Source organism: Ascaphus truei, chromosome 4, assembly GCF_040206685.1.
Source record: "Ascaphus truei isolate aAscTru1 chromosome 4, aAscTru1.hap1, whole genome shotgun sequence".
Taxonomy (NCBI): domain Eukaryota; kingdom Metazoa; phylum Chordata; class Amphibia; order Anura; family Ascaphidae; genus Ascaphus; species Ascaphus truei.
The window spans coordinates 272,179,641-272,251,729 of record NC_134486.1 but is presented as its reverse complement, the minus strand read 5'-3'; the positions used below and the strand labels follow the sequence as shown (position 1 = coordinate 272,251,729).

The 72,089-nt window shown below is 44.7% G+C and overlaps 1 long non-coding RNA gene across 1 annotated transcript; it reads left to right on the top strand.

Annotated features, from left to right (window-relative positions):
• The first annotated feature begins 61,625 nt into the window (after positions 1-61,625).
• LOC142493431 (uncharacterized) lies at positions 61,626-68,042 on the top strand. The gene is made up of 6 exons (XR_012801106.1): positions 61,626-61,969; positions 62,061-62,127; positions 62,493-62,518; positions 64,835-64,989; positions 66,017-66,072; positions 67,446-68,042. It is a non-coding gene; the product is annotated as an uncharacterized LOC142493431 (long non-coding RNA).
• The last annotated feature ends 4,047 nt before the right edge of the window (positions 68,043-72,089 follow it).

Here is a 72,089-nt window from a genome sequence, read left to right as displayed (position 1 = left end):
GTAGTAGAGGTTGGAGTAGCCATCTGGGCCGGGCGCCTTGGCTGGCTTAAGAGACTTTACGACATCTGTCAACTCTTCTAAAGAGAAGTCTTCCTGTAGTGCCTCTCTTTTCGTTCGATTCAATGTGGGCAACTTTGCCTCTTTCAAAAATTCTCGGAGATTATCTTTCGTTTTGTGATTATGGATAACTTTACCTCCATCGTAGAGCGACTCATAGTATCTCTTAAATATCTCTACGATTCGCTTAGGATTAGAGGTAAGTTCTCCTCCCTGCGTGCGTATAGATTGAATGTGAAAATTTGATTTTTTGTTTCTAAGTTTTGTCGCTAGGAGAGTGTCTGGCTTGTTTGCCTTTTCGAAAAAACGACGTTTAGTCCAGCTCATTTCTTTTTCTGCGTGAGATGTCAGTTTTAGATTTAACTGTTTTTTGGTATCTTGGATTTGTTCCAGGATTGCTTCCTTTTTGGAGGTTTTGTGTAATGCTGTCAGGGTCGCCAATTTCCCTTTTAGATCCTTTATCTGACTCTCTTGTTCTCTTTTGCGTCTAGCCGCTAGGCACATAAGAGATCCCCTGAGGGTAGCCTTATGGGCCTCCCACAGTGTGGCAGGTGATGCTACACTTCCCTCGTTCTCTGCGAAGTATTCTCTGATTTTGTCTGCGATTTCCAGGTCGAATTTAGGAATTTTTAGCAGTAGCTCATTTAGTCTCCAGTTCGCTCCTGGTCTATCTAGTAGATTTAGCTCGCACCGCAGCTCTATAGGTGCATGGTCTGACCACGAAATATCGTGTATTCCCGAGTGGGAGACCATTGGGACCAGTCTGTTGGATACAAGGAAGTAGTCTATCCGGCTATATCGGTTATGAGGGTGGGAATAGAAAGTATAGTCCTTGGTCTGTGGGTGTTGCTCCCGCCATATGTCCACTAGCTGACAGTCTCGGAGTCCGTAAGAGATTGTTAGTATGTCTCGTCTGTTGGGGGGATTAGGGGCTGTACATCTGTCTAGCTTTGGGTTTAGAGTCCTGTTTAGGTCTCCTGCCAAAATTATTGGGCCCTTTGCTTCCCGCTGCAAACGTCGGAAGAAGAGGGCAAAAAAATCTGGTGCCTGTTCACACGGGGCATATATTGAGACCAGTGTGAGGGCCTGACCTTGTATGGATCCTACCAAAATGATAAATCTGCCGTCTGCATCTATCACCTTTTTTTCTAGCTCGAATAATAAATTTTTATGGAATACAATGGCCACCCCTCGTTTCTTCACTGAAGCTGAGGCTAGGTAAATTGTGTTAAAATCCTTGTCAATGTATTTGGGGTAGCTAGTTTTAGAAAAGTGAGTCTCTTGTAGGAAGAGGATGTCTGCTTTGTGTCTTTTATAGTCTTTAAAGGCCAACTTACGCTTAGCTGGGTTATTCAGTCCCTTTACGTTATGGGAGAGGCAACGTATCTCTCTACCCATTAGGGTCGTCTTCTAGTGATTCCTGTGCTGTAGCTGTTTTGGTCGAGCTGGGCCCACGCCGTGGGGACTTTCTCCAATCCCGATCTTGTTGAGCTAGAACTGCTGCGGTGCTGTTTACTTTTGTCGCCGGTGGGGCAGGTGGGAGGAGGAGGGGTAAGACACACGAGGATAGACACATAAATGACAAAGAAAAGACATCATGTAAATACACATGTTTAAACACTATGTTCTCCCCTTCAGGACTCCCGTATCCTGAAGTAGAGACCAACGCCATCAGGGAGTGTGGCCCCACACCCTCTGGACCATTACCCACTCTCCCTCCCCAAAGGACTTTGACGGGATCCTGGGAAACCCCCCTCCCCAGATCTCGTCCACAGCACATGCCGACCTCGGGATATGAAGCTCTCTCCATCCCTCCGGCCCGCTTTCTCTCTTTTTAACTACCATATTTAATATTATATAGATAACCAGTATAATCTTTATTAACCTTTTGAGTTAAACTTTTAACTGTAACCCTGTTTAGGGTCTCCTGAACTATCGAAACTATAACTTGTGCTACTCCGCCCCGAGTCTCCATGATTGCTAATTCAATAACGTTGTTCTTTAGCTTCCCTCTATATTTCTGTTGTCCTGTCTCTCTTAGGCCCCTTAACTCATATGTTTCCCTCCCTTCTGGTCTCGTATAGGGGTGTCCCACCTACTGTGCCCTTATATTGTAATGGGGACTTCTCTATATGTCCCTATCCGCTATGTCTCCCTTTGGTGTGTGTGCTTCTTTTATTTATTTTAGTTTTTCCCCTTAGTCCCGCTGTCCTGTGTGGTTCCGCGATCGTGGCGCCGCTGTGTCTCTGGCGCTTGTCTGGTGACAATGCCGTCCCGGCCGAAAGCTGTCTCCTTCCGCCTGTGGGGCCTTTGCGACTTGCGTCAGCTCCGGATAGGTCTGCCACCTCCAAGATGGCGCTGGTGTTTCTGGCGCTCTCTGATGATGATGGTTTCCGGCGGCGGCCATTTTGGATCACCTGCTGCCATGCGGAAGATGTGCTGATCTTCGCTCCCGCTCGCTCACCTCTTCCTGAGTCTGCGCCTCACGGTGGGGTACAAGAAGCGCCATTATGCCCGCCATCTTCCTCCCGCCTCGTGGCCAACATCCAAAGGTGAGTTTTTTGTTTTCTTCGTCTAGGAGCTAGCGACGTTGACGGGAAACCGCGGGGAGGCTCAATATCCATTCAGAGGGTTTCTATGAGCTCTCCGGTTGGGGTTTAAAGACGGGATACAGGTGTGGGTCAGCTCTGTTTCAGAGCTCAATCATGGCACAATTTGGCCTTTAACCTGTCAACTTTAACAGCAACTATAACGTGTATTAAGAGTCCACAACAGTTCTTTATTACGATTTTCATTTTGTTCTCTTGGGTTTTGGGGTGGTTGGCCCACCACTCCATTCTGGTTCCAGGGCTGTCTCCTCCTCCGTCGCTTCCGCCGAGGGGCCTTTCAGCCCCAGTGTGTTGAGGAAACCTGGGCCTTCCCCGATATCTTTTAGGGTAAGGGATCTCCCGTTTTTCGTGACTTGAAGTCCGAACGGGAAGGTCCAACGGTATCTTACGTTATTATCCCGGAGTACTTTTGTCACGGGGAACAGGGAGCGACGTCTCGCAAGGGTAAGCGGGGACAAGTCCTGGAAGATTTGCATTTTATTGGACTCGAAATCCACCGTCGGTAAGGCTCTTGTCAGCCGTAGCACTGCTTCCCGTGTTGTGTAATAATGCAACCGGAGGATGATGTATCTCGGTTGCTCATTCTGGGTTGGTCGGGAGCGTAAGGCAATATGACAGCGGTCCATTGTGAGGATTTCTTTCGTGCTCTCTGGCATCAGGGACTCCAGCCATCGTGCGGTGAAGGCCTCGCAATCCCCGATCTCCTCTGCGACTCCGCGTATCCTGATGTTGTTTCTTCTATCGCGGTTCTCCGCGTCCTCCTGCCGCTCTTTTAGTTCATCAATCTGCTTTTGCAGGTCTGCTGTTTTTTTCTCTGTCTTCTTCCCTGCTTTAATAGTGAGATCAACTTTAGTTTCCAGGTCGTCTGTTCGTGTTCCCAACTTTGTGATCTCTCTTTTGACCTCTTTGATATCAGCTTGTAAAAGCTTTTTTAAGTCAATATACAGTCGTTCAAAATCGCAACGTCTGACTGGGAGTTGGGACTGATTGTTCGTGTCCTCATCATCTCCTTCCATGTCTGTATCTGTGTCCGCCATTTCTCTCGTTGGGGCAATTTCTGCAGCTCCTCCAAAGTAAGTCTGTACATCGAACAGCTTTTGCTTTTTTTGCCCCACCGGCTTCTTCTGAGCCATCCTGGGGTGTCTATACAGCTCTGTATATAGATGTGAGGATTCGTTTTTTTGCTTTGGGTAGTTTTATTCGTTATATACTAATAGCGCGGGACGGAGCTAGTCTCTTATGCTTCCATACTCCGATCCTTCGCGCATGCGCCTTCGGCACAGAATCTTTTTATTGCATTATATATACCTGGCCAGTAAAATCTTTTTAGGATTCTTTGCTGTGTCTTCTCTACTCCCAGATGACCCCCCAATAAGTGAGAGTGTGCTAGCTCCAGGGCCTTCCTTACTAACGAACTGGGTACTAGCAATTTTTCTATTTCTTGGCCCTCCTCTTGGCTCACATGGTATAACAAATCATTTTTAATACAAAAATAGGGATAGGATTCCTTGGTTGTCCTTTCTACCGGGACTCCATTAACTTCTACTGCCTGGCTAAACCCATTTTTCAACTGGGGATCATTAGACTGCTCCCTACCAAAGTTAGTCAGGGAAAGTTCTAGACTTCCAAAACCTTCCTCATCTGGAGTTTGTCCGGTTACCTCCACGGGTAACTCGGACACCTGAACATCAATAGGCCCTGTCTCAGACAACTCCTCTCCCTCTAGTCTCCCTCCATTAGGAGTAGTGGCCAGTGCTAACTGGGTGGGGGCGTACCTCTTTTTTTTCCCCTTCCTATGTTCTCGTTTCGACTTAGGAGTTTTAGACATCTCAGAGACTAATTCGGGGTCTGTAAATGGAAAAAACTCATCTGGAGTAGGATTGTTTAAAGTGAGCTGTCCTATGACCAGGGTGTCAAAACCAGGGAAATTACAGCCTAACACTAGGGAATGGGGTAACTTTGGTACAATTGCTGCCGTAGTTTGGAAGACTTGCCCCTCGACTTTCACTTTTATCAGAGTCGTGGTGTACGGAAGCGTACACCCATGCACACATAATACCCGCAACATCTCACCCTGGTGTAACCGGAGAGGCTTAACCAACTTCCCAGATACCAAGATAATATTACTCCCTGAGTCTACCAGGGCGGAGACGGGTTTACCATTTAAAATCACTGTGGTGAGAAAGTTGTGGGTACGTTTTCCGTCGCGGGTCATACCTACCACTCCACAAAATTCAGACTTCACAGAGCCATACGCACACTCCATTGGCTCAGACAACTGTGGGCAGTGAGCCTTAATATGCCCCGTCTCCCCACACTCAAAGCAAACAATTGGCCCAGTTCGTTCTTGAAACCCTTTCTGAGATTTAGAGTTTCTGTCCCTATCCGGGTTTTCTACCACCCGCTCAAATCGTGCGAATGGTCGTGGGTCCTGGCGCCAGCGCTGGCCTCTACTGTTTGTGTTGGGACGTGGGTTGTGGTTTGGGCGAGGGGGGCGTGACAGTTCACGGGTAGCCAGAAACTGCTCCACTGCGCCTACCATGGCATCACAAGAGAGGGGATCTCCCTGCCCCACGCACCGTTGAAGGTCCTGGGGTAACGCTCGAATGAAGCGGTCCAACACCACCATCTCAAGGATCCGTGTTGGGCTATATACCTCTGGTTTTAGCCACTTGGACGCTAGGTGAATCAAATCCCATAACTGGGATCTGGGTGGCTTCTGTTCCTGGTATCTCCACGTATGGAACCTCTGCGCACAAACTGCGGGAGTCACTCCAATCCTTGCAAGGATTTCACTTTTCAGACAGTCATTGTCTGCTGTGGCTTCTTCGGCGAGGTCACAATATGCTTTTTGGGCTTCCCCCAGTAAAAAGGGTGCGATAATCCCAGCCCATTTGGAGCGGGCCCAACTTTCCCGGGAAGCGATTCGCTCAAAGGACATGAGATATCCCTCGACGTCATCGTGCGGCGTCATTTTCTGCAGGTACACATTCGCCTGGACGGGCCGCGCCTGGGCCATACTGGTTGAGTCCATTTTAATCTGGGCCAGCTGCTCAATCAGCTGCCTCTGGGATTCTGCGATAACGTCAAGCTGGGCTGCAAGTATCCGGTTTGTCTCGCGTTGTGCAGCCGCGCTTTCCTGTCCCTGTTTGTTAGCTTCCTGCTGAACAGTGGTGCTGTGCACTAAGGCCTTTACAACGTCCTCCATACTGATAGTTACCGCGTGGACAGGTCCCACCAGTCGCAATCGGTAGCTCCGCCCCTTTTACAGGGTGTTCGACATCCCACTTCTTACACTATGTGTGGCAGGATGGCCGTGGTAAGTGAGGAGACAACACGACTTTTCTGGTGAAATAGCGCTGGTGAATTTATTTGTCCAAAAATGGTAACTAAACAATGGGTACACTGTCCCTTTAAATAAACAAAAACCTAACCCCGGTCGAGGCACTGACTAAACAAAAGTGCAGGCTATCTACCTGGCTGGCTAGCTAACCTAGTCCAGCCCAACAATGTTCAACAATACCAGTTGGCTCCTTACCTGGGAGCTTTATTCCCTCTTGGGACAGGATCAATCTGAGCAGCCTGTGTCTGTCTGTCAACACTCCTCTGTCTTCTCTCTGTGCCTGAGAGAGACTGCCACCCCAGAGGCATTTCCTCTTCCTGTTTTAAAGCAGGTGAATTAGCTTAATTTGAATCACCTGTTAACTGCTTAACAAGCTGGGTTAACCCCTCGTCTACTGGAAACCATGCATACTGCCATCTCCTACTAACATATACAGAGTCAATGGTGGCGAGTAGATTTTTTGTTCGGCGAGTAGATTTTTGGGTGATTTGTCGACCACTGTGTATATATATATACACAGAGAGAGAGAGACACACACACAGTGAGAGAAAGAGACACAGAGAAAGAGACACAGAGAAAGAGACACAGAGAAAGAGAGACACAGAGAAAGAGAGACACAGAGAAAGAGAGAGAATGAGAGAGACACAGAGAGAGAGAGAGAACACACACATAAAGAGAATGAGAGACAAAGACAGAGAGAGAGTGACAGAGAGAGTGCGACACAGAGAGAGCAACAGAGAGAGAGGGTGACAGAGAGAGGGAGAGGGTGACAGAGATAGGGAGAGGGCGACAGGGAAAGGGTGGGGGTGACATGGGAAGGGTGAGGGCGACAGGGAAAGGGTAAGGGCGACAGGGAAAGGGTGAGGGTGACAGGGAATTGGTGAGGGCGACAGGGATGGTGAGGGCGACAGGGATGGTTGAGGGCGACAGGGAAAAAGTGAGGGCGACAGGGAAAGGGTGAGGGCGAAAAGGAAATGGTGAGAGCGACAGGGAAAGGGTGACACAGGGAGAGGGCGATAGGGAAAGGGTGAGAGCGACAGGGATGGGTGAGGGCGACAGGGATGGTTGAGGGTGACAGGGAAAGGGTGAGGGCGACAGGGAAAGGGTGAGGGCAACAGGGAAAGGGTGAGGGCGACAGGGAGAGGGTGAGGGCAACAGGGAAAGTGTGAGGGCGACAGGGAAAGGGTGAGTGCGACAGGGATGGGTGAGGGCGACAGGGATGGGTGAGGGCGACAGGGAGAGGGTGAGGGCAACAGGGAAAGGGTGAGGGCGACAGGGAAAGGGTGAGGGCGACAGGGATGGGTGAGGGTGACAGGGATGGGTGAGGGCGACAAGGAAAGGGTGAGGGCGACAGGGAGAGGGTGAGGGCGACAGGGAAAGGGTGAGGGCGACAGGGATAGGGTGAGGGCGACAGGGATGGGTGAGGGTGACAAGAATGGGTAAGGGTGATAGGGAAAGGGTGAGGGTGACAGGGAAAGGGTGAGGATGACAGGGAGAGGGTGAGGGCAACAGGGAAAGGGTGAGGGAGGGTGACACAGGGAGAGGGTGACACAGGGAGAAGGTGACACAGGGAGAGGGTGAGGTTGACACAGGGAGAGGGTGACAGGGAGAGGGAGAGAGGGTGACACACTCAGACACACAGACTCACTCACAGACACACTCACTCACTCACAGACACACACACTCACAGACACACACACACTCACAGAAACAGACACATTTACTCTCAGACACACTCTCACAGACACACACACTCACAGACACACACATTCACACACACTCACAGACACACACACACTCACAGACACACACACTGACAGACACTCACAGACACACACACTCACAGACACACACTCACAGACACACACACACACAGACACACACTTACTCAGAGACACACACTTACTCAGAGACACACACACACACACACACAGTCACACACACACACACACACACACACACACACACACACACACACACACACACACACACACACACACACACACACACACACACACACACACACACACACACACACACACACACACACACACAGTCACTCAGTCACTCAGTCACACACACACACACACACACACAGTCACTCAGTCACATACACACACACCCACACACAGTCACTGTCTCACACCGTAACACACTCACACACTCACCCACTGTCACTCTCACACGGTCACTCACACACACACACACACACACACACTCACCCGCAAGGTAGGGGGGGTCGCACATGGCAGCAGTGGGGCCTCCGCACGGCAATGGACCCTCCACACGGCAGGAGGGCCTCTGCAAGGCAGTGGAGGGTCGCACATGGCAGCGGGGGCCTCCGCACGGCAGGAGGGAGGCAGACACCGCTGCAGCACCCCCCCCAGAGGCAGATGCCACTGCAGCACCCCCCCCGAAGCGGACGCCGCTGCAGCGCCGCAGCACCACAGCAACCCCCGCGTAGCGGATGCCGCCGCAGCGCTGCAGCACCCCCCCGCGAAGCGGAAGCCACTGCAGCACTGCAGCACCCCTCGAAGCAGACGCCGCACCCCCTCCAAAGGCGGACACCGCCGCTGCCGCAGCAGCCTACCTCCCTCCCCGGGCAACAAGCGGGGCCCCCCCCAGCCTACCTCCCACCCCGGGCAGCAAGCCGGGACTCCCCTCAGCCTACCTCCCGCCCCCGGCAGCAAGCGGGGACCGGGGGAGGGGGGGAGTAGATCGGGGGGCACGGGGGGAGGAGATCAGGGGCAGGAGGGGGAGGAGATCAGGGGTAGAGGGGGAGGAGACCGGGGGAAGGGGCTAACCCAGAGCTGCCAGCGGCACTCTTCCCTGCGTCAACCCAATCAGGGAGGGGGATTATTTATTTATTTAAAAAAATAAATTAAAAAATTGGCGCGAGCAGGAGAATTCATAGAGCCGCAGCACGGCTCGCCAGCGACCTAAATCCACTCACCACGGGCGTGTGGTTATGTGTATTTGTCGAACACTGTCTATATATATATAGATAGATATATAGTATGTTTGCTGTATATGATGCATGTATGGTGTGTATATATGTATGTGTATATATATTAATATTCATAGCATAATAATAATATTATTATTAATAATAATAATGATGTCATTACACCGATTTAATAGAATGACTAGTTTTTTTAAAATCTTGAATGCCTTGCTCCTTTGAAATGAATTATTTTTAATGAAAAAAGGTGATTTCCCACAATGCCAGATTTGTCAACTCTCGGCTAAATGGTAACTGACTTTAAGCAGAGTGGTGTACTGACAGCATATTGTCATTTGGAAACATCAAGCTAACAAACTATGAAGAAATCACTGTATTTACTATATAATTTAATCAGAATCAACTTAAAAATAGATAGTGCCTTTCATGCATATTTCAGCTATTCCACAGAAACATTTCTTAAATGTATTTATTTGGGAAATTTACAAAAGTGTTTTGCTGATTTTGTTTTATGTAGCTTAATTATTTCACAATTGCGACAACATAACAGTATATATAAAACTATGACTATAAAATCATAGTTATACTTTAATAACAAAGATGTCTACTGCATTATTCTACTTCCAGCAGACTCACAAATCATATTAGGAAAAAATTCAAGTCAATTTTGTGTCAATCTATAGAGACATCACATTTATTTTTAAAACATTCATCATCCTAGGTACCAAGGCAACCCAATATCCAGTCATGCTAACACTGTCAAGTGAAGCATCTCTAAGTCTCCACAGTCTGTAATAAAATAAAAAATAAGTTATTTAATCTATAAAATATTTAAAAAATCACATTAATAAATATGAGTGACCTAGAGAAAAATTCAAATAATAAAGGATTTAAAGCAATTATGGACCACAGACTGGATCAGAAATCCAAGAATGAAAAAGGAATTATTCTATGTAATGGGCCATGAGAGGACAATACAGTACATTTAATGTTACACCTTTTTAACATTGGTGGTTTGAAATGAAACTACAAAGTTAGGAACATCAGCATGATTTTTTTATTTTCACTTGTACACATTCATTCCTGCATCTTCACATCTCTCTTGCTTCACCTATCGCTCAGTCTTATACTATTAGTCTAGTCTGTTTGCATATATATAATAGTTTATATTCAGTTTCAATACACTAATGAAATTGTAGGTGACTGGATATGGTCTCCATTTTTGCATTGTATGTAGTATGTTGGTTGGTCATAGGTCCCCGCGCGGAGTTTTATCCACGTCAAGTCTTGTCCATCTTTTTACTTACACGTGGGGTTTCATAATGATATTTGTCATTTGTATTTTCTTTGTTTTTATGGATATGATATGTTTATAATTTTTTTATACTAGGTTATATATCATAATTTATATTATGATTTCAAAATGTGTCCCATGAATAGTTTTATGATATTATCAGTAGTTTTATCAAGATTTTTTTTGGTTATTACCATATTTATCTTTTTAATAGTTTATCCCCCATAGTGTTGCATACAGTATTCGAATGGTCTGTTGATTGGATAAGTTGAACAGGCAACACTGTGTGCCTTTTAACTTTGAATTGAATGAATTGTAATGTAGCTTTGTTTGTGTATGCAGATTGCTCAGCCAATAAGCAAACTAGTAACAGGTTGCTAGGCTACGTTCTAGGGCACAAATACACAGCCAGAGAGCTGTAAATCATCCCTTTTGAGAAAATCGCCCGTGTGCGACGAAGCTCGTCAAGGATACGTCATCACGACCCGACACGACGTCATGACACAGGTCCACAATCAGGCCGAATCATGCATGGAGCAGTATTGAATCCACAGACTATTAGAGGCTTCACTGAGGCCTTCCATTTAGGTGTGGCTGACCTTTTCATCTGAGTGTTACCGTCTTCCTGCGGATCGCTGCCCCTCTCATGGAGGGAGACTGCAATCGTGGACTACGAACGCGGATGTGGCAGTGATATTATTCACAATTTGCCTGTTTTTTAGCTACCTTTGTGAGTTTACCTGTTTCCCCTCCTTCCCCTTCCCATTCTAATAAATATAAAATTTTATGCTATGGGGCGTGTGCTCTCTCTCTGTTTTTTATATTTTATAGACAGTAATAGGAAAGAATCCAAAAATTCGATGCTCAACTATGTTTGACCATTGGTACAATAATATCATGAGAGGTACATTTAACCAGCTTAGGGAACAACTTTTATCCAGCCTCGTGAGTGTTGAATAATCCAATATGCCTTGATTGATCTCCTTAGTGTGGGGACATGTGGTGTGTAGCTTCCAACATAAGAGTAACATGTATGTATACAAAACTCTGTGTGGACACCATTATTAACAGTCACCCAGGAGAATGGCACATAAAAAGCAAGATAAAACTCCAATCCTTTGCATGACGGAGAGGAGTACTCACGATTCAGAGGCAGAAGTTCCGTCGGTGTACATCACGCTTGTAGGTCAGTACAGCAGAGGGGTTTCACGGAGGAAGAAGCGGAGCACAGCAAAAAACTTGGGGGCTAAACACTGGTAGGTAAGAGGTTAAAACATGCTTTATTCCGTGGTAGACATCATGGTGTTATGGCAGGTAGAATCTGTAACGTGTTTCGGGCAGTGGCCCTTTGTCAAAGAGTTTTTTTTATCATATTAATCACTTTTCACTTACAGATTCTCTTTTTATTATCGAAACAGTTTTTAAGATTTTTCACATTAGTGTATTTAATTACAATTTCACTGATATTAATAGTTACATGTATTTAATCATTAGTAAACAAATTTGGTGCTACTATATTTTCTTTTTGAGAGATATATATATAAAGTGCAGAATAAATGAGTTCTTCAGTATTAGGTGATATATTTTTTTATTGGGACTAACAATTTATGTTACAGGACAAGCTTTCGAGAGTTCTCCTCTCTTCCTCAGGTCTGCAACACTGATTTGTAATGGAATCTATGGCTAAAACAGTGCTCGACAAATAATGATAACCAGTCGCCCGTTGCGAGTGGATTTAGGCAGCTGGCGACCCGTGCTCCAGCTCAATGAATTCCCCTGCTCGTGCCAATTTTTTTTTTTTAAATAAATAAATAATCCCCCTCCCTGATTGGGTTAAAAAAAGTTAAAAAAAATGGCGGCAAATCCTGTGGTCCCGGCGCGCGTGCACAGGGCAAGCAGAGTGTCCTGACATTTGCGCTGCCTGTTCCCCCCAGCAACCCAGAATCCCCCGCATCCCTCCCCCCCCCCACTCCCCACGTGGGACGGAGGGGGAAGCCCAAAACAAGCACCGCGCGCGATCCAGCCCCCCCCCCCACCCTCCCCCCTCCGCTCCCCACGTGCAGAGGGGGAAGCCCAAAACAAGCGCGCGATCCAGCCCCCCCGCACCCTCCGCTCCCCACGTGGGACGGAGGGGGAAGTGCCAACCCAGCTTCCCCTGTGTGCGCCTCCTGCACCAGTCCGCCTCCTGCCCATGATCTCCCCCTAATCACCTGCCCCCGATCCTCGCTTGCTGCCCGGGAGTGTCCGGGGAGCGTGCTGCGGCGTCGGCCGCTTCGGGGGGGGACACACCTGATGCTGCTGCTGCTGAGGCCCACGCTGCGCTGTGTGTCCCATGTCTTGGAGAGGCAACCCAGCCATGTGGAGGGCCCACTGCCGTGCGGAGACCCCACTGCTGCCACGTGTGACCCGGTGAGTGTGTGAGTGACTGAGTGTCTGTGAGTGTGTGAGTGTGCCTGTGTGTCTGTGAGTGTGCCTGTGAGTGTGTCAGTGTGCCTGTGTGTCTGTCAGTGTGCCTGTGTGTCTGTCAGTGTGCCTGTGTGTCTGTCAGTGTGCCTGTGTGTCTGTCAGTGTGCCTGTGTGTCTGTCAGTGTGCCTGTGTGTCTGTCAGTGTGCCTGTGTGTCTGTCTGTGTGCCTGTGTGTCTGTCTGTGTGCCTGTGTGTCTGTGAGTGTGCCTGTGTGTCTGTGAGTGTGCCTGTGTGTCTGTCAGTGTGCCTGTGTGTCTGTCAGTGTGCCTGTGTGTCTGTGAGTGTGCCTGTGTGTCTGTCAGTGTGCCTGTGTGTCTGTCAGTGTGCCTGTGTGTCTGTGTGTGCCTGTGTGTCTGTGTGTGCTTTTGTGTCTGTCAGTGTGCCTGTCTGTGTGTGTGTGTCTGTCAGTGTGCCTGTGTGTCTGTGAGTGTGCCTGTGTGCCTGTGAGTGTGCCTGTGTGTCTGTGAGTGTGCCTGTGTGTCTGTGAGTGTGCCTGTGTGTCTGTGAGTGTGCCTGTGTGTCTGTGAGTGTGCCTGTGTGTCTGTCAGTGTGCCTGTGTGTCTGTCAGTGTGCCTGTGTGTCTGTCAGTGTGCCTGTGTGTCTGTCAGTGTGCCTGTGTGTCTGTGAGTGTGCCTGTGTGTCTGTGAGTGTGCCTGTGTGTCTGTGATTGTGCCTGTGTGTCTGAGTGTGCCTGTGTGTCTGAGTGTGCCTGTGTGTCTGTGAGTGTGCCTGTGTGTCTGTCAGTGTGCCTGTGTGTCTGTCAGTGTGCCTGTGTGTCTGTGTGTGCCTGTGTGTCTGTCAGTGTGCCTGTGTGTCTGTGAGTGTGCCTGTGTGTCTGTCAGTGTGCCTGTGTGTCTGTGAGTGTGCATGTGTGTCTGTGAGTGTGCCTGTGTGTCTGTGAGTGTGCCTGTGTGTCTGTCAGTGTGCCTGTGTGTCTGTCAGTGTGCCTGTGTGTCTGTCAGTGTGCCTGTGTGTCTGTCAGTGTGCCTGTGTGTCTGTCAGTGTGCCTGTGTGTCTGTCAGTGTGCCTGTGTGTCTGTCAGTGTGCCTGTGTGTCTGTCAGTGTGCCTGTCAGTGTGCCTGTGTGTGTGCCTGTCTGTGTGTCTGTGTGTCTGTGTGTCTGTGTGCCTGTCTGTGTGTCTGTGTGCCTGTCTGTGTGTGTGTGTGTCTCTGAGTGTGTGTCTGTGAGTCTTCTGCGTGAGTGTGTCTCTGCGTGAGTGTCTGCATGAGTGTGTCTCTGCGTGTCTGTGAGTGTCTGAGTGAGTGAGAGTGAGTGTGTGTCTGTGAGTGTCACCCTCTCCCTGTGTCACCCTCGCCTTCTCCCTGTCGCCCTCTCCCTGTGTCGCCCTCGCCCTCTCTCTGTCTTTGTCTCTCATTCTCTCTGTGTGTGTTCTGTGTCTCTCTTTTTTTGTCTCTCATTTTTGTGTGTCTCTCATTTTTGTGTGTCTCTCATTTTTGTGTGTCTCTCATTTTTGTGTGTCTCTCATTTTTGTGTGTCTCTCATTTTTGTGTGTCTCTCTATTTTTGTGTGTCTCTCTTTTTCTGTGTGTCTCTCTTTTTCTGTGTGTGTCTCTTTTTCTGTGTGTGTCTCTTTTTCTGTGTGTGTCTCTCTTTTTCTGTGTGTGTCTCTCTTTTTCTGTGTGTGTCTCTCTTTTTCTGTGTGTCTCTCTCTTTTTCTGTGTGTCTCTCTCTTTTTCTGTGTGTCTCTCTCTTTTTCTGTGTGTCTCTCTCTTTTTCTGTGTGTCTCTCTCTTTTTCTGTGTGTCTCTCTCTGTCTTTTTCTGTGTGTCTCTCTCTGTCTCTCTCTGTCTGTCCCTCTCTATCTGTCTCTCTCTATCTGTCTCTCTCTATCTGTCTTTCTCTATCTGTCTCTCTGGCCGAGTCCATAGAAGGACAGGCCGCGCTGAGCCGTGCGGACGCTCCGCGCTGAGCCCCTGCATACTCAATGAGGATGCCTTGAGAGGGGGCTCACGCGAGCGTCCGCAGGCGTGCTGAGGCGCTGGAGTTTTCAGCCGACAGCCAAGCTGTTTTTCAGAGCACCGTCGGCTGAAAACATCCAATCAGCGCGGAGCAGCATCAACGTCACGGCGCCTTGACGTCTCTTTATCTGTCTCTCTCTGTCTCTCTCTCTGTCTTTCTCTCTGTCTTTCTCTCTGTCTCTCTCTCTGTCTCTCTCTCTGTCTCTCTCTCTGTCTCTCTCTCTGTCTCTCTCTCTCCCACTCTCTGTCGTCTCTCTCTCTCCCACTCTCTGTCTCTCTCTCTCCCACTCTCTCTCTCTCCCACTCTCTCTCTCTCCCACTCTCTCTCTCTCCCACTCTCGCTCTCTCCCACTCTCTCTCTCTCTCTCTCTCTCCCACTCTCTCTCTCTCTCCCACTCTCTCTCTCCCACTCTCTCTCTCTCCCACTCTCTCTCTCTCCCACTCTCTCTCTCTCCCACTCTCTCTCTCTCCCACTCTCTCTCTCCCACTCTCCCTCTCTCTCACTCTCTCTCTCTCACTCACTCTCTCCCACACTCTCTCTCTCTCTCCCCCACACACACTCTCTCTCTCTCTCTCTCTCTCCCCCACACACTCTCGCTCTCTCCCCCACACACTCTCACACTCTGGATCTGGATATCTTAACTGCCCTATACTACACTGAAATAACCTATACTGCTTACTTCCAGATCTGACTCAAGCTTCACACGGAAGACATCGAACCCCCCCTAACCCAGAAGACAGGTAACGAACACCTCCCCTCCAATGTATAACATTGCGGGAATGAGGGTACCTTGACTTTGAGGGTCTGCGGATCAGGTAAGATCCCAGACGGGATTGCTGCTTTAAATATTGTGAAGCGGGGGCATCCAGACACTAGTTAAGGGGTGCAGGAAACTAGTCATTCACATCTGGCTTTTTTTTTCTAGATTCGACATTTATACACACACACACACACACACACACACCAAGGACTAATTGTAGTATAATGTAATACAATAAATAAACTAATATCAAAAACGAATGTTCTTACTAGGAATTTATTCAATTTATTTAATTTATGGCTTTTTTAAAAATGCGTGGCTGGGGGCGGGACTAGAGGCGGGGTTGGGGGCGGGACTAGGGGCGGGACTAGGTGGCGAGTAGATTTTTTGGTTCGGCGAGTAGATTTTTGTCCCAGGGTGAATGCTCCAGAATCACACAACAGTCTTTAGTAAAAGGTAATGTCTCTCTTTATTTCTCTGAGCCGCGCTCGGCAGTAGTAGCAACAACAACAGCTGCACCCTTGCCTTACCAGCTCTGTGGTTTGGCCACTAGGATATCGAGCTGCTCAACTATTGACATTTGCATACACATGATGCCTACATGCAGAGCTGCTCGCATTGGACTGTCTGGCTGTCAGTATCTGCATTTGCCTTTCATTGGTCTGCTGGCCTGAGTAGGCGGTGCTCACACAGTTGTAGTTAATTTCATTGATTGTTTTTCATTTGGTGCAGGTGTGTTTTTAGTCACTGGTGGTGGTATATTAAGGGGTCTGGATTAGTCACTGGTTGCACTGCCCTGAGGAAGGTCCCACTCTCAGGACTGAAACGTTGGCTGCCCTGTGTTGTTAATACACTTTATTTACTTCATTATATTGCGGTGTGCTGTCTCTTTGTTACCTGGATTTCCCTGGTTAATATATATATATCACTATATACAGTGTTCGACAAATCACCCAAAAATCTACTCGCCCAACCAAAAAATCTACTCGCCACCTAGTCCCGCCCCCAACTCCGCCCCTAGTCCCGCCCCCAACCCCGCTTTAAAATAAAATATATAAATAAAATACATTTAATAAATTCCGTGTCAGAACAACATTTGTTTTTGACATAAATGTATTTATTGTATTACATTATACTACAATTAGTCGTGTGTGTGTGTGTGTGTGTCAATGTCGGATCTAGAAACAAAAGCCAGATGTGAATGACTAGTTTCCTGAACCCCTTAACCAGTGTCTGGACGTCGGCGCTTCACAGAGAGAGACAGAGAGAGACAGACAGACAGACACACACCCACACACACACAGAGAGCGGCACACCCACACAGAGAGAAAGAGAGACACACAGAGAAAGAGACACACAGAGAAAGAGAGAATGAGAGACACACACACTGAGAGAATGAGAGACAAAGAGAGAGTGCGACAGAGAGAGTGCGACAGAGAGAGTGCGACAGAGAGAGGGAGAGGGTGACAGAGAGAGGGTGACAGAGAGAGGGAGAGGGTGACAGAGAGATCGAGAGGGCAACACAGGGAGAGGGCGACACAGGGAGAGGGTGGGTGACACAGGGAGAGGGTGGGTGACACAGGGAGAGGGTGGGTGACACAGGGAGAGGGTGGGTGACACAGGGAGAGGGAGGGTGACACAGGGAGAGGGAGGGTGACACAGGGAGAGGGAGGGTGACACAGGGAGAGGGAGGGTGACACAGGGAGAGGGGGGGTGACAGGGAGAGGGAGGGTGAGAGGAAGGGTGACACAGGGAGAGGGAGAGGGTGAGACAGGGAGAGGGTGACACAGGGAGAGGGAGAGGGTGACACAGGGAGAGGCAGAGGGTGACACAGGGAGAGGGTGACACAGGGAGAGGGAGAGGGTGACAGGGAGAGGGTGACAGGGAGAGGGTGACAGGGAGAGGGAGGGTGACACAGGGAGAGGGTGACACAGGGAGAGGGAGACACAGGGAGGGAAGGAGAGGTTGACACAGGGAGGGAGGGAGAGGTTGACACAGGGAGAGGGAGGGTGACACGGAGAGGGTGACACGGAGAGGGTGACACGGAGAGGGTGACACAGGGAGAGGGTGACACAGGGAGAGGGTGACACAGGGAGAGGGTGGGTGACACAGGGAGAGGGAGGGTGACACAGGGAGAGGGAGGGTGACACAGGGAGAGGGAGGGTGACAGGGAGAGGGAGGGTGACAGGGAGAGGGAGGGTGACACAGGGAGAGGGAGGGTGACACAGGGAGAGGGAGGGTGACACAGGGAGAGGGAGGGTGACATAGAGAGGGAGGGTGACAGGGAGAGTGACAGGGAGAGGGAGGGTGACAGGGAGAGGGAGGGTGACACGGAGAGGGAGAGGCTGACACAGAGACAGGGAGAGGGAGAGGGTGACACAGGGAGAGGGTGACACAGGGAGAGGGTGACACAGGGAGAGGGAGAGAGAGGGTGACACAGGGAGAGGGAGAGGGTGACACAGGGAGAGGGAGAGGGTGACACAGGGAGAGGGAGAGGGTGACACAGGGAGAGGGAGGATGACACAGGGAGAGGGTGACACAGGGAGAGGGTGACACAGGGAGGGAGGGAGAGGGTGACACAGGGAGAGGGTGACACAGGGAGAGGGTGACACAGGGAGAGGGTGATACAGGGAGAGGGTGACACAGGGAGAGGGTGACACAGGGAGAGGGTGACCCAGGGAGAGGGAGAGAGGGTGACACACTCACAGACACAGACACCCACTCTCACTCAGACACACACACACACACACACACACACACACACACACACACACACACACACACACACACACACACACACACACACACACACACACACACACAGTCTGTCACTCACACACACACAGTCTGTCACTCACACACACAAACACTCACCCGCAAGGCAGGGGGTCGCACATGGCAGCGGGGGCCTCCGCACGGCAGGAGGGCCTCTGCAAGGCAGGGGGGTCGCACATGGCAGCAGGGGCCTCCGCACGGCAGGAGGGCCTCTGCAAGGGGCCGCGCCCCCTCCAGAGGGGGACTCCGACACCGCAGTATCCTGCTTAGACCGAGCAGGGAGAGGCTCCGGTGAGGGGATTTCCCCTGCTTAGAGCAGGGAGAGGCTCCGGTGAGGGGATTTCCCCTGCTTAGAGCAGGGAGAGGCTCCGGTGAGGGGATTTCCCCTGCTTAGAGCAGGGAGAAGCTCCGGTGAGGGGATTTCCCCTGCTTAGAGCAGGCAGAGGCCCCGGTGAGGGGATTTCCCCTGCTTAGAGCAGGGAGAGGCACGCGTGGGGTGAGGGGGGGTCACGGAGGCCGGGAGAGATTGGGGTGAGGGGGGGGGGTGGATGGCCTGATGGGAGGGGGTGGTGGATGGCCGATGCGAGGGGGGGCGGATAGCCCGATGGGAGGGGGGGGTGGGGTGGATGGCCCGATGGGAGGGAGGGGGGGTGGATGGCCCAATGGGAGGGAGGGGGGGTGACAGATGGCCCTGCAGGGGCCTGAGGGCAGACAGGCGTGGAAGGGGCTGGCTGGCGGAAGGGGGAGGAGTGGAAGAGCTGAGGAGGGAAAGTTGCTGAGAGGCGGGGGAGGAGCAAAGGCAGTGATCAGAGAGCCGGCTTTTTTTTTTTTTCTCCAGCGCGAGCGCGGGAAAAACAGCAGCGCGAGCGCGGGAAATTTAAAAAATACACGTGTGCTGCTTGTGCCAATATTTACTCGCCCGGGGGTTAAATCCACCCGCCCCGGGCGAGTAAATGTATATAATTGTCGAACACTGACTATATATATATATATATATATATATATATATATATATAATATATATATATATATATATATATATATATCACTATATATATATATATATCACTATATATATATATATATCACTATATATATATATCACTGTATGGATTGGCTTGTGCCAATATTTACTCGCCCGGGGGTTAAATCCACCCGCCCCGGGCGAGTAAATGTATATAATTGTCGAACACTGACTATATATATATATATATATATATATATATATATATATATATATATATATATAATATATATATATATATATATATATATATATATCACTATATATATATATATATATATATATCACTATATATATATATATATATATCACTATATATATATATCACTGTATATATATATATATATATATATATATATATATATATATATATATATATATATATATATATATATATATATATGTAGAGGTATCAGTACCGTGTTAGCCGAGCTTCAATAATCAAAAAATAAATAGATGATACCGTTCTGTGGCTAACGAAATGCTTTTATTTGTGCGAGATTTCGATCTCTGTTTAGGCCACTGCTAAGTGTCCCGAACAGTTGCATAAATTTGTATTCATGCAACCGTCTCTCTTTCGGTGTTTTAAGATTACCTTTGAGTATGGCAACCCTTAGATCGTTCATCTTATGGCCAGAGTCAGAGAAATGTTCGCCAACAAGACTGTCTCTTGTTCCGCGTGTGATGCTGTGGCGGTTCAGGTTCATTCTCTTGTTTAGCCCCTGCCCTGTCTCACCTATGTAGTAGCAGCCCCCTGGACATTTCATGCACATGATGAGGTACACGACATTGTTGGAGGGACAGGTGAACCTTCCTCTGATTTTGTATTCCTGATTCCTGTGTGGTATTTGTATTGTGTCCGCTGTGTAGAGCATTGCGCAGGTTTTGCATCTTGGGTCCTGGCATGGTTTTGTCCCGCATTCAGTTGTACTGCTGAATACTTTACTCCTCACCATAATATTCTTGAGATTATGGGGTTGTCTGTATGATAATAAGGGTGCTTCAGGGAAGACCTGTTGCAGTCTTGTATCTTCCTGGAGGATGGGTTGTAGTTTCCTGGCGATCTTGCGTAGGGCTCCTTGGTGTGGGTTATATGTGACCACCAAAGGTACCCTGTTCTTGTCTCCTTCTGTTTGTATTCAAGGAGATCAATTCTTGGTATTCTGGTGGCTTTGTGAATTTGCTGGTCTACAATTCTGTGGTTGCACCCACGGTTTATAAAGTCTGATCTCAAGGCTTTAATCCGCTGGTCTCTGTCTGCTGTGTCGGAGCATATCCGGTTGTATCGTATGGCTTGACTGTAGATGGTTGAATGTTTGGTGTGTGTCAGCTTCCACCCAACAAGTGATGCTACTACATAGGTGAGACAGGGCAGGGGCTAAACAAGAGAATGAACCTGCACCCTCGGATCGTTCATTTTATGGCCAGAGTCAGAGAAATGTTCGCCAACAGGACTGTCTCTTGTTCCGCGTGTGATGCTGTGGCGGTTGCCATACTCAAAGGTAATCTTAAAACACCGAAAGAGAGATGGTTGCATGAATACAAATTTATGCAACTGTTCAGGACACTTAGCAGTGGCCTAAACAGAGATCGAAATTTTATGAGTCATTACTGACACAAGTGAACTCTCTTCCCAAGAGTGCTATAGGCCATGTCTGTACATACTGTGCTATATGTATGCACACACAGCTGTCTCTCACACATACTTATACTCCTTGTTTTTCCATCCCTATACACCAATAGGGACCACATAGTATCCACACACACTTTTAGTTATGCTACTAACTCTAACATTTCCACACCCACCCACACCATTTATATCCGCTCCCACTCCACACACACCTTTTGTAAAGCACTGTATATACTGTGGGCTCTCCATTCATGTTAATTCACACTGATACACATACACACTCTTTCATCACTTGCTTTCAGGAACCTTTTGACACCTCCAGCCATAAAACACATCCACACCGGGGGAAGGACCAGCACAGATAACATTCCAATAGACACTGTTTATAGTATAGCTTTTGCTTGCTTCATTCATTGTAACATCGCCGGAAGAAGAGATCACAAAGCTCGCACAAATAAAAGCATTTCGTTAGCCACAGAACGGTATCATCTATCTATTTATTTTTGTGTGTGTGTGTGTGTGTGCGTGTGTGCGTGTGTGCGTGCGTGCGTGCGTGCGTGCGTGCGTGTGTGTGTGTGTGTGTGTGTGTGTGTGTGTGTGTGTGTATACACACACTTAGTTAAGTTATGGTGGGTAAAAAAAAGTGACAAAAACCCTCCACAGCAGAACATATAGCAAATGGAAATATTACTGTATGCTCATTTGCATGTCTTAGACATGTCTGCAACCCTACCTTTCACCATTATCACCCAGCACACAGCACTTCCACTGCAGCAAGGGATTCTGGGAAATGACATGCAAATGAGCACACAGTGCCACTTTTTGCTTCAAAATCATTTTTAACATGGTTTCTTCCTATAACCAACCCCACACTGATGAGACCCATTAAGGTCGAAACGACTGTCTGTGGGTGGGTTTGCTGGCTATGCATCTTAACCCTGGCTGTGCTCAAAGCTGTGACCATGCAGCAAGCTGAAGCCTATAGGGAACCATGTTAAAAATGGTTTATACATGGTTTATACAAATACAGTTATATTTCAATTTGCTATATGCTTTCCTGTGGAGGGTTTTTGTCCCTTTTTTTTTACTCACCATAACTTAACTGAGTATATATATATATATATATATATATATATATATATATATATATATATATATATATATATATGTAGCCGGGACCCTGTTTTCCCCCCTAATTGGTTGAAGGGGTTGGGGGAGGTGCACCTAGGGAACGCTCCGATAATGGAGGTTCCGCGCAAGAGGGAGCCGCCATGTTAGGTTGGCGCCAGAGTAGAATTGGTCCGGCCGGAGGTTGCGCATGCGCAGGGCAGAGACAAAAAGCCAGCGAAGGAGGAGAGCTAGGGGAGGAGGGGAGTTAGGGGACTAAGGGTCCCAGCAGCCCCCGCGTTTCCCCAATGACACGCCAGAATCAATCAGGTACAGGAGGAGGGAGGAAAAGGAAGTGGAGGGGTGCACGAGTGGTCAGAGCTAGCTGTCGGAGGAAGGAGAAGGAGCTCCGGTGTAGGGAGGCTGCCGCCCCTACCTAGGCCGCATGCCCCAGGCCCAGTTAGACCCTGAGCCCCAGTAGCGTGCAGCTGAGCTAGGGACTGGCCATAGTCAGGTTCCGGATCCCCTTACTGTGCTACGAGTCATACCAGGACAGTTCCAAATCCGCGGGAGGCCTGGGACCGGGCCCCGCCACTAAGTCGCAGCGTGTCTGGGTGGGATCGCCCCGGACATCTACGGGTGACGACATCTACGCCCTCGCCGATCCTTTGTGAAAATAGTTGCAGAACCGGGTACAGGAGTACCCGGCAGGTATAACGTCAAGTGCACCAACGGTACCATTCTCACTCCTGGACACGGTGGCTGCGCGTCTCACATTTATACACCCACTGACTCACTTGAAGGGGGGGGGGCGGGGAACGTTCTCCAAGAGGGAGCTGGACACGGGGTGGGATCACCCGGTGGAGGGAGAGGGAGAGTGAGCGTTCCAAGGACGCTGGCAGTAGTGTCTCCTCTAAAGAGGGGCACCTGTGATTACATTGCTGGTTGCATAAGTAAAACATATTGGTTACGGTATTGCTGCGCGCGTGTGTGTGTGTTCATGTACATAAGCTCCTGCGAAGACCCACTTCCCCTAGGGTGGAAGCTATCGCAGGTGGAGGCGCTGCACCAAGGCATAGGTATTGTGAGCACCCCAGGCTCTCCGTGGCAGAGGCTTAGGCCCTGTGAGCTACAGGTTATATAGCACATCGTAGTGGTCTGTGCTCGATAGGAACCAGGGCTACATTTGGAGGCGCTGCTGAGATCTTAGACCTGGGGTGCCTCCCCCCCCCCCGGAAAAAAAATATTATCGCAGGTTCGTGGAGGGGTACTCCCGACGGGCCAAAGCCCTCAACGGCCTCCTCAAGATATATCCGGAAGACACGGGCCGGAAGGCTACGCCTGCCCGACAACCCTTCGGGGACAAATAGACGACAGAGTGCGAACAAGCCTTCCAGGACCTAAAACAGAGTTTAACCGCGGCTCCCGTGTTGGTCTATGCAAATCCCGAACAACCATATATCTTACACGTGCATGCTAGTCTGCATGGGCTAGGGGCGGTGATACATCAAAAATATCCAGAGGGACTACGACCAGTAGCTTATATCAGCCGCAGCCTGACACCCAGTGAAAAGAACTTCCCCGTGCACAAACTGGAGTTCTTGGCCCTCAAGTGGGCCATTGTCGACAAGCTTTGTGATTATTTGTATGGTGTGTCATTCGAGGTGCGGACCGACAACAATCCACTTACCTATATTATGACCTCAGCCAAACTCGACACGGCCGGCCATCGCTGGTTGGCTGCCCTGTTCAATTACAATTTCATCCTGAAATATAAGCCCTGGCCCTTAAACATTGGCACTGACGCCCTGTCTAGGCGACCAGGGCTGGCCACTACACCCGATGAGGACCAATGGGAAGAAATCCCGGGACCCGGACTAAGAGCGCTATGTGGTACCGCTGCCATAGTCAATGATCAAGTGGCATTCTCAGAATTATGGGTGGCTGACTCTCTAGGGTGCACATCCAATGCTATACCGGAGGCTTATCGGGATCCCAGTGGCATGCACGTTACTCCAGACAAGATCATAGCCTGGAAAGATATGGTACGCTACCAAGAGCAAGACCCAGTCGCAGGGGCCATTTGCTATGCTATCTGGCAAAATCGTCCGGCCCTCCTCAGACAAGCTCCAGGGGATGTAGGAGGTATACTAATGCGGGAAGCCGACAAGTTCGAACTAAGAGACAATCTGCTGTACAGAGTGATAGAGTATCATAACCACCCAAATAGGAGACAACTAGTACTACCCAAAAGACTACAGTACTTGGTACTGAGGGCTCTACACGATGAACATGGTCATTTGGGAGTTGACAAGACTTTCGGTCTAGTGAGAGATCAATTTTTCTGGCCCAAAATGAGAGAAGCAGTAGAGCATCACTGTCGACGGTGTGTGCGGTGTATTCAGCGAAAGACATTGCCCACCACGGCTGCCCCAATGGGCCACTTAAAAAGCACAGGGCCTATGGACTTAGTGTGTATGGACTTCCTATGCATTGAACTTGACAGCCGCGGCATAGGCAATGTGCTGGTCATCACGGATCATTATACTCGCTACGCCCAGGCCTCCCCGACCAAAGATCAGAAAGCCATCACGGTGGCCAAGGTGCTCTGGGAAAAGTACTTTATGCATTAAAGGCTCCCTCAACGACTTCATTCCGGTCAGGGAAGAGACTTTGAAAGCAACTTAATAAAAGAACTGCTGAAAATCTTGCACATCGCTAAGTCTCGAACTACTCCCACCACCCCGAAGGGGATGAATTGCCGGAACGGTTCAACCGCACGTAATTGGACATGCTAGGCACCTTAACGGGGGTGGAAAAGACTGAATGGAGTCGACACGTGGAAACGCTAGTGCATGTCTACAATTGCACGCGACGTGAATCCACAGGTTTCTCTCCGTACTTCCTCATGTTTGGACGAGAAGCGCAACTGACGGTGGATTGTGATTCTCTACCGATGGGGTACAGAGCACTACTCATTTCTGATATGTACAGCGATTGCAAGAGAATCTGCAATGGGCCTACGTACAAGCTGAGAAATCTACTGAAAAACTGAACGCTGGGAATAAACGGCGGTACGATCACAAAATTAAACACAGAGACATTAAACCCGGTGACGCCATACTCCTCCGTAACCTGGGAGTGCCGGGAAAACATAAATTGGCTGACCGATGGAGGGAGGGAGTGTACGAGGTAGCCTCACAAATGCCTGGCCTTCCAGTCTACCGCATCAAGGGGTCGGGTGAAGACATGGCACCGGAATCATTTGCTCCCTATTCCCCGAGTGGAAGAGGGGGATTTGGAGTGGCCTGCATCCCCGTTGGATGGGGAAAGGACCTCAGAAGACGACATGCCAGGGAACTCAACCGTTCAAGAAGATCCACAAGAGGGAACCTCTCAAAGGGGCCCTCAACAGAGCGTACCTCCCGATGGAGCTACGGGTAAAGAGCACGGGGAGCATTCACCCCAGGGGGCGGCTCTGGCAAATTCGTCACTGGACCCACTAAGCCCGTGTGTTGCACCAAGTCGGGATAATTTAGAGACTGTAATCCCCCCAAGGGAAGAACTCGAGATTCAAGACCAAAATAGTCACTCCCCCAAGGGAGTGACTGAACAATCGTTAAGGCGAAGCCATAGGAACGGGCAACCTCCCATGAGGATGGCCTACGATCAGTTTGGGGCACCCCACTATGAGGCTCAGCAGTGGGCCCTCAGCCGCGTGCAATCAGTAATTGTGATGTTCAGCGAAATGTACAATCTGATTTAAGAGAGTGATATGTCATGTGTTATGCAATTTTTCATTATACAGTATAATGTTGTACCAGTTCAAAGGTATTGTCCAAGCGGGGACGTTGGAATCCACAGGGGGAGGATGTAGCCGGGACCCCGTTTTCCCCACAATTGGTTGAAGGGGGTGGGGGAGGTGCACCTAGGGAACGCTCCGATAACGGAGGTTCCGAGAAAGAGGGAGCCGCCATGTTAGGTTGGCGCCAGTGCAGAATTGGTCCAGCCGGAGGTTGCGCATGCGCAGGGTAGGGACAAAAAGCCAGCGAAGGAGGAGAGCTAGGGGAGGAGGGGAGTTAGGGGACTAAGGGTCCCAGCAGCCCCCGCGTTTCCCCCGTGACGCGCCAGAACCAATCGGGTACGGGAGGAGGGAGGAAAAGGACGTGGAGGGGCGCACGAGTGGTCAGAGCTAGCTGTCGAAGGAAGGAGAAGGAGCTCCGGTGAAGGGAGGCTGCCGCCCCTACCTAGGCCGCATGCCCCAGGCCCAGTTAGACCCTGAGCCTCAGTAGCGTGCAGCTGAGCTAGGGACTGGCCATAGTCAGGTTCCGGATCCCCTTACTGTGCTACGAGTCATACCAGGACAGTTCTAAATCTGCGGGAGGCCTGGGACCAGGCCCCGCCACTAAGTCGCAGCGTGTCTGGGTGGGATCGCCCCGGACATCTACGGGTGACATCAGCTACGCCCTCGCCGATCCTTTGTGAAGATAGTTGCAGAACCGGGTACAGGAGTACCCGGCAGGTAAAACGTCAAGTGCTCAAACGGTACCATTCTCACTCCTGGACACGGTGGCTGCGCAGTCACACACTGATACACCCACTGACTCACTTGAAAGGGGGGGTGGGGAACGTACTCCAAGAGGGAGCTGGACACGGGGTGGGATCACCCGGTGGAGGGAGAGTGAGCGTTCCAAGGACGCTGGCAGTAGTGTCTCCTCTAAAGAGGGGCACCTGTGATTACGTTGCTGGTTGCATAAGTAAAACATATTGGTAACGGTATTGCTGTGCGTGTGTGTGTGTTCATGTATATAAGTTCCTGCGAAGACCCACTTCCCCTAGGGCGGAAGTTATCGCAGGTGGAGGCGCTGCACCAATGCATAGGTATTGTGAGCACCCCAGGCTCTCCGTGGCAGAGGCTTAGGCCCTGTGAGCTTACAGGTTATATAGCACATGGTAGTTGTCTGTGTTCGATAGGAACCAGGGCTACACACACATATATATATATATATATATATATATATATATATATATATATATATATATATAAAACTATGTGTGTGTCATAGTTATACTTTTATAACAAAGATGTCTACTGCATTATTCTACTTCCAGCAGACTCACAAATCATATTAGGAAAAAATTCAAGTCAATTTTGTGTCAATCTATAGAGACATCACATTTATTTTTAAAACATCCTAGGTACTGTACCAAGGCAACTAATATCCAGTCATACTAACACTGTCAAGTGAAGCATCTCTAAGTCTCCACAGTCTGTAATAAAATAAAAAATAAGTTATTTAATCTATAACATATAAAAAAAATCACATTAATAAATATTAGTGACCTAGAGAAAAATTCAAATAATAAAGGATTTAAAGCAATTATGGACCTCAGACTGGATCAGAAATCCAAGAATGAAAAAGGAATTATTCTATGTAATGGGCCATGAGAGGACAATACAGTACATTTAATGTTACACCTTTTTAACATTGGTGGTTTGAAATGAAACTACAAAGTTAGGAACATCAGCATGATTTTTTTATTTTCACTTGTACACATTCATTCCTGCATCCTCAGATCTCTCTTATACTATTAGTCTAGTCTGTTTGCATATATGTAATAGTTTATATTCAGTTTGATTACACTAATGAAATTGTAGGTGACTGGATATGGTCTCCATTTTTGCATTGTATGTAGTGTGTTGGTTGGTCATAGGTCCCCGCGCAGAGTTTTATCCACGTTAAGTCTTGTCCATCTTTTTAGTTACACGTGGGGTTTCATAATGATATTTGTCATTTGTATTTTCTTTGTTTTTATGGATATGATATGTTTATAATTTTTTTATACTAGGTTATATATCATAATTTATATTATGATTTCAAAAAAGATATACTAATGATAGAGACAGATATGAATCAAGGGGTTATAGGAGTAGACAAAATAGTTGGAAGGGTCATGGGAGAAAAGATTCCCACAAACCAACACAGCAAAACATAACGAATGATAAGGATGATGTTTTTGGAAAAATCCAATCTTCTATCTCTTCTTTTTTAAAGAAGAGAGAGAAGGAGAAAAAAAAGGGGAAATAGGGAGAAGTGGGAAAAAGGAACTGGAGACACACAAAACCAATACACCAATGTAGAGGGGCAGAGAAAGCCCACAAAAAGAGGAAAAAGAGGAGGAATACAAACCTACAAAAAAACAACAGACAGATCAGTGACAATAGATAAAGGGATCTTTAATCTGAGTGATGTGGTGTTGACCCCAGGCCAAAATCAAGTTTTGAAGAGAGGCCTAGCCTTTGCACCCACTAATAAAGTGAAAATATTTAACACTTACAGTACATTGACATTGACAAATTTGCCAGAAATCTAACGTTGAAAAAATATTTTTTCAAACAAAATGTTTCATACGAGAGAGTAGATCCACTGAGCACAACTGGTACTAATTATAAACACACTACTTGTAGAAATAATTCAGTCTTCTACCCAAGCTACTTAAAGAGTTGTCATATTGACACTTTTAGTAAATTGATTCAAGAGGACATTGAAAAATTAAATACAAAGAAACATTCTAAGAACTTGACAAAAACAGAAATCACAGCAATACAAGTGTTATCTGAGATGGAAAATATTGTAATAAAATCTACAGATAAGGGGGGGAGGGTAGTAATCTTGAATAGATCAGATTAAAATACTGATACTTGAAGCCTTGAGGTATTGAATGATGTTCAAACATATGTAAAATTAGAGAGCAATCCCACAAAGTCCTTTCAAAAATCACTTGTAGAGGTATTAAACAGAGGATTAAATGAAGGAATACTTAATAAAACAGAATGGGAGTATCTAAATATAGAGATACCAAAAATACCTATATTTTATTATCTACCCAAAGTACATAAGAATGCTCTGCACCCTCCCGGAAGACCGATAGTTTCAGGAATTAAATCTTTAACAGCAAATCTATCAGGTTATATAGACCAATTCCTTAAAGAACCAGTGATACAACTTCGGTCATATTTGAAGGATACAATTCAAATATTTTGGACAAACTAAAATGGGAAACTAATTATATTCTGGTTACATGCAACGTTTCGTCGTTATATACGGTAATTGATCACAAACAAGGATGCCAAGCGGTACAGGAAAATCTTACGAAGTCAGTTGATTTAGATAAGAAACAAATTCAATTTATTATTGACAGCATACAGTTTATATTATCACATAATTATTTTTGGTTTGGTTTGGAGAACAATATTTTCTTCAGACAAGGGGGACTGCCATGGGTACCAGGTTTGCACTGAACTATGCAAATGTATTCATGGGCAAATGGGAAGATGAATATATTTGGTCGGGGCATGGTTTCGGTGCAGACCATGTACAGTGGTACAGATACATAGATGATTTTCTTTTTGTTTGGGGAGGAAGTGTGGAACGATTAGATATGTTTCTTTCAAGTTTGGACAATAATCCATATAATCTTAAATTCACCACCCAGTACAGTACCCAAGGTATATCATTTTGGATCTGTATATTTATATAATGGAAGGTCGTTTGGAAACTAAAACCTATATCAAACCAGTAGACTGCAATAACTTTCTAGAGGCAGATAGTAGACACTTAGAAAATTGGTTGGAAAATATTCCGTTGGGACAACTACAAAGACTAAAGCGAAACTGTACACAAGAAGTTGTTTTTTAAGATCAGGCAAAAAATATGATGGAAAAATTCATAGAAAGAAAATATAAACCATCTGCAGTAGACAGGGCATATGAAAAAGTCTTCGGAATGGATAGATTGACTCTAATTACACATAAAGAAAAAGTCAATATTCGTAATGAAAATACAGACACAATATCAATACCATTTATCACCCAATTCTTCAAACAAATAAAGAGAATAGTTAATAAACTTTGGACATTTTTCTTAAAGATCCCATACTCCAACAGATTATACCTAAAAGACCAACAATTGTCTTTACAAATGCTCCCAATCTAAAACAAAGAATAGCCCCAAGCTGTTTAAATAAAGAGATAATAAAAAAACAAGATATAACTCAAGGTTTTTTTTAAATGTCTGAGGTGTAAAGGGTGTAAATTAAGCTGTAATACAACAAAAACATTTAAATCTATTCAGTCCACAACAACACATGAAATCTATGAAATTGACAACCTTATTGATTGTAATTCCGATCATGTTATTTATGTATTACAATGTCCCTGTCACAAACAATATGTGGAAAGAACAACCCTTAAACTAAAACTTCGTATAGCAGAGCACATTGTTAATATTGAAAAGGGCCTCACTCAGCACAGTGTCTCCAAGCATTTCAAAGACCATCATTCTCAGAACCCACAAGGGTTGAAATTTATGGGGATTGAAAAATTGCCATATAGTTGGAGAGGGGGGGATAAGGTCAATCAAATCTTAAAACGAGAAACATATTGGATATATACTCTCAAGACCTTAACCCCCAATGGGCTAAACATCGATATGGATCTTGGTTCTTTCCTTAGAGAGTAGCTCTGCCTACTGTGACCCCTTTTCATTATATTCCCATTTATTGTTATGCTAATTATTTACTGTGATATGTCCTTTTTTCATCATTTACATTTATTGTTGTAGGATATATCCCTACACTATTAAGCGTGTGTATCATCTAATTTTCACATGCAAGGGTTAATAGACTGCATAAATATTCCTCTAGAATAAACATCCACTTATAGGGAGGTTTCCAATACCAAATGTGGTTATTATATTGTGCAATTCAGTTACTTTCTCTTTCCCATTTTCATAATAAGGGCTATTGTATGCTCTTGTATTAATGTTTACATTCATTCCCCTCTTTTTATTATATCGTAAGAATTAGTCTATGTTAATATGTTTCTATCTATAATAAAATGTGGTCAAACCTCTATTGCATCTCTCCTTTCCTGCATCTTTGCAGGAACTGCATTAGGCATTAGACAGTGAGGCATTTAAAGTGAGCTTTTTAAGTGATAAATACAGTTAGACTATAGTTAATATACTCACTTTCTTCATGCAAGACCAATAACCTCAGCTGATATGACATGGATCTAATTGCATTCTCTTCACAGGTATGTTCCTGATGTGCAAATCCTGTGTAAAAGACAGACTGACTCTGGCTTGTAGAATTGATATAAGTATGTTCCTGATGTGCAAATCCTGTGTAAAAGACAGACTGACTCTGGCCTTGTAGAATTGATATAAGTATTGTGACAAACGCCCCTCTTTTGTAGCTCTGACGTCTGTCTGGGTTCTTCCCGACACAGTCTTCTAGGGTTATTTATACAAAAAAACAGGATCATGCAAAGTATTATGCTGCTTAACTCAGGCTTCTGCCTGCTTTATTTTCATCCAAGTAAGGTACTGCAGCTTTAACAAGTGTAGATTAGAGGTACTCAGATACTTTCATTCAGCAGTTCTCATTTCAGTGTTATAGTATTTCCCACACTGTTATTTCAAGTAAAAAGAAACCAAATTATATAAACAAAATCCTATCCCTTTCAGGGATCTAACTACACATTAGAATCAGTCTCTCTAACAGCTGCTGGCCAACTAACCTGGTTCCCCAGCTTAAACAATGCCCTCTCATTTAGGGTCACTTAGATACAGCACAGTCTTTCAGCAACAGCAGTAAACATTTGTTTTTGTCTTATCTGTTCGTGGTGGGAACTCGGTCCCAAGTGTCCAGGCAAATCCTCTGGTACTGTGATACTTGGAGGGGCCGTCCACCCCAAAACTGGAAACAGGGGAGCAGCGATACCCCCAGCCTCCAGGCTCTAAGGAGAGAGAGTGAAATGCAAAACCTCTCTGTTCTAAATACCTGTGCATGTGATTAGAAGAGCAGGTGAGGGAGAACTAGAGCCATTGTAATCTGTGGTCTGGATTTTCCATCCAGCTGCCTGAGTTAATGGGAAGCTGTGGAACGGATCATTTTTAACTATTCCTGCACTTTCTGACCTACAATGGGGCAGAAAGCTGCCTAACATCTTTGGACTATGTCACATATCCCCCTCCCCAGCCCACACCTACTGGGGTGAGCGGCCATGGACCTCACTGGGGTGAGCGTCCTACCTGAAATACTTGAGCTAACTCCTCAGTACAACATTAAGTATTCACATGACACGAATATGAACTTTTTCCACGGCAATTATGGACAATAGTTTTCGTCGTATATACTAGACACCTAACAAGCTCCTATTGAACCCCCAAAATAACCACAACATATTTATAAGCATATGAGTGTCACAGAGGAGTGCTACTGAGCATGGCAATATATATTCTGTCTCTGGTTTTAATTCAATAGGTTTCGTCATAAGAGACTATACTTGGCAAACATATTTTGTTGCTCTATATTAGGGAACTATTTTGAAAAATAAGTGTCTAGCACACATTCTTACAACCCAGGATATGCTAAATATATTCACAAAACCAGACAATTTCTATTACCTCCCTGGGTTTTTCTACTCTAGAATATGATCCTCATTATATATTTACCAACCGAAAAGGGCATTTTTTTTTCTATATTGTAAGCAACCGCTATTTTTTTTTTTTTTTTTTTTATACTACAGCCTTGTAATCTTAAGGGCCATCAACCCTGTATATTAATTTGTAGTTTAGCTAAATTTTCAACACAGAGAACCTATATAACATTGTAATATTGACAAAATGCTTATTCTAGAGGCCTAATATACCTTAACTACAATAGCTTATTTGCATAGTTAAGTGTCCGTGACATAGTCCACACGTGTAATAACAAAAAAATATCGGTCAATTCCCCAAACACATTTTTTTTTCTTTGACTTCCAGTCTATTACATTTCCTGACTTTATTTCATAGGCCGCTGCAACCTGCAAATGACTGGACTGTTTCTTTAGCTTCTGACGGAACTCTGGGGCCAGATAGTCTTTGTCTTTATATTGTGGCCCAGGGTGGCGAGATCCGGAAAAATTCAAGGCCAGCGTTGACCTTCGTCGCTTTTGCTTTGCAACCTTTGAACCTTTATGGTACTTCTTACTGCCATGTATTTTCTCATGACCATCACTCTCAGAGATTTGGGATTTCCCCTCTGGGGCAATTATATGGTACTTAGAAGATGAAGCACTGATTACCTTGATGGGGCTCTCACTAACTCCGGCTATATCCTGTGGCATTTTACCTTTGCAGCCGGCAGGCATGTAGTCTTGGGCCTCTCTTTCCTGAGGCCTACATTTATTCAGGCGGAAGTACCGCTGGATAACCAGTGACGCATTTCTCAGGGTTTGATAGCGAATCCTGTTCTGTGTCATCCTAGTCAGAGACTGGATTTTTATAGTTGCTCCTTTCATAATGAGGAACCTGTTTCATACCATGCGGGCACGGTAGAATGATTGAAGAACACAGGCTGCTTTATTCCGGCGATTAAACTGACGAATTTTCATCCCTCTGTAGGCAGCCTGTAGGATGATAGTTGCGGCGTGTTTACGCCGATAATTTTCTCTTTCCCTTCTTCCTTGGATAAGAGCTTTGCAGTGCTTCTGAATTATTCTAATGCTTTTCTCCTTTTTCAAAACGTTAAGTTCCTCCACAAGAGAATTCTGTTTTGTGCATACATGTCGCAATTCTGTTCTCAGAGCGTCCATTTCTTCTTGGTGCTGGCTCTGAGTGTGCATCAATGCATTCTGTAGTGCTTCCTGCACTTCTAATTTTTCCTGAGTCAACTGTTTCTTTACTTTTTCTGCTTGGACGGTCAAATCTGAATTTTCCATTTTCAGACTCTCATTTTCTTGCTTTACTGTCTCTAACTCACTTAGGGCAATCTCATGGGTTTGCTTCAACATTCCCAGCTCTGTGTTCAGACCGTGGCCCTCCAGGCGTGAGTTTTGCACCTCTGTGCTGAGTGCGTGAACCTCTTGTAGAGCTTTCCCGTATTTCTGTTTTAGGATAGCAATTACGGTGTTGGCCTTCTCCAGACTAGTCGTCACCTCTTCCAGCTCACTCCGTAAGAGAGACTCTGTTTTCTTCAAAGCCTCGTGCTCTTGTAAAGCTGGGAGTATACACCTCTGTAACTCTGCGTTCGCTTCTTGCACCTTCTTATAACATTCTCGCTCCTTCACCAAATCCTGCCACAGGACTTCATAATCATGGCGGGCAGCTTGGAGTGCAGAAACCAAAGCCTCTTTATCCTGGTTCAAGGATTCAGCTTCCCTTTGCTCCTCCTTTTCCTTTGCCACTGTTCCCGTGACAATTCTGCCGGTCCCTCCGGGTCTGCAGCACATCTCGGCGCCTTTCTGACGCATGTCCTGACAGCGCAGGTTCAAGTGGCTCGGTCAGTTCCCCTGTGACTTGAGGAACAGTTTTCTTTTTCTTCTTCTTTCTTTTTGCTTTATTAGCTCCAGAGATATCAGTGGTACTGGGCACACACTCACTGGTATCAGCTTCCACATCTTGCTTGCACTCACAGGGCGTTGCTTGCTTTTGCAGCTGTTTGTCTTTGAAAATTTTGGGGCACACATCTTCCATGTGACCTACTTCACGACAGGCCCAGCATACTAAATTCATCTGTAGGTACGGCTCTCTTCCAGGGGCCACATACGAATCGTCGTCATCATCATCATCATCATCATCGTATGGCCTGAAGGGACACTGTTTTGCATGATTATGTACATTACAAAACAACATTTCACGTCGGCCATTTTAGAAACCCGGCAGGGACAATTTGCTAGCTGCAATTTCACTCACTTCAGCAACTTACATACAGCACTTGCTAGCTGCAAATGCACGCACTTTAGCAAAAGGCATTAGCTTTACAAACAGCACTTGCTAGATGCAATTTTTCTTCAGCAAAACATTTTGGTTTCTGTTTGGGTTCAGGTTGCTATTGCATCCACACTTCGCACATTCTCTGTGTATGCTAGAAGCACAACTGATATACACAGTGGGACAGACTTCACTCATAGCATCTGTACTTTATCTTTGGCTGGGCGGCCATTTTTAACCCCCGCATTTATTTGCAAACCCACAGACTTTTAGTGTCTGCCCGCATTCTCCACCATATGTGACAAACGCCCCTCTTTTGTAGCGCTGACGTCTGTCTGGGTTCTTCCCGACACAGTCTTCTAGGGTTATTTATACAAAAAACAGGATCATGCAAAGAATTATGCTGCTTAACTCAGGCTTCTGCCTGCTTTATTTTCAACCAAGTAAGGTACTGCAGCTTTAACAAGTGTAGATTAGAGGTACTCAGATACTTTCATTCAGCAGTTCTCATTTCAGTGTTATAGTATTTCCCACACTGTTATTTCAAGTAAAAGAAACCAAATTATATAAACAAAATCCTATCCCTTTCAGGGATCTAACTACACATTAGAATCAGTCTCTCTAACAGCTGCTGGCCAACTAACCTGGTTCCCCAGCTTAAACAATGCCCTCTTATTTAGGGTCACTTAGATACAGCACAGTCTTTCAGCAACAGCAGTAAACATTTGTTTTTGTCTTATCTGTTCGTGGTGGGAACTCGGTCCCAAGTGTCCAGGCAAATCCTCTGGTACTGTGATACTTGGAGGGGCCGTCCACCCCGAAACTGGAAACAGGGGAGCAGAGATACCCCCAGCCTCCAGGCTCTAAGGAGAGAGAGTAAAATGCAAAACCTCTCTGTTCTAAATACCTGTGCATGTGATAAGAAGAGCAGGTGAGGGAGAACTAGAGCCATTGTAATCTGTGGTCTGGATTTTCCATCCAGCTGCCTGAGTTAATGGGAAGCTGTGGAACGAATCATTTTTAACTACAGTAGAGGCAACGTTTATTCTAACATTTGCCGTAAACTAGCCGGGTTACATTCTGGGTATGTGCTGGGTATGTGCTGGATATGTTCTGGGCTAGTTTGAGGCACGTTTAAGGCATTTCTGCATTGACTAACGACCCATAGGATTAACACAGCAGGGATCCCTTGCATTCCAATTCAGTTTGAATGGGACTGCCAGGGACCCCCGCTGTTAATCTGATAGGCCATTAATCAATGCAGAAATGCTGGGGCTAGTTTAAGGAAAGTTTAAGGCATGTATTCAGAATGTACCTGGGTGTTTCCTGGGTTTTTTGGGGAATTGCCACTGGTTTTTGTTCGAATAAGAGTTGCCTCTACTGTATTCCTGCACTTTCTGACCTAAAATGGGGCAGAAAGCTGCCTAACATCTTTGGACTATGTCACAGTATGTTCCTGATGTGCAAATCCTGTGTAAAAGACAGACAGACTCTGGCCTTGTAGAATTTATATAAGTATGTTCCTGATGTGCAAATCCTGTGTAAAAGACAGACTGACTCTGGCCTTGTAGAATTGATAAATGTTAGTATGTTTGAATTTAAAAAGTTATTTTTTCCCCCCTCTTAACTCTGTGCTTTTAATTGACCAACTGGAACAAGCTGATTTATTGGGGAGGGGGAGGGTCATGTGACTGCTTTTATCTGTATAATACCAACACCTTTCCTGCATCTTTGCAGGAACTGCATTAGGCATTAGACAGTGAGGCATTTAAAGTGAGCTTTTTAAGTGATAAATACAGTTAGACTAAAATTTGACTAGAGGTGACTGGGAAATGGATCTACTGCAAACTCATTTACTCAAGACAACAAACGGTAAGCTATTCAGATCACACTATGATCCCAAGCTTGCTAACCTGCCTATTTCAACCCCCCATCCCTTTACAACTTATTTACTGCAGTCTCTCCCAAAACTGACTGCACAATACACTGAAACCCTGAACTGACTCTAGCATTGCAATACAGTTAAACATTTGACAAGGAACAGGCACACACCTGCTGTTTAGTCTGCTCACACCCACTCTGCTCACAACAGCTCCTTGCAGCACTGCCTAACTCTGGCATCATGAACCTGCTATGTATTTTAACTTTTTTCTTTCTCCTGGCCTCATGGAGATGTTACTCCCTCTACCCACTACATACTCCTCCATCCGGTCCCACACCCAACATCACCATACACCCTGGACTACTCTGAAGCCTTGCACTATCTACTGAATGTTGGTGGAGAACTCTAAAAACCAGCACACCAACCACTGCTCACTCAAATGGCAAACACCACAAATTTACAACTTGCAAACAACTACCCAAATTTCTACTCATACTGTTACTCTCTTTAGCAGGTGATATTGAACCTAACCCAGGTCCTCCCATTTCAGCTCTGTCCCATGCCCCTGAGAATTCCACCTTTAAATTCCAAAAAGGGCTATCTGTCACCCATATAAACATCCGGAGCCTGCTGCCCAAACTGGACGAACTAAGGGCATGGTGCCTTATGCATAAACCCAAAGCCATCGTTCTTACAGAAACATGGCTATCCCCTAAAACCCCTGATGCAAATATTGCCATTCAGGGATACTCCATTTTTAGGAGAGATAGGTCAAAGAGAGGAGGAGGGGTGTTATTTTATATTGCAGACACATTACAATTTACACTGTTAAATTGCCCACCAAGCCCACCCTCTTTTGAAATTCTAGTTGGCAAAATCTGCCTCCCCTTTTCTAAGCCCATCTTGCTTGCTGGCATCTACCGCCCCCCTAAAGCCATTTTACAATCCCTGACTGATATCACCCAATTTTTTGGCTCCATTTCCTCTATGAATGAGAAGAGTGAGCTGCTAGTTCTTGGGGATTTCAACTTCAATTGGCTTGACCCTAAAAACCACAAAATACAGATACAACTCAAGTCACTTAACCTATCACAACTCATTTCCCAACCCACACGGATAAACCTGAAATCGCACAACCATTCCTTGCTAGACTGGATTCTCTCCTCAAACCCCAGCAGAATCCAATCCTCTGGCATCCTTCCTGATATTTTCAGTGACCATGCAATAGTGTACTGTGTAAGAAAAATTAAACCGCCCCATTCAAGCCCTAAAGTTCTCCTCACTAGAACATTTAAAAACTTTAACCCACAACAGTTTCTGGATGACCTTACCAACTGCCCATGGCACAGAATCGATTTAATTCCCGACCCTGATTCTGCGCTCGACTATTTCCAATCCGAGTTCTTAAAACTCTGCGATACCCATGCTCCACTACGCAAAATAAGGGTACGGGGGCCCTCCTCCCATGGGTTACACCTGACATTATTGCACTCTACCAGTTCAGGGATGCCTTGTGGAAAAGCTACAAAGTAACTGGCACTACCAAGGATCTCAATCACTACAGATGCATGCGGAACATGTGCACAAGGCAAACAAGGCATGCAAAAGCACAATATTACTCTGACAATCTCCACCAGAATACATCAAACCCAGCTAACTTCTGGAAGGTTATCAACAATATATTCCAACCTCCTAACCATCAACAACCAAGTAATATCACTAAGGGGGATATTACTCTGACAAACCCCACTGACACTGCAAATGCATTCAATGATTACTTTGTGGGGTGTGCCACTAACTTATTAGCGAAACGCAGCCCAAACCACAAACCTGAATCTCATCCTGGAAGTACCCCTACAGTCCCACCCCTCCCAACACTGCCCACAATTTTCAATTTGGCCCAGTACCTGAAGAGGAGATTATACAAGCGCTCCTCAAACTAAAACTAAGCAGCCAATGTGGACCCGACTTACTACAATCTAGGTTCCTACGACTTGGTGCCCCAGCCATTGCCAAACCAATTGCATCCATAGTCAACTCTATCCTGTCTGCAGGCCATATCCCTAAGACCTGGAAAACTGCCAGAGTTGTCCCAATCTTCAAAAGTGGGGACAAAAACACTGTCTCAAACTACAGGCCAATCTCACTTCTCCCAATTCTATCCAAAGTCATGGAAAAATGTGTCCACTCCCAATTAAGCGATTTCTATACCAAGACAAATTTCCCTAGCCAATTGCAATCTGGGTTTCGTCCCAAACACTCCACCGTAACTACCCTGCTAAAAGTTTGCAATGAAATCCAGTGTGGAATGGAATGGGGACAACTCACTGGTGCAGTATTCCTAGATTTTGCAAAGGCTTTTGACACAGTTGATCATGCTATCCTGCTTAACAAACTCCAGAGCTCTGGAATAGGGAAACATGCTTTAAACTGGTTTCAGTCCTACCTATCAAGAAGATCCCAACATGTGTCCATCTCAGGCTCTGGATATCACCTGTGGTGTCCCGCAAGGCTCTGTTCTGGGGCCCTACTCTTCTCAGTGTTCATTAATGATCTTCCCACAGCTTGTAAGGAAGCCTCAATACACATGTATGCAGATGACACAATCCTATATGCACACAGCCATAGCCTCTCTGACCTTCAATACATACTTCAGTCTGACTTTTTGAGACTCGAAAACTGGATTTCCCAAAACAAACTGTTTTTAAACACTGACAAGACTGTAACAATGGTATTTGGGACCAAGACTAAATTTGTAAAGCTTCCAGTGACTGAGTTCCTGATTAGAACCAACGCTAACACCACCCTAACACCTGTCACTAGTTTTAAATACCTGGGCTTATGGTTTGACTCCCACTTAACATTCGGGATGCACATTGATACCCTGACAACCAAGACCTATGCCAAACTAGGGGTACTTTACAGGAACAAATCCTCCCTAAGTCTCCTGGTCAGAAAGCGTATCGCACAGCAGATGCTAATGCCAATTATGGACTATGGAGACATAGTATATGGCTCGGCTCCTCAAACCCACCTTAGCAAACTTGACACCCCCTACAATTCAATTTGTCGTTTTGTTCTCCAATGCAACTACAACCACTGCGAAATGCTCAAAGAACTAGATTGGTCAACACTAGAGTTTAGGCGCAAAGTTCACCTTTCCTGTCTTGCCTTTAAATTCTTCATGGGCAAGCTACCCAGCTACCTGAACAAGCTCCTCACACCTATCACTTGCAGCACTTATCACCTGAGATCAGACTCCAAAAGACTATTCATGGTCCCAAGGCTCAACAAAGTATCCGGACGTTCCTCCTTCTCCTTCCGTGCACCCCAAAACTGGAACAACCTACCAGAGACTCTCACATCCACCACCAGTTTACTGTAAGTTCTTTCAAATCTAAGGCTGTCTCACATTTTAACCTGGTCTGTAACTGTTTCATACGCTCATAATATATATTTTCTTTAACTGTGCACGCAATGTCTTGTATATAATGTATACCCTGTTCATTTATGTAATTGTACTTGTAACCATGTATTATTTGTTGTACTCTGTGCCCAGGACATACTTGAAAACGAGAGGTAACTCTCAATGTATTACTTCCTGGTAAAATATTTTATAAATAAATAAATAAATAATTGTACGAATCAGTTCCTTTCTCATAATTGGAGTATGTTTGTGTATCTATCAGTTCTAAGGAAAAATAAACATTTATGGAAATGACATTCTGGATGATTGTACTAGTTTACAATAATTAGTTATAAATTATGAGTTCTCTGAATTAATGTTTCTAATATTGCCAGTGATCACTTATAAATATAATGTACTATTTTCTACCCAATTATTGAGATTATATCTTATGTATGAATCATAATTGTACTTTTTGAATCATAGAATAGTAGGTGTTCTGCCCCCCTCACATAACCATCTCCCCCATATACTTATCCCCACATGCCAGAGCCCGTGCCCTGCCGGAGCGGCAAGATGGCGCCGGCCAAAGTGTGAAGCGCTGACAGCCGCCAATCGGAGGTGCGGCAGAGCCGGAGCGGGTGCCTTCCTTTGTGGCCCTAGGGTCCTGTGAGCCCCGTGGGAGGGGGGGGGGATGATCCACCCAGAGGGGGAAAGTCTCACCACTCGGTGCGGCCCTGTTTGAGTGGTAGGCGTTGGCCATCTTGGTTCACCCATCCGGCACATCTACACTGCTGGGGAGTAGCAGGCGGCCATCTTGGTCCACCCAACCAACACAGACACTGCTGTGAGGTGGCTGGTGGCCATCTTGCTACTCCCAACCAACACAAACTGCATCAAAGTAAATACAAGACAAAGTGATACTGAAAATATAGAGCTGGAAGAAAGTGTTAACAAAAATTCACTCACTCTCCCTCCCCTACAATTCATCCTCATTGTGAGTCCCAACTCCTGCCCAGATGAGAAGGGGGAGACCAAGGTCACATGGAACAAAGGCTCAATTAAAAGCAATTATGGAACTGTTACCAATGTGTGTGTGGTCAGGTCTCCATAGGAATGAGGGGGCTTATTCCAACTTAACTATTCCTTTTTTTTTTATTACATCACCTAAATATACACAGCTCTATTCAAAGTCAAAAACTTACCAAGTAAAAACAACAAACATGCCATCCACTAAACAAAAAAAACGGTGGCCAGGCGTGAGGCATCCCTTTTCTTCAAAAAACAAAATACCAAAGATCAAGAAGCGTCTACCGCAGGCAGAGACGCAGATTCAGATCTAGACTCTGGAGAAGAGACGGACGCTCCACTTACCCGTAAAGAAATGATGGTGTTTGTACAAGAACTAAAAAGCTCTTTCCACTCTGAGATGCAGAGGTTCCGCCGCAGCATCAGAGAGGAGATTGCGTCCATAGGAGACCGTATTGTGGACTTGGAGGAGAAGGTGGATAACACCGCCCTTGCACAGGAGACCCAAGCGCAAGATATCGAGGAATTAAAAACTCAAGTCAAAACGATTTTCGATAAACTGGAAGATACGGAGAACCGGTCAAGACGCAATAACCTGCGGATCAGAGGTATCCCGGAAGAAGTGGACAACGCCCAATTGGACGCATATCTCACTCGGCTTTTCATGTCCCTGTTACCCGAAACATCGGATGAAAAACTTCAGATGGACAGAGCCCATAGGCTTCCTAGACCGAAAGGCCTAGATCCAGCAAAGCCACGAGACGTGATCATATGCCTACACTATTTCCGTATTAAAGAGGAAATATTGAGAGCCGCTAGAACCACCCCAAAGATCAAGCAGGATAACGTTCCACTCCTCATCTTCCCGGACTTGGCTCAAACCACGCTAAACAAGCGGAGAATGTTTGCGCAGATCACCAACTCACTGCGGAACAATAAAATCCGCTATCGCTGGGGTTTCCCGTGCAAAATATTGTTCATTTATCAAGAGACGATGTACATTCTACTCTCACCAGAAGAAGGTGAGGAAAAACTACGATCATTGGGCTTACTCGACCCAGAGAATCCGGAGGCCTCTCAAAGGCCTCGTCATTCACCCAAGGCACAACGCCAGGCATGGGTGAAAACACCAACATCTGGCCGAGCAAAGACCCAACCCACTTGAAGAACTAGAGCTGGATACTTACTTAACACCCAGTTAAGATGGCAGACAATCCAAAGCGTGGTCTGGACTTAAGGTACTAATCAAGACATGGCCCACTCCAGTAACCTACCTAAAAACTAACCAACGGTTGTGGTACCTGGAACACATCGACCAACTCGAGCAAGCCACAATGACCACGGCAACCTGCACATCAAGAAGTTACCGAGTTTTCTAGTTTCTAAGTTTCTAGAACGTACTAGTCCCAAAATCTAGGTTATTTCCTTCTCCATTGTGAAACTGTTCTCCCAAGTTACCCACAAGTTCGAGTCATTCAAAGTTTGATAATCAGTTTGAACTCACCCGAACACTTAAAGGGACTGATATACAATGTTTGTTTGGAACTGTTTTCTAGTTAAAGGGTATGTGTAATATAAGTCTATATGTTAGAGAAAAAAGATATATATTAAAAAGGCGCCGGCAGATAAAGGATATATTCACCAACAGGAAGAAATCGATATGGACTCCAGACGGTAGAGATGTGCTTAAAGAAAATATAAAAAAACACAAAACATAGTGTAATACTGTAAGTACAAAACAAACAACATATAATTTGACACTAATACTAATTAAATAATTATATATCAGCTGAGATCAAGGGTGATAGGAATATAACAACATTTAATAAAATAGTTTAAAAACACTGGACATAAAAAACATATACAAATGATATAAACACAATATTAGAATATATATACTGCACACATAGTTTAGATTAATATTTTTTAGCATCATAGCACATATAATTATAGTACACACCACACAGTTTAGATTAGTTTTTTCATTTATTTTTCACATCATCATAGCACATTCATTCATAGCGTTTATATTTGTTAAAGCATTAATCACAATATTTTTATACTTTATTTATCAGCTGAGATCGTTATTTTAACTCTGTATCTTATTTTTTGCTATTAAGCGACACTGCGCATGTGCAAACAAATGGACATTGGTTTCCACATATTATTGAATGCGCATGTGCAACAATCAAATTAGGGTGATTATTGGACTCAATTGCACACCTATAAAACAGGACACTTTGGGACACATCTTTAGAACCCCTGAGGAAGAGAGCAGCTCGCTCTCGAAACGCGTAGGGTTAATTTGTTGGGACCCAGAATCGCTACGCCTGAGTTGCTTCCAGTGCCGCGACGAATCAGCTGTTTATCGGCTTGTACACAAAATCAGCACGAATCTGCTGCGGAGAATCTGCCACCAGCTGCGAGGAGGAAGGAGCGCCAAGAGGAAGTAAGCCCACGCAGCCTGGCATGTGTAGCTGACATCTTGGCCCCGAACCCGGTGCAATAGCTGTGTGAGGTGCACGAATCTGTTGCGTTAAATCCACCACCAGCTGCAAGGAGAAACGAGTGCCAAGGGGAAACACACGCAGCCTGGCGTGTGCAGCCATCATCTTGGCCCTGAACCTGATGCAGTAGCTGTGTGAGCTGAAAAGAGAGGGGATACTCTCAGATATATCCACCGCCTGCTTTTATCTTTCGTCCGGTGAGTGGGCACTCCATCTGGTGCAGCTGATTAATGGTCCCTTACCTATTGTCCTAATAATTGTCATTTAAATTGTGTTTATATCATTTGTATATGTTTTTTAAGTCCAGTGTTTTTAAACTATTTTATTAAATGTTGTTATATTCCTATCACCCTTGATCTCAGCTGATATATAATTATTTAATTAGTATTAGTGTCAAATTATATGTTGTTTGTTTTGTACTTACAGTATTACACTATGTTTTGTGTTTTTTTTTATATTTTCTTTAAGCACATCTCTACCGTCTGGAGTCCATATCGATTTCTTCCTGTTGGTGAATATATCCTTTATCTGCCGGCGCCTTTTTAATACTTATCTTTTTTCTCTTGTTTTGTTACCTGACCAGGGGGTCAGTTTTAGTATTTAGGCAGCCCCCTATGTGAGGCTATTCCTCACATTAGGGTTAATTCCTTATATAGTTAGAGCTACCTACTCTGTGTTTGCATAAGTCTATATGTTGTCTATAATAGAATTGGTCCCCCAAAGTTCAGCTACCAATCTTTATTACAGGCTAAAATATTAAAGGTTACGTTTTAGGTAACTTTCTCCATGTTATTTATCCCTGTCCCCCTGTAGACTATGAATGCAGAGTCTGCCAAACTATAGCTGCCAGTCAACCCTAATTAATGCTTCTAAAATTGAGAAAGGATATGTTGATGTAAACAGTTATAACGTTCAATGCCCCCCATTCTTGCTTTTATTTCCCTGATGTGTAATATCACACACACAACCCACCCCGTACTCTTTTGGGTGATTTTGTTTTTCCTTTTCGAAAGCTTAGCTCCTAAACAAAGGAGCACTGCGGCGCTGAGCCGCTGGGCCACTGCCCGCCCCCCTCAGGTTCATTTAACCTGTGAGTGCGAGAGACTCACACCACGGGTTCCACTATGGCTGGTCCCCCCAAACAATGTTTGGAAGCCGGGGTCCTCGGTTTACCCCTCCCCTCCCTCTTTATCCCTCCCCTCCTCCAAGAGTTGCAAGCATTTGTCACTACCATGTAATAATATGTATATCTCTCGTTGTATATGTTCTCATACCAGATCGTTTCCGAAGACGGATGTACCGACTCTTCAACTATATGTAAGTTATCACTCTGTTCATTTATATTATAAATCCTTGAACCACCACCATGCCGATTAATATAATATCCCAAAACACCAAGGGCTTAAACACCCCCCGAAAGAGACGTATTGCTCTTTCGGAAGCCAAAAGACTGGCAGGAGATATAATCTTGCTACAAGAAACTCACTTGAAAAAGGAGGATCAGTCACTGCTGTTCAGCAATGACTTCCCTCTAGTCTACCACTCATCAGCTCCCACAAAAAAAAATGGCGTAGCGACACTTTTCCATAAAAACTTAAACTTCAAAGTAGATAAAATTAAAAGTGATCTCGCTGGGAGAATTCTAATTATTACAGGATCACTGGACTCCACTGATATAACAATAGTCAACAATTATGCCCCTAACGAAAATCAAGAATCCTTTTTCCAGGAACTAACAAATTTCATTCTCTCTGTCCAGAAAGGCCTTTTAATTTTAGCTGGAGATCTAAACGCAGTTATGGACCCAAATCTAGATAAATCCCCCAGTCCCCCCCCCCCCCCCCCTCCACAAAAAATAGTTCCCTCTACCCGGGGACTTGTATCTATGACCAAGGATCTATTTTTGGTAGACTCCTGGAGATTAGTTAATAGCAATGTAAAGGATTTCTCCTTTTTCTCTCACCCCCATAATAGCTATTCTCGAATTGACTACAGGCATACCCCGCATTAACGTACGCAATGGGACCGGAGCATGTATGTAAAGCGAAAATGTACTTAAAGTGAAGCACTACCTTTTTTCCACTTATCAATGCATGTACTGTACTGCAATCGTCATATACGTGCATATATGATGTAAATAACGCATTTGTAACAGGCTCTATAGTCTCCCCGCTTGCGCACAGCTTTGGTACAGGTAGGGAGGTGGTATTGCTATTCATGACGTGTTGACAGGCGCATGCGTGAGCTGCTGTTTGCCTATTGGGCGATATGTCCATACTCGCGAGTGTACTTAAAGTGAGTGTCCTTAAACCGGGGTATGCCTGTATATCCTAATAGACCAACAAATTAGCGATAATATTTCCTCAGCAGTAATTGCCCCCTCTGCTTGGTCAGACCACTCTACGCTTAGAACCAGACTAGTAGGCCTCATTCCCAAAAATATTACAAGGTCGTGGTCCTTGAATAAATCCCTTCTACTGAACCTACAAAATTTCCAACTAATAGTAAAAGAACTGGCCCAATACTTTGAATTAAACAATACCCCAGAGGTTTCCTCTTTTACCCTTTGGGAGGCCCACAAATCAGTGATAAGAGGCAAACTGATTGCCCTGGCTTCTCAGAAAAAAAAGAAAAAACAAAACAAATTGAAACACTAACACAAAATTTATTCATAAATCAAACCCATCTCGAAAAAACTACAGGCAGATAATCTCAGAGAGGGGAGAACTAAACCTTTTGTTGGTGTCAAACGCAGAAAGAGCTATAAGATGGACCCAACAGAAATACTACGAAAAAAGTAATAAAGCTGATAGAATGCTGGCACGCAAATTAAAGCAAAAACAAGCTAAAGCTAAAATTCATAACATCCATACTAAAAATGGCTCAGTATCCCACAATCCCAAAATTATAAACGACGCATTTAAAGACTATTACACATCCCTATACAACCTACCAGGCCCAATGGGAGACTCGGCTAAAAACAAAAGAGCAATAAAGATTCGAAATTACCTAGCAGAATGCCGACTCCCCACCCTAGATCTGAATGATATCATAAACCTCGAAAAAACTATAGAGACCCTGGAAATTATGGACGCCATAAAATCCCTGAAAATTGGGAAGGCCCCTGGTCCGGATGGAGTTTCTAGTCTTTATTACAAGAAATATTCCACAATGCTCCTCCCATTTCTTACCAAAATATTTAATGAGATGCTACTAGGCCTTCCCCCTAGGCTAGGGATATGCTACTAGGCCTTCCCCCTCCTAGGGATATGCTTCGCGCTACCATAGTGGTAATCCCAAAAGAGGGGAAAGATCCTCTGCTGTGCTCTAACTACAGACCTATCTCATTGTTAAATACTGATCTAAAACTTTATGCAAAGATCTTAGCCAACAGATTAAATAATATCCTCCCTAAACTGGTTCATCCGGACCAGGTGGGGTTTGTTCTGGGCAGACAAGCCCTTGACAACACTAGGAGGACAGTGGATCTAATACACGTAGCACATAGCACAAAGTGCCCATCTCTATTACTCTCTTTAGACACAGAAAAAGCGTTCGATCGATTAGACTGGCAGTTTATGTCAGCTACGCTTTCGCAGATGGGATTCACAGCTAAAATACTAAACAGCATAAACACACTATACTCCACACCAACGGCCATGGTGAGGACAAACAACTCCTTATCTGATCCCTTTTCAATATCAAATGGAACTAGACAGGGTTGTCCGCTCTCACCTCTGTTGTTTGCCTTAGCCATAGAACCATTAGCATGCCGGATAAGGATGAACCCCAATATTGCGGGTATTCCTGTTGGTCAGGAAGAATTCAAAATAGCTCTTTTTGCGGATGATATACTATTGACACTCTCAAAACCTCTTACATCCCTCCCTAACCTTTATCATGACCTGTCAGAATTTGGCTCCCTTTCAGGTTATAAAATTAATCATTCCAAATCCATGGCCCTTAGCTTAAATCTCCCTAAGGAATTAGTAAAATTACTCCAACTAAAGTTCGACTTTAAATGGAATTCGAACCATATTAAATATCTAGGGGTCCAATTAACAAAAGATTACTCGACTTTATACAACGCAAATTTTAAACCCTTTTTCGTCCAGATAGCTAAGGATTTAACCACTTGGAATCCATATATAATTTCCTGGTTTGGGAGAATAACCACCATTAAAATGAATATTCTACCCAGACTCCTCTATCTCTTCCAAACTCTTCCGGTTAAAATCTGTCAGAAAGACCTAAACAATATACAGAAGAAAATTTTGAAGTTTGTCTGGCAAAATAGGCGACCCAGAGTTCGTAGAGATATTCTTTATAAATCCAAATCAGAAGGAGGCTTAGCTCTCCCGAACTTACAAAACTACTATAGAGCCGCACAGTTGGGGCAACTCATTAGGTGGCATTCAAACCCAACCGAGAGGAGGTGGGTCGAGATAGAGGACCTGATTTGTTCCCCATGTAATATAAAAAATCTCCTCTGGCTCAACAAGAAGTCTAGACCACCTGAGACCTACAAGAACCCGGTGATATCCTTTGCCTGTAATCTCTGGGACTCCCTCAAAACCAAGTTCCAACTAACCGATTCCCCTTCCCTTATGCAACCACTATTCTCGGACCCCTCCCTTCCTTTTTACTCAGGAAACCCGCACTCCCATACCTGGATTCAAAAAGGACTCACAAGAGTCAAGGATATCCTCACCCAAGGGAAAGTCCCCCCAATCGCTTCGCTACAAACAAACCACGATATCCCCCTCCTCCGAATTCTTCAGATTTCTCCAGGTTAGGCACTATATCCAATCAGTCTACAAGCCAGGTCAACACCATGCTTTGGCTTTGTTTGAGGACTGGTGTCTACACCAACCCCACGCAAAGGGCATTATCTCTAGAATATATCACAGTTTATCCTCTACCAAGAACAACCAAACCCCCGATAACTATATGGTATCCTGGGAAAAGGATCTTAACGTCTGTATAGATCTCGATACTTGGACAAACATCTGGGAAGCTGCTTCCAAAAACTCATCATGCATTGTAATTAAGGAGAATATTTACAAGTTAATATTTAGATGGTATATGACTCCTGCCAGGTTGCACTCTTTTCTCCCAGGCGTTTCCCCTCTGTGCTGGCGCGGTTGTGGTGAAGTGTGGAATATACTGCACATATTCTGGTCATGCCCCAAAATCCAACAAACATGGATGGAAGTGTTCACCCTAATACACAAGATACTAGAAACCTCTGTCCCTCACGACCCAGTATATATATTACTAGGAAAACCAATGGCTAATATCTCCAAAAAAAAAGCTAGAGTAATATCCCAAATTTTAAACGCTACATGGTGTACAATTGCCAAAAATTGGAAACAACCGGCCCCCCATCCTTAAATCAAATAAACAACAAAATTTGGCATATAGTCTGTATGGAAAAACTCTCAGCCTACCTGAACGGCTCTACCTTGCAATTCTCTGAGATTTGGGCTCCTTGGTTCCGTCATGCAGGTATATCCCCATGTATAGACTAGAATACTTTGAACAGAGTGATACATGTGGTATTTAAATTGTCGAATACAGTGCGATATTGGTACAAATGCTACCCCTTCCCCCCTCCCCCGTTCTCCCCCCTCTCTATTGTTCCACAACCAGTTTATTTGTATTACTTTATCCCCTTTTCCTTTTGTGTAGTATGTTGTGTTTACCTCATTTTATATGTTTAAAAATGCTCAATAAAAACTTAAGTAATAAAAATAAAAAGAATAGTAGGTGTTAAGTACTAAATGATTTCCCCTTATTAATAGGTATATACATGAATAAATTCAAATTAGAATAAAAGATGAAGATCTTATTCAACATTTCATATCTAACCAACTATATAATATATACTCCCACATGGATATAAAATAATGTTCAATTAATTATGTAAGTTTACTCCCTACATTATCTATAAGACATAAATAGATTAATTCTAACTTTAAAGATTGTGATAAGGTTTACATTTGCATAGTGATATTAAGAAATTCTTGACTGTTATTTAACAGTAAAAATATAAATTGAATGTTATTGAAACAATGCTAGATTCTAATATATTCTGCTATATTCTAATTAATATGGTTAATTTTGGTCAAATTATGGGATTCCCACATTTCATAACAATAATGAATATCCGTATTTGAATTGATTCAGCTGTATACTTTTCAGTACTCCATATTATTCAAACTATGTCCATTTGATGTTTTAATTGATGTTTTAATTAGTGTTAATGTTATCATGTGTTGATGATTAGAATTGAAGAGGAGGTGCCTATATAAAGATAGGGAGAGTTAGTCCTTCATTGAACCCCTGACGAAGACATTGAATGTTGAAACGCGAAGGGTTACTAAGTTGAAGAGAGGTACACCGTTGACAAGTCTTGTTTCCCGATCCTAGCTCTGTTTTAAATCCAACTGGACTGCTACAATTTGCAGTAGTGATCGAACAACACACAGTGCAGTTTCTAAATGGAACGAGACGTGAAGTGACTCCCCCACGTGAGGCGGAAGTGGTGAGGGTGGAGGAAGCAAGCCGTATACACGGAGACCCCGAACTCACGGAAGCCCAATCGTCAAGAAAGGAGGAGATAGAGGTAGAGGGTTGAGTCGCGGTTTGGAGATGCAGAACTGTGATATGCAGTGATAGAGGAGAAGGGTGAGTGAATCGAGAGGACTCGGAGAAGGAGAAGAGGTTGAGTTACTTCCCTCCCTTCCCGCAAGTGTCCTTTCCCCTCCCCCCCCCCCCAATTTTCTCCCCTCCCTCTCTCGAATCAGTGTTTGAACGCTGATACGAAGTTCATAATATTCAATTTCCCACCACCCAGAAGAACATCACGGACGGTAAGGAGACGCACTTCGATTGTATTTTCTGTGTGAGCTATACTTTATGCTATAGGAACTTTTCCCACGGATTCAACAAGTTGTTCTAAGTCTTTTTAAAGGCTTGGATACAAATCGGGACACTTATTCCAACTATATTATTCAGTGTAATCCTCTCTCAACTAACTATTGATGTTTTTTATTTCTGTACTCAAGGAAGTTTTATAATAAATGTGATTTTTAAGAAGACTACCACCTATTTAAGTATACTGGTTATATTACCTTCAAATTCCATTTATATTGAAGAAATCAACTGTCTCAATGAATGCAGCTACAATCTTTTTTCCCATTTGGACATAGTGACATTTTGTTTCAGGATCCCCATGACCTAAAGTGCCTCATTATTTTTCAATATAGGGGGTCATGCAGTAAGCGGCGGAAAATTGCATTCGCCAGGGGTTTGAATTCGCCATGTTTTTGGCGTGTTGCCCTCGCTGTATGCAGGAAGGGCCGAATCCCTGTCGAATCACAGCGAGAGCAACATTGTCAAACATGGCGAGTAACCGGTGGCGAGACAGTCTGCCTGGCGAGAAGCTCCCGAGAAGCCGTCCCCTGCCGAGATGTGTCTGCAGCAGAGAGAGATCCGCCGCTCTCTCGGCGAAAACATCGGCATATTAAAAAATCTTTTTATTCAATTTTATTCATAGTGTACATGTGCAGGGGGTCCCCGGAGCTGAACCGCATTGGTTTCAGGTCTGGGCACCCCCTGCTTCCCGAGACACAGGCCCCGTTATGAGGTGCCGGTATCCCTCTGCACGGTCACGTGATTGCGGAATGTAAACAAAGCCGAGGGATACCGGCACCCCATAAAGTGGCCTGTATCTCGGGGAGCAGGGGGTCCCCGGACCTAAAACCAAAGCGTTTCAGCTCCGGAGACCCTTTGCACATTTACAGTAATTGTACACATTTACACACATGTACACAGTAATTGTACACATTTACAGTAAAAACAGTACAGTAAAACACACATATCAATAAACAATCATTCCTTACCTTTACGGCTATGTGCTATGGTAACGAAGCAGCATGAATATATTTTTAATAATAGTGAACTGTTAGCAGGGGATACCCTGAGCTGAACCGCATTGATTTGTGGATCAGGGACCCCCTGCTTCCCGAGTTACAGGCCCCGGTATGTGTCATCTGGTGCCAGTGTCGCGGCCATCTTTACAGCGTCCCATACGCGACGTGCCCGCTATAAAGATGGCGGCGACACTAGCACCGATGCCCCAAACCGGGGCCTGTGACTCGGGAAGCAGGGGGTCCCAGAGCCACAAATCAATGCGGTTCAGCTCAGGGGACCCCCTGCTCCCACAATATTATGAAAATACATTAATGCTGCTTCATTACCATAGCGGATAACCGCTAAGGCAATGAAGGGGTTAAGGCATAATAGAATGTTTATTGGGGACAATTGCCCCAATAAACATTGCAATAAACAACATACACCCCCTGTGCCCCCAACAACCCCTATTCCCCCATTACATATTTCACATTTTTGGTATGCACAGCAATGATACTATAGGCCGGTGGTGGCACTTGGGTGTTCCCCGCAGGCCTGCAGTACAAATTCAGTGCACTCCTAAAAAAATTACAAAACATAAATACACCACCCTTAACACATACAGTATAGTAATGTGCAAAATTAATATTATCCAAATATGGATAAGAGTGAATTTGCCCATTTAAAATACATAAAGAACAATAAATACAATAAATACATATAGCACTCACCCATGTCCGGCTGCCACGATGAAGGCCATCCTCATCTTCATCACCGTCCATGCCCCCTCCGATGCTGCAAAACATGAACAAGAATAAAAACAGCCAATGTAATATCCCCTAACCCCTTAATCACCATAGCGGTTATTAACCACTACAGTCATTAAGGGGTTAACCCACCCTCACCCACCACTCGGGAGGCCTACATACCCTCCCCCACTACCCCCCCACCCCGTGAGGCCTAACCACCCTCACTCACCCAATACCCAGCCGGGGCCAATATCCCCTTCCCCCACCCACAGTACCCACAATAAAAACAATACACAGCCCCACAATAAACATCATTATATTTATTATATACATAACCCAACCCCTGTGCCCCCCCATAAATACATGTTTTATTATTTTACATACAGGGTTAATACCCCAGGCCCACGGGAGTCCCTGGTGGGCCTGACGGGTCACCTCACAGACCTACAGTAGCCCAGCCCCATGTTTCAAACAGGGTCTGGAGGCCTACAGGTGGTCCTCGCCAGGCGCCGTGGTCCAGCAGGTGGTCTCCCGGGTCACCGTGGGCCACCATGGGGTCCCCACGGGTAGGCCCACGGCTGTCTGGGGGACCCGGGTCAGACCCACAGGTGTCTGAGGGGCCTCGGGTGGTTCGACAGGGGTCTGGGGGCCCTCAGCTGGTCCCTATATGTCCGCTGTGCCCCCACAGATGTGGAGTCACCGGTTCTTCCCCTGCAGGTGGCCCCCCGTGGACCCGGCAGCCGTTTACCCGTGAGAAGCCCGAGGAGACCACAGGTGGTCTTCATAGGTCCCCCGCAGACCTGAGGAAACAACCCTATGTAAAAAAAATAAACATGTCCTATACATTAAATACATCAACCCCCCCCCCCCCCCAACACATACAGTACAATAATGTGCAAAATAACTATTATCCAGACAGGGATAATAGATTATTTGCCCATTATTAAACACATTAAGTATCATAATAAAATAAATAAAGTTCTACTGACCTCATCAATAAGAAGTCCCCTCGCCAGCAAAATCCGTGTCCTCCGTTGCCAACAAAAAACATAGCCAATATATTGCAATTACATTCTGATATCAATTAACCCCTTAATCACCTTATCGGATAATAACCGCAAAGGTAATTAAGGGGTTAAGCCACCCTGGCCCGATACCCACCCTTCACCCATTCATTTGTACAGTGCCTTCATCATGCAACTATATATATATATAAATATATATATATATATATATATATATATATATATATATATATATATATATATATATATATATATATATACAGTGTTCGACAATTAATGATAACCACACGCCCGTGGCGTGTGGATTTAGGCCGCTGGCGAGTTGATTTAGGCTGCTGCGGCTCTTGGAATTCCCATGCTCGCGCCAAAATTTTAAATTAAAAAAAAAAAAAAAAAAAAATCCTCTCCCTGATTGGTCTGACCGGGGGGGGGGGGGGGGGGGGGGGAGGGGGCGTCGCGCGCGCGCAAAGTTGGTTGCTTGGCTTCTGGATCCAGCGCGTCCCCGTCCGGCCACGTTTCCCATCGGGCCGTACCCGTGCGGATGTCCCGCGTAGGCCCACACACAGCCCCGATGTCCCGCTCAGGCCCACACATAGCCCCGATGTCCCCCACATACCCCCGATGGCCCCCACATTCCCCCGCAGGCCCCCACATACCCCCGCAGTCCCCCACATACCCCTGATGTCCCCCGCAGGCCCCCACATACCCCCGATGTCCCATGCAGGCCCCCACATCCCCCCGATGTCCACTGCAGGCCCCCACATATCCACGATGTCCCCCGCAGGCCCCCCACATATCCACAATGTCCCTCGCAGTCCCCTACATGCCCCCGATGTCCCCCGCAGGCCCCCCCATGGCCCGATGTCCCCCGCAGGCCCCCACACGGCCCTGATGTCCCCCGCAGGCCCCCACATGCCCCCGATGTCCCCCGCAGGCCCCCACACGGCCCCGATGTCCCCGCAGGCCCCCACATGGCCCCGATGTCCCCCGCAGGCCCCCACACGGCCCCGATGTCTCCCGCAGGCCCCCACACGGCCCCGATGGCCCCCACACGGCCCCGATGTCCCCCGCAGGCCCCCACATGGCCCCAATGTCCCCCGCAGGCCCCCACATGGCCCTGATGTCCCCTGCAGCCCCCCACACGGCCCCGATGTCCCCCGCAGGCCCCCACATGGCCCAATGTCCCCCACAGGCCCTCACATGGCCCCGATGTCCCCCGCAGGCCCCCACATACCCCCGATGTCCCCTGCAAGCCCCCACACACCCCCGATGTCCCCCGCAGGCCCCCGATGTCCCCCGCAGGCCCCCGATGTCGACCTCAGGCCCCCGATGTCGCCCGCAGGCCCCAGATACCAACATACCTGGTGAGTGGGACTCCCGGCTCCGTTTCGTGTGTGTGTGTCTGAGTGAGAGGGTGTGTGTGTGTGTGTGTGAGTGAGAGGGTGTGTGTGAGTGAGAGGGTGTGTGTGAGTGAGAGGATGTGTGTGAGTGAGAGGGTGTGTGTGAGAGGGTGGTTGTGTGTGAGAGGGTGGTTGTGAGTGAGAGGGTGGTTGTGCGTGAGAGGGTGGTTGTGAGTGAGAGGGTGGTTGTGTGTGAGAGGGTGGTTGTGTGTGAGAGGGTGGTTGTGAGTGAGAGGGTGGTTGTGCGTGAGAGGGTGGTTGTGAGTGAGAGGGTGGTTGTGAGTGAGAGGGTGGTTGTGAGTGAGAGGGTGGTTGTGAGTGAGAAGGTGGTTGTGAGTGAGAGGGTGATTGTGAGTGAGAGGGTGGTTGTGAGTGAGTGTGTGTCTGTGAGTGAGTGTGTGTGTCACCCTCTCCCTGTGTCACCCTCTCCCTGTTTCACCCTCTCCCTGTGTCACCCTCTCCCTATGTCACCCTCTCCCTGTGTCACCCTCACCCTGTGTCACCCTCACCCTGTGTCACCCTCACCCTGTGTCACCCTCTCCCTGTGTCACCCTCTCCCCGTGTCACCCTCTCCCCGTGTCACCCTCTCTCTGTGTCACTCTCTCCCTGTGTCACTCTCTCCCTGTGTCACTCTCTTCCTGTGTCACCCTCACCCTGTGTCACCCTCCCCCTGTGTCACCCTCTCCCTGTGTCACCCAGTCCCCCTCACCCTGTGTCACCCTCACCCTGTGTCACCCTCTCCCTGTGTCACCCTCTCCCTCTCCCTGTGTCACCCTCTCCCTGTGTCACCCTCTCCCTGTGTCACCCTCTCCCTGTGTCACCCTCTCCCTGTGTCACCCTCACACTGTGTCACCCTCATCCTGTCACCCTCTCCCTGTGTCACCCTCTCCCTCTCCCTGTGTCACCCTCTCCCTCTCCCTGTGTCACCCTCACCCTGTGTCACCCACCCTGTGTCACCCTCACCCTGTGTCACCCTCACCCTGTGTCACCCTTTCCCTGTCGTCCTCTCCCTGTGTCGCATTCTCTCTGTCGCACTCTCTCTGTCGCACTCTCTCTGTCGCACTCTCTCTGTCGCACTCTCTCATTCTCTGTGTGTCTCTTTCATTCTCTGTGTGTCTCTCTCATTCTCTGTGTGTCTCTCTCATTCTCTGTGTGTCTCTCTCTTTCTCTGTGTGTCTCTCTCTTTCTCTGTGTGTCTCTCTGTTTCTCTGTGTGTCTCTCTCTTTCTCTGTGTGTCTCTCTCTTTCTCTGTGTGTCTCTCTCTTTCTCTGTGTCTCACTCTTTCTCTGTGTGTCTCTCTCTTTCTCTGTGTGTCTCTTTCTTTCTCTGTGTGTCTCTCTCTTTCTCAATGTGTCTCTCTCTTTCTCTGTGTGTCTCTCTCTTTCTCTGTGTGTCTCTATTTCTCTGTGTGTCGCTCTCTCTCTCTGTGCATCTCTCTCTTGTCTGTGCGTCTCTCTCTTGTCTGTGCATCTCTCTCTTGTCTGTGCGTCTCTCTCTCTCTGTTTCTCTCTCTCTCTCTGTGTGTCTTTCTCTCTGTGTGTGTCTCTCTCTCTCTGTGTGTGTGTCTCTCTCTCTCTGTCTCTCTCTCTGTGTCTCTCTCTCTGTGTCTCTCTCTCTGTGTCTCTCTCTGTGTGTGTGTGTGTCTCTCTCTATCTCTCTCTCACACTCTGGATCTTTTATTTACCCTATATATCTTAACTGCCCTATACTACACTGCTTTATTCCAGATCTGACTCAAGCTTCACACGGAAGACATCGGAATCCCCCCTAACCCAGAAGACAGGTAGGGAACACCTCCCCTCCAATGTATATATAGGTACCTGGACATTGAGGGACTGCGGATCAGGTAAGATCCCAGGCGGGATTGCTGCTTTAGATATTGTGACGCGGGGGCGTCCAGGCACTGGTTATGGGGTTCAGGAACACACACACACACACACACACACACACACACACACACACACACACACACACACACACACACACACACACACACACACACACACACACACACACACACACACACACACACACACGTAACAAGGACTAATTGTATTATAACGTAATTCAATAAATAAACTAATGTCAAAAACGAATGTTGTTCTTACTATGAATTTATTATTTTTTTTTTAAAGGGGCGGGGTTGGGGCGTGACTAGGGCGGGACTAGGGTGGGGTTGGGGGCGTGACTAGGGCGGGGTTGGGGGCAGGACTAGGGCGGGGTTGGGGGCGGGACTAGGTGGCGAGTAGATTTTTTTTGTTGGGCGAGTAGATTTTTGGGTGATTTGTCGAACACTGTATATATATATATATAAGACACACAAAAGATGCCGCAGTCAAATCACCCCTATTTGACTAAGTACTCAGTTAACCAAAGGTCAGGGTAAAAAGTAACCCTCTGGTGGTGCTACCGACCCAAAGGAAATATATAACATAAAAAAGGAAAAAGTAGGGTCAAAAAGGTGCACTAAAACACTGTATAATGAAAAATAGAAAAAAATATAAAAAAACACATAAAACAGACCCACACAGATCATATAACAAATCGCTATGTGACACAGCGTAGAAACACCAAAGAAGTACAAAAGGTCTGGTAAGAACCAAAACAAGGTAACAATGTATTATTGCAAATATACCATAACAAAACCAGGGGAAAAATTGTTTTTCCCCCAGTAGTGTGACTAAGATCGGCCGATCCAATGAAATAAATAATAATTAATATGAATGGTAAATAGGTCCAGACCACAGAAAAAATATATAATAATTATACATAAACCTCTTAATAATGGTGAGAGATGGTAAGACAAATAGCAGAAAATGAAAAAAAATTAGACCCTATAATGTGCTGCAAGTCAGCTCTGTATACTGATGCCCAGACTAAGCTGCACCTATGGAATAAGCAGCAGGAGAGAAAAGTCCAAATAGTGCACTAATAGCACTCATGTAAAATCCCCAGAGATGCAGAGCTCAAAGGTAATGAGCAAAAATTCAATGAGAATAGCCCAGGGACATAGAGCACTTCATATATATATATATATATATATATATATATATATATATATATATATATATATATATATATACTTACATATTTATATATATATAACATAGAAAAAGAACAAAAAGCACTCCGTAAAAATAGTCACTGATGTGGGTGCAGATCCTATAATGAAGAATAAGCAACACGATACCGTTTGGAAACGAAATAAGCAGGCAGCACTCCAGAATTGAACAAACAAGTGTATTGAAAAAATAAACACAAAACCAACGTTTCGGTCCACGAATGGAACCTTTGTCAAGGTGGTGCTGATTTCGTTTCCAAACGGTATCGTATTGCTTATATATATATATATATATACACACACACACACACACATAATGAACCAATATACAAATAAAAGTTTAAGGTTTAACAAAAACATTAAGTGGTAAAAATACCACTTCTCCATATCAGTCACAGTCTAACAAAATACTATTTTTTAATAAAATCATTCTCATCTGCCAATCAAAAGCATCAAATGCCAATCAAAACATTGAATTTACATTGTATACATGATGCAGAAAATCTGTGCACCATGTACACTCTGCCAATCAATGTTAACAATAAAATATTCAAAAGAAAATACACTGAAATCCAAACAAGTATACTATTTAAACCAAGCAAGGCAACCGAAATAAATTTCCATTAATGATTCAAATCCCAAAACAATTAAAATACCATCCAAATCAATTACACAATTAACTCTTTTAATCGTTAAACAAACCCATTATCCAACAAAGTTAACATCTGACAAAATAGTAGTACCAAAAAAAACCCACTATAAAAAGCAAGTCTCACCCTGACCTAAAGTACAGCATACACAACACCAAAAATTACATCTGATAATAACATTAGCATAACACACAAATAATCAGGGGATTATAATTAGCCCCCTATAGTTGCACTCAAGGTAGGTGACAATTAACGTATATTGTCCACTAATAACTGGCTGGATAATAGCCGAATCCATGCGCGGATTGTGGTTGGAGTAATGGCCGCTCCTGAGACTAAACAGAGCATTTGCCTGCTGTAAAACCATCTGATTTATCAGGTTGTATACCAGCTTACTGGGCTCTGCTTTACCCATACTGTTTGGGGGCCTGTATATGTGCACTCTTAAGTGTACGTGATTCAGGGCACACTATTGATGATTGTGATTTTCCACTCTGTACATGGGTCCTGATCAAGCAGCTCTAGGGATTTCATAGAGCTTTAGCATTAGATAATATTGATTGTCTCATGTAGAGGGCCCCGTAGAGGGCCCCTTTTGGTATACATCTGACCATGGTGTGGCTACACTGAGTTCATTGATTCCGTCCACTTACCTCGTGGTGTCTATTGTTTGATTTACTCAACCTGTGTATGCAACAATGCAGCCTATATATAGCATCTGATTTGCAAATAGCTATATGTTTTGAACACAATTTGTTCATATTTGTACCGTTACCTAACACATTTGGGGATTTTATATATGCACTGTTGTGCATTTTTATAGTGTCTCGTCGTTTTTATAGCATACTATTAAAGTTTTTGTTATTTTCTTTTGAGTGTGACCTTTAGGCGGTGTATCCTATGCTAGGATTCGGCTATTATACAGCCAGTTATTAGTGGACAATGGGCCTCATGCAGTAAGCGTTGATAAGGGAAATATGGCCATTTTATAGCCAAAATTGGGTTTGAGATTCAGTAAGCGCCGATAAGTGCTTCATATCGCCAGGTTTCGGAGCCGATAATTTGGTTATGGCCAGTCGGCTGCCGATAAGCCTGTTTTCGACACTGATCGCCACTTTTTTAAATCGGCTGGATTCAACAAAAAAAAACAGCTTATCGGGGCTGATCGGCACTACGAAATTGAGATGTTATGGCCGATTTCTCCCGCCAACTAAAGTTGGCATTTTGGACGGGAGAACGATCGCTAAGGCTGCCGGAACGGCACTTAGAAAAAAAAAATCTTCTGTACATCAATGGAAGTCAATGGAGCGGGGACGTATAACAGTATAGTACTGTTTACGTTTCATTGCTCACAATACAAGGGGGATTTGCATTACAGTGTGGGGGCATTCCCTGCATTGTGTCACAGCTGATGTGTCTTATTTGCATAACATTCGACTTTTACATGTTTTCAGCATTTGCGGGTCACATTACTCATCATGTGATGATGTGGCAAGGGAAAATACTATACTACACTCTTAAAGGAGAACCTCACATCATATCACACATTTTACTCAACTCAGCGACAATTATTTACATGATGTCACACATGTCACACATACACCGTATATTCATGTTCCTTTACATTACACAATGCTTGTAATGTGTCACGCATCTTTAAACCTTCATGTACATCTAAATTCTCATGTTTACATCTACGTTTGGGTCCTCCCTATTTTCATGACGTCACTTATTGGACGCTCAATCACATTGCATGTTTACATTGTAACCGTTGCATTACAAGCACTTCAACCTAACTTATACACACATGTACAGTAATTCATCATTGGGACACCTTGTAAACTCATTCTATAGCAACTATCCTCCTTACACAAATGCATGCATATGCACACGACTATTCATTGTTGGCAACATGTCACAATAACATGGCTAATTACACATGTTACACAAAACTTTTCCCACGTCAATCTCAGCCTTTTTGTCTCATTACATGACTGACTCTTGCGTTCACAAGTGTTACATGCATTGCACATGCAACTATTTATTTGCAAGCAATCTTTGTACAAAGCTTCACGTCACATCATTGCCAAATATCATCATTCCCTGCAGAATACACACAACAAATACTTAGAACAACAAGTGCACACAGCTTGCCACAGAAGTACTTTATTATGTTAATGTAACACCTTGCATTTTACTATGTCACCTGACATCATCACATACCTATTTAAAGGACGCACATTACCTGCTCATTCACAGCTACTCATTTCAAAATGTTGCGAATGTTTAGGAGACGCAGGAACATTCTTTTCTATGACATGCTTGCTGATCAAGAGAATGATATAGGGCAAGGTAGGGACACACCGAGGGACAGTGACAGTGACGCGGATACGACAGGGACAGGGAGAGGGACAGGCCGAGGGACAGGTAGAGGGACAGGAGATCAGAGGAGAAGACAGAGGAGTGAACTTGTGCCTCGTCCGCGTCTGTACAGGGAGAGAACCCTGTTAGATGGGATGAGTGAGGAGGAGATTGTAAGTCGCTATCGTTTGAGTTCAGCAGCAATCTTATCTCTTTATGAGGAGATAAGGGGGGATTTAGATTTTTTCACAGCCAGAGGTCGTGCAGTCCCTGGGCTTGTGAAAATGCTGTGCTCATTACATTATCTTGCTTCCGCGTCATACCAGACAACTGTGGGCATAGTGGGCGGGGTCTCGCAATCTACATTCTCGCGGGCCTTGACCCAGTTTCTCTATGCACTCAATAGACGCGCTAGGAATTATATTCATTTTCCTACAGAGGCAACAGAGTGGCTGGAAGTCAGGACTGGCTTTTATAATATAGCAGGGATACCATCTGTGCTGGGTGCAATCGATTGCACACATGTTGCTTTGATTGCACCTAGTCAGAGTGAGCATGTGTACCGCAATCGGAAGCACTACCATTCACTCAATGTACAGGTGGTATGTGATGCCACGATGAGGATAATGCATGTGGTACCCAAGTTCCCTGGTTCCAGTCACGATTCCTCTATCCTGAGGAACTCTTCAGTCTTCCATGCGTTCGAAGAGGGTCATTTTGAACCTGGTTGGCTGCTGGGTGAGTACACATTTACATGTTCTAACACAAAACACATTTTGATTTAGGAATGTTGGCATTGTACAATTTGATCACTAATGTCAGCTTATGTGTGCTCCATTCATTATAGGTGACTCAGGATACGGAATTAGGCCGTGGCTCTTGACTCCGGTGCTAAACCCTCAAACTGAAGCAGAGGAGAGGTACAATGCAGCCCATATATCTACAAGATCTGTTATAGAGAGGACATTTGGCCTACTCAAGACCAGGTTTAGGTGTCTGGACAGAACTGGTGGGGCTCTTCTATACAAGCCTCAAAAAGTGTCTGATATTATCCTTGCCTGTTGCATTTTGCACAATGTTGCACTCAGGCACAATGTACAGTCAGACCTAGCTGAGGCTTTGGTAGACGAGCATCCCACCCATGTAGCTGCTGAAAATGAACAAACAGCCAGTGGTGGCCAGACACGACAGAATCTCATCAATTCATTTTTTTCTTGTAAGTACAAACTCATATGTTCCTAGTACTACTTTTATAGTTTAATTATGTTATATTAACAATAATGTTTCTTTATATAACCTTCTGTTAGGACACAGATGAATATGGGTTGCACACCTTTCTTTTCTCTGCTGTGTGCACAAAGGGATGTGGCACCGGTATGTTATTGTTGCACAGGTTATATAATCCCTCTTCAATTGTACTTTAGTTGTGTGTATGTGAATACAACTTGGGTAACAAAGCAATAATATTTTAGCATTGTGTTATTCCTTATGCTAAGACAAAACACATATTATGCCCATAATCATTCATGCTTCTAGTATGCTTACATACAATGTTATTGGTGCAGTGTAACATGTACATCCAGATGATGTGTACACCAGGCTGATTTACATTTTGAATGTCATTAAATATACATGGTGTTGCACATTTAACACCAAATACACACTTTGATGTGTTCTTTACGGTACTGAAGATGGCATGTCAATGTTTGCAATTTATATATTGTTCCTTTGCATTATAGGTATATTTGCAGTATGACTGATCATGGTATGTATATTTGCTGACATCTCTCATAAGATGTGGCTACCTCAATCTTCCTATAATTATTGGAACTAAAAACCCAACATATTGGTTTAAACACAAATGTTACATATATGTACTTTCTGTATCATGTATATGCATTTAGCTACTCTTGAGGTTTCATGTGCATTGTATTACAAAATGATTACTCACATTTCATCACATTTTATGTATGTTTCCTTATAATTTCCATTAATGTAATATAGAGGTGTTTGGAGAAAAGGGGATAACTGTACTTATTTGTTTACTTACGGGAGCACATTCATCACTAGCATAGACACACTTTTTAAGACAACTGTTTGTGTGTGTATCAATTGGTGTAGGATCCATGTATAACACCGACAAATGATAACACCAGCTTCATTATGGTAGCTTATATCATCATATTGACTATACTATGTATTTCTAAACGATTAATAAACACAGTAAACTATAGTTAGTTAGGTTAATGAAATATACACAGAAACGTACTTCATAACATGATGGTGATGTCATATTCAGAACATCATGCATTGGAGGGGACCATAACATCTGGCCAGTAACATTATTTGCTACAGTCCCAAACCATTTTATCTACATACCCATGTAACAAGAGATTTTAAAAATAAATGGCTACTTGGTTGTAAGTGTCCTTTACATTGGGAGAAGGAGTGGCTCACTGAGTAAAGACACACACTGGCACTGATAGTTTGAAGCAGGGGAGTCTGGTTCAATTCCCGGTGTGGGCTCCTTGTGACCTTGGCCAAGTCACTTTATCTCCCTGTGCCTCATGCGGCAAAAAAACATTTGTACGTTCCACGGGCCAGGGACCTCAGGCTGAAACATGTGTCTGTAAATCGCTGCGTACAACTAGCAGCCCTATACATGAACATGCTCATATTATTATTATTATTGTTACATAGTTTCGACAGTCATACGTTCCATTACATATTAGAATACACAAATGTGTTAGCAGAGTGGGAATGGTTGTTATATATAAAACACACCATGTCATAAAATGTTAGTAGTCATTAAAGAACACTCAATAAAAATTCATGAGGCACTCTTTTGCAACATCATTATGTTAATTAAGTGCTTATGCAATATAGGCATAAGGGTATCACATTTTTAATTGTTTGTTAATAAGCGCTGCAAGCAATATAAAATTAGTTCCATATGTAGTATAGTAGTCGGTGGCTCCTCCTCACAATCATCTCATATAAAGGTAGACTCTTCTGAAATCATACATTGATCCGATTGTATCTTCCCCGACATCTCTGAAATACAGCAAACACATGATGGTCAAAGATGGCACCTTACTAGATATGCATCCGTGACAACGCGTTACGCAGCTCTATATGATTGTGTAGATACACACGTCAGTCACTTATATGTTAGAAGTAAAACTGTTCATCAGTATGTAATGTTTCTTTAAATTTGTAGCAGGCATAACTATGTATAAGAAGTGAACGTTGCCTGTATACTGAAAGATGTGCGCGCACATCTTTGTGTGCGCACGCACTTCACGCTTGGCTCCACTAACTGTTAGCGCATGCGCAAAACAAAGCGTACGTTGTGCGTTCAATACATGTTGAAAATACCAGTAAACATAACATCTTTATTTCAAATACAATGAAGACGAAACTACATTCGTTCTAAACGAGTACATCTGTATTCTTTTTAAACAGACGTGTTTGAACAGAAAGCACGGCCGATAACACAATGCGCAAATGCAATACGTGTGACGTCATGTTAAGCCAGCGTGAAACGCACGCTAACACTCCTCCCACTCAATTAACATTCGGCTAACGCCCAGGGTACGCCTACAAACACTGAGCCGCACGCATCACACACTGCAGTTACCGTTACTATAACAAAACATGACAGCCAATAGGCTTTGAGGCGCGCACGTCGCTTGGGGGCGGGACTTACATCAGTAATCCTTTTTAAGGACGCCTTGGCCCATGACAAGGGTCCCACGTCATACGTGGTGGACCCGGTTTTCAATGTTGTAGATGTTGCATGATAACAAAACAGGTATGTGTTAGAGTAATGGAAAAATGTTGCTAATATGTTTAAAGGGATAGGAAAGTACGTATATTTATTCCGTCAGCAATGTGTACTACTCTTTCAGGTTCTACTATATTGTATTAGGAAACAATTTGTTTGTGATCGCTACATGTTATGCAGTCTGCAATGTTACGCTGTATCCACGCATTGAAAGTGAAAATGGTGGTTACAAAAAAAAAAAAATTTAAACGCAGAGTCAACGCATAACGATTGTTATATTTACCATTCTTCTAGAATTAACTCTTCGCCTGGCTGCAACTGGTCGCTCCAGAAATGCAAGGCATTTTCATCCACGCTTAACCCAACCGCTGAATCCAGTATGACACATATCTCCTCCAGGATGCGCTCATAGGAATCGCCACTGCTTTCTTCAAATAATTGGTCGGGAGGTAGGTTCATTTCTTCGGGTTCCCATTCCAATGCATTTTCAGCTGAAAGGCTTGGTACATAATCATAGTACTTTTGTTCTTGTACAATGTGGGTTTCAGGAATGGAGGCTGCAGATATTGCAGCACGTATCGATTCAAACGGATCAGTAGTAGCGGATACATTGCTATTGCCATTAGGAATAAATATGCCTTTCACGACAATATAAGTGCCGTCTTTCAGGAGAAATTGTTTTTCCGGGGCAATCTTCCAGAAACCATAGGTGTGTTGTAGCTTATCCTGGTCACGTTCAAAAAAGTCATTACTTGATAAAGTGAATCTTATTGAGGAATTAAAATTCCGTGCATGCTTACGGTCTTGGTAATAAGGATATTTTGCTCGAATGAAATCATCGATTTGGCGTGTGCTTGCTTTCTGTCCGCGACTGTTCAAGATGGCTTCACAGATCATGTACTTATACCCTAAAAGGGGATTAATATTGTTAACGAATTCATCAGCCATGTCTGAGTAGCACAAAAGCTGTGTGCAGGTCTGTGTTATTTGCTCATCAAAATGAATGTGCTGAATGGCTAACAAACTCCTGTTTTTCCTTGTCAAGGTCAACAAAACTAACTACTTTGACTCCTTATTTCAAACGCCAATTGGATTTGTTTGTCTAATTGGGTTAACAGTTGTGGTTCGTGATATGGGACTGTGGGAGAAACATTTCTCCTTCTTTTATCTCGTTTGTGAAAAACATCCCTAGACTTTGAATGCGTTCACATAGTGTTTTTTTGAAAACTAACAAAGACCACTGTGTGAAAATATTTCTTAGCCAGGCATATCAGTAAAAACACACACCTGCAAAAAGAAATGTTTTTTCCCCGCTTACATTTCTGTGTGTATGTGAAAGTCTGGTTAACTCCCTGTCTGCATGAGTTTAAATACGTGTATATATATATATATATATATATATATATATAAATATATCTCTCTTATAAAAATATATATATATTTATATATTATATTTTATTTTTTTTAATATTGCAGGAGTACACACAACATTGATGGCATTAAGTATACCTTGTATGAAACCTATTTAAATGGTGAGAAACATGATTGAATTAAGTAATAAACATTTGTTTAAGCACAATACTGTTAGAGTCTCATACTTAGGATATTTCTCAAACATTAGGCCTGTATTATTAAAATAGTGTTTTCACAAGGAAGCATGAAGTGTATTAGTTTGTAAAATACATGTATACCAGTTTATATAGTACTATATAGTACTATATATATATATATATATATATATATATATATATACACATATATATACACACACACACACACACACACACACACACACACACACACACACACACACACACACACACACACACACACACACACACACACACACACACACACACACACACACACACACACACACACACACACACTCAGTGTGTGTGTATATATATTATTATACATTCTGAGATGTTATTGAAACGAACACACAAATGATTAAAGGACAAAATTACAATGGCCAAGCAAGGCAAAGGTAAGTAATAATTTACACATAATCCTGCTGTACACGTACAAGAAAGATGTTTGCACTTACTTAGGTGTTTTTATAATTGCATGTGACTAATATGCATATGCAATTCTTACATCAATTAACACACCCAAATGCAATGTTTTGCTGCAAAGTCAATGGCAGCTTCTCTAAACTTAGCAACTGGCTCCTGGTGGACCATTACTGAACAGACGATTAAAACATAAATATTTATAACACAATTAATTATGAGTGTTAACATTTCCAAAACTTCACGTGTACAAGAACATAGTTGAAAGTTTGGAAACAACACAGTCTTCAGCATACATACAATAGTAATTAGATAATCTGAAGTCAACAAAACAAGGCCAAAGACATATTTTCTGAATTATAACATTTATTTTTTTTGTTCCTTTTGCGAGCGAGTAACAGGCCTGATTGTTGTCTCTTGAATTTTCCTTTTTCTTTTGCCACCAACTTTAGGCACAACAGAGCCACTTTGAGTGGCCTCTGGCACTTCACGGGCAGGGCTTGTGGCCAGTGACTCACCTACAGGGCTTGTGGCCAGTGACTCACCTACAGGGCTTGTGGCCAGTGACTCACCTACAGGGCTTTTGGGCAGTGATTCACCTACAGGGCTTTTGGGCAGCGATTCACCTACAGGGCTTTTGGGCAGCGATTCACCTACAGGGCTTTTGGGCAGTGACTCACCTACAGGGCTTGTGGGTACTGACTGTTCACGGACAGGGCTTATGGCAAGTGACTCACCGACAGAGCTTGTGCCCACTGACACATGTGAGCAAGTTGGTAGACACTGCACAAGTGATGGTCGGTCTGTTTCATGTGAGTCTTTTTTTGTTTTTGACCAAAAACTGGTCAGTAGTAACTGCTTGTGTTTTCTTTTTGTGGCCTCCTTTGTAGGTGTCAGCTGCTGAATTTGTACAGATGGCAGCGGTAGGATGTCGTCAGGAACCTGCACAGCAATGTCTGCTACTTGACCGGTAACATTTGGGCCTGGTGAATGAATATCAGATGAATGTGGTGAAAACTGACCTGCATGAACAGATCCTGGCTGTGAGGTGTTGAATTGTGGTACATTAGTCATTCTCCAGTAATTAGCTTGTGTTTGCTGAACAACTAATGCTTCGAATGAGGTGTTGATTTTTTGCAACTGTTTAGGCACTTCAATGAAGACTCTGTGGAGATGTGCCAATTGTGATACTGTTTCTTCCTGCAGTCCAATCATCCTTTCCAGTACTGTCATCATGTCTGAATGGCGACGATTTTCTGCGTCCACTATTTTTCCCTCTGAAGCTACAATTGCATCGTATGTGGAAGTTGATGGACGATTTGGCGGTACAACAGTTTCTATTGGCACCTCTTCATGGTCACATGATTGTATTTCAGTCACTTCTGCGGCGTCATCCTCATCATACTCATCATCCTCATCACCATGATGTTCTAAAAAGAAATGTACACATTATTAAATGGCATGTTAATGTATGCTGTGTTACTATGTAATTGTACTGTGTCCTAAGTAACACCTAACATGTTAGCATACGTTTTATAACCTCACATTAAAAACTACCTTGACTTACGAATAATGTTTGGACTCAGTATGAAATATGAATGAATGAAAAGTTGCTCTAAACTCCGAAGTCCTACATGATAGTTCACATCACTAACACAATACATGTTGCCTTACACTTAATTTTCACTGACACTAAGTAATCCTATTTAAAGAAGATGTGCAAAACAAATAATGAACATGACAACATAACATATAGAAGAGCACATATTATATGGCCAGCAAATGATACACTCACCTTCTAGTTGTGTTGAGCTGGCTGACCCAGGTGAAGACACTTGTTCCATCTCAGGTGACACATGTCCTCCAGGGGCAACTATATATAACAATAACATAAGTTTGACATTTACATGTGTAAATATTGAACAAACACTTATTGTATGTTCTGTATTTATGATTAACTAACAACATCAGTTCCTTAACCGAAAATGTGTGTGAAAGTGAACATACTGCACCGACACACTTTATTCGAGCAAATACCCAGTATGTACCTGGCAGATACCTGGAATGCGCCGCTCCTCACCTCTGACAAGCCCCGTTGCGTTTGCCCTTCCAGCCTGGGTTCATGCCTGGCTGACGGGCGGCTGATCTGTTAAATGATAATGATTAGGATTTAATAGGCTGCAATGCTTCGCGTGTCTACCAGATGGCATAAATTCATGAATTGTAATGCAGTATATATATATATACTGTGCAGTATTGCAGCCAGCGGGAATAAAATGCTTCAATCCCTGCTTGGAAAATACCTCAATGCACTCGGGCAGAAAACAGTCACAAACCTCAATACACCCGGGTATACCCGAATTCGTGGGACTAGCCGAGCTCGAATAAAGTGTGTCGCCAGTGTAAATAGTTGTAATAACACTGTACATGCCTGTGTACTTAGAAGTTTTGAGTTCCCTAACATACAACATACTATGTTTCTGCAGTAATGCGTGAGGATAAATAGATTAAATTAGTACATAAAAATCATATGTTGTGTAGTGATATCAGTATCATAATGTACATAACTATCATGAGATGACCATTCACAATGGTTATCATGAAGGTGGTCATATTGCAAAAAGTGTTGTTTTTGGTAGAGGATATGTGTGGTACATTACGAAGATGTGGCACACCTGAATGTGGCTGTGACTCAACAAGACAACACATGCAGTGTGTGATAATGTGTCTTTGATAGTAGTTCAACTATAGATATGAGTGAACTAATGTGTGACGTACGCTTTGATAAGTAATGAGTTGTTGGGGCATTTAGTAGCTAGAGTTAAGCTTTCAAATGAGTGTGATTAACTTCAGTTGTGCTATTCAGGTTGTAAGAAAGGTATTCCCTTCCCCAAAAAGCCTAATCAGCCACACCTTTCAATTACTTGAAACAGGTGAAAATGGTGTGAACTAAGTTGACCGTGAAATGAGGCTGTAATTAGTGTGTGTGCTGAACCCCACCCCCTCTGTTGAAGTGTATGCTGTGATGAGATATTAATTGCAGCTGCTTTAACACAATGGTAGATGAGCTAAGTAGTCATCTGCAGTGTTTAAGTTATGAAAACAATGACATAACATATGATACGTGTGCCTCATTATGCTGTCTGTATATGACATAAAGCAAAAATGGACCTTTTCATAAGCAACTATAGATGTGTTAGTGCCAGTGATGTTTGTAGGCCGTTACATGCAATTTCTTTGATGCATGCTTAAAATAGGCAGTAATGTCATGTTTGTCGGAGTAAAATCAATAAAATACACAATAATATGATACATATTTCTGTTCTGTACCTGTAGCTACTAATAATTTCTCATGAACATGTGTTACACATGTGTACTACCCTGTTGTTCCCCATCTTCGCCCACCATCAATTGCTTCCACTGCAGCTATGCATTTTGGGAATTCACATGTAAATGAGCACGCAATGGCACGTGCTATATTAGTTACTGCTTTTAGTAGGACTACTACATATATGTCTATTTTGAGATATATATATATACAGAATCAGACATATACATATATAGATGCAGGTATGCTTATATTGTGAAGACAGTATAAAAAGCAGTGTAAATATGCAAAATAACTGTAAGCAACGACACGCCTAGTACAGTAATATTTATCACCTGCTGGAAATTGTGACGGATAAATTCCAATGTCACGGTCACCAGCCAAGCCTTCCACGACGACGGTAAGTAATTTTGGCCGAAGCAGCTCCTCCAATGGAGTCAATATGAGAAGTTGTGGTGTGGGCCCACCTCCAGTGCCAGTAGCATGCACGCGTTGGTCTTGTATTTTCTTTTTCAATTTGGACCTAATATCATCAAATCTTTTCCGACAATGATACTTGTCCCTGACACTATTCCCACAGGCATTGACACCAATGACTATTGTGTCCCACATTTCTTTTTTGCTTGCTGCACTTGTCCGCCCTTGAAAAACATATAAAAGATATGAGGTAAATTAATAATAATATAAGCACCAGTTTCCTACACTGCTAGCTGTTCCAAGAGATAGCAAACATGCTGTTTTATGTGTAATATGTGAAGCACATGAGCATTCACTACTAAACCTATACATGTAAGCAAGCTTGCATTCATATTGTATGCAGTTCTGGCAAATTGACCGCCTGTGTTTATTTGTCCTTGTAAGGCATGATAAAAAGCTGTGTTTCCACACTAATGAACATAGAAAGATATTGTGTACCCATATTTGCATATGAACAAAACTCAGATGACCTAGGATCACATGTATTTGAATAATAAATGTAAAGGTACACTTACCTACTAAATGTCCATAGAGACTGTCATAGTGCTCCAGAATGCCAGTGACAAGAGCCCTATTTTCCTGGTCATTGAAGCGAGGATTACGTGGCTTCTCCACACGTTTCTTCCGAGCAGGTTTAGGGTCAGAGCTTGGCTGGTGCTGACTGGACTCTCCTTCTTCCAATGGAAGAGCCTCCAAAAGCTGGCCACCAGCAAGCACGCCACCACCAGACACCCCATCAGCAACTGCGCCACCAGCAGCACTCCCAGCACCAGCACTCCCACTCCTAGCACCAGCACTCACACTCCTAGCACCAGCACTCACACTCCTAGCACCAGCACTCACACTCCTAGCACCAGCACTCCCAGCACCAGCACTCCCACTCACAGCAACAGCACTCCCACTCCCAACAACAGCACTCCCACTCCCAACAACAGCACTCCCACTCCCAGCAACACCACTCGCAGCACCAGCACTCCCACTCCCAACAACAGCACTCCCACTCCCAGCACCAGCACTCCCACTCCCAGCAACACTACTCGGTGCACCAGCAACATCACTCCCCTGAACAGAACGTTCACTCCGACGCGTACTCGCACGAGTAGCACTCCCACTCCCACCAGCATCACTCTTCCCACGCTTTGCGGACATACTTCCAGCACTCACAAAAAACAGACAAGAAATGTACAGGCAATCACACGACCCACTTCCACATATAAAACAAGACAAAGATGTAAACAAAACAACAAAGGACAAAGCTCTCCCAATACACAACAAGTCTCTCAGTTAATATGCAAATCTTCAATCGTCCAGCTCTGTGCGTCTCTCTCTCTCTCTCACTCCCAACAACACAGAGAATGATTAGCAGTACACGTTGCCTTTAAATATGGCGCGCAATCAAAAACATGCTTGTTTCGCCTGATTCAGCAAGATTTGTGATTGTGCAACCTAACAGCACCCCGCCACGCACGCCGATACACCTGTGTGTGATCGGCTCATCATCGTGAGAGTGGGCGGATTTGTTTTCGGCTTGATTTTGAATGTATTCGGCACTTACTGCATACGGAGAGGGAAAAACGCCAATAACATGACTAATCGATAAGCTTGCCGATTTCACATAATCGTCGCTTACTGCATGAGGCCCAATATACGTTAATTGTCACCTACCTTGAATGCAACTATAGGGGCTATTAATAATCCTCTGATTATTTGTGTGTTATGCTCTGTGCTT